Source organism: Miscanthus floridulus, chromosome 10, assembly GCF_019320115.1.
Source record: "Miscanthus floridulus cultivar M001 chromosome 10, ASM1932011v1, whole genome shotgun sequence".
Taxonomy (NCBI): Eukaryota; Viridiplantae; Streptophyta; class Magnoliopsida; order Poales; family Poaceae; genus Miscanthus; species Miscanthus floridulus.
In genome coordinates, this window is record NC_089589.1 from 124,990,073 (window position 1) to 125,062,161 (window position 72,089).

General features: G+C 44.5%; 2 protein-coding genes and 1 pseudogene across 4 annotated transcripts; 1 reads left to right on the plus strand and 2 right to left on the minus strand.

Moving 5' to 3' along the window:
• Positions 1-22,478: 22,478 nt before the first annotated feature.
• On the plus strand, positions 22,479-23,182 carry LOC136489525 (copper transporter 6-like; annotated as a pseudogene).
• Positions 23,183-23,834: 652 nt separating this feature from the next.
• On the minus strand, positions 23,835-34,941 carry LOC136487140 (uncharacterized). Its single transcript, XM_066484270.1, has 27 exons — positions 34,695-34,941; positions 34,475-34,598; positions 34,270-34,385; positions 33,133-33,249; positions 32,882-33,022; positions 32,051-32,742; positions 31,591-31,712; positions 31,314-31,405; positions 30,944-31,199; positions 30,811-30,862; positions 28,593-28,741; positions 28,437-28,507; positions 28,179-28,352; positions 27,832-27,900; positions 27,631-27,735; positions 27,465-27,554; positions 26,952-27,027; positions 26,770-26,872; positions 26,606-26,675; positions 26,341-26,520; positions 25,603-25,725; positions 25,443-25,526; positions 25,184-25,368; positions 24,867-25,005; positions 24,736-24,795; positions 24,490-24,594; positions 23,835-24,383 (listed from the first exon to the last, which is right to left on the minus strand). Exons 1-27 carry the CDS (start codon positions 34,791-34,793, stop codon positions 24,270-24,272), a joined length of 3,708 nt encoding a protein of 1,235 aa, XP_066340367.1. The 5' UTR covers positions 34,794-34,941; the 3' UTR covers positions 23,835-24,269.
• A 7,803-nt stretch (positions 34,942-42,744) lies between these two features.
• LOC136485611 (uncharacterized) lies at positions 42,745-43,906 on the minus strand. 3 transcript variants are annotated; one of them, XM_066482457.1, is made up of 3 exons: positions 43,798-43,906; positions 43,225-43,706; positions 42,745-42,989 (listed from the first exon to the last, which is right to left on the minus strand). In XM_066482457.1, the coding sequence occupies exon 2, from the start codon at positions 43,698-43,700 to the stop codon at positions 43,230-43,232; it is 471 nt and encodes a 156-aa protein (XP_066338554.1). In that variant the 5' UTR covers positions 43,701-43,706; positions 43,798-43,906; the 3' UTR covers positions 42,745-42,989; positions 43,225-43,229. The 3 variants fall into 3 exon arrangements, with proteins under 3 accessions (XP_066338554.1, XP_066338555.1, XP_066338553.1); XM_066482458.1 differs by having other exon boundaries at positions 42,745-43,121; positions 43,225-43,897; XM_066482456.1 differs by having other exon boundaries at positions 43,225-43,894.
• Between the last annotated feature and the right edge of the window lie 28,183 nt (positions 43,907-72,089).

The following is a 72,089-nucleotide window of genomic DNA, read 5'->3' on the forward strand; positions in this document are numbered from 1 at the left end:
TCGCAGCGCGGCCGCCATATTTTTTCTCTTCCACACCAACCAGAGCTCTGCTCTAGATCAACCACCACCTGCGTCAAACCACTCCGGCCTCTCCCTGCGTAAACAGTCGTACAAAGGGTATCCACCGAACCATGACCGGCACCCACTTGCTGGCCGTGAACCTCGCGCCTCATCTCTCTTCTTCTTCCTCTCTCCTCTTCCTCTCCTGTATAAAAGCTTCTTCGCCCCGCCACATTCTGCTCCAGAACCTTCCCCATTTGGACCACAGGCTTCTCTCTCTCTTCCCCTTCGAGCCTTCTAGCTAGCTTCATAAGTAGATAGGTGTGCAGGTAAACGTATCCACACACGCAAGGTGTGGTGCGTGCAGAACAGGCAGGGTCAAGAATATAACAACAATCCATGGAGCGGTCACCGGCGCCGGCTCCGGTGGAGGTGCCCAAGTTCTTCGTGTGCCCGATCTCGCTGGAGGTCATGCGGGACCCCGTCACGCTGTCGTCGGGGATCACCTACGACAGCAACAGCATCGAGCGCTGGGTGTTCACCGACGGGCACGGCGACTGCCCCGTCACCAAGCTGCCGCTGGGCGCCGACGACCTTGAGCCCACGCCCAACCACACGCTCCGGCGGCTCATCCAGTCCTGGTGTTAGCAGAAACCCGGCCATTTATGCTCCTCACGGATGAGAGGCAGTAGTGCATGTGATCCGTCAGGCATGGCCTAATAGTAATAGTAATAACGTCCGTCCTCCCTCGTTCATCTTGTGCTTCATGCTCTGTGCCCTACACGCCTCGCCTTCAATTCAATCTGCATTTAGCCTGTTTGTTTGGCTGTGGCTTGTCGTAAACGATCGTAAATTTTCAGTCAGAACAGTATTTTTCTCTCACACAAACCAGCTAGCAATACTTCTTCACAAACTGTTGATGCAAAAGTGATCTGCAAACACAAAGGGCTAATACCCGAATCGATATCCAAAGCGTGCCAGTCGATTTGACCTGCTAATCGACAAGGATGAAGATACGAACACTTTGGTCCTGACAACAGCGATACGCCCGGAAGTCACGGCCAAGAGGTGCTCACGCGGAACTCGAGAATCGCCGAAGGTCGCACTGAAGCGATGCAGCTCGCCGAATCAATGAGAACTCGTAAGAAGGAAAAATATGCAAATTGACGAAGTCGCCGAAAAGTAAGTAGATGCAAATAGGAGTAAAAGTTGGTTTTGATATTGATTGATATTCTTTATTACATTGCCCCTTATTCCATATTTATACCCTGATCTAAAGAGACACAACCAAACACAACTAGGACACCAATCCTATATCTAAGGAAACACGTGACTCTTACACGAATCATAACCTAACAAATACAGAAAAGGAAATCAACTCCTATCTATTTCCCTGTCCGCCTCAATTACGATGGAAATCTCACTGTCCTCCTTCCCATCGGCATACTCCCTGCTTCATCGGCAGTAGTCGTCAAGTCTTCCGTCATCGGCATACTCCCTGTTTCATCGGCAGTAGTCTTCAAGTCTTCCTTCATCGGCATACTCCCTGTTTCATCGGCAGTAATCTTCAAGCCTCCTTTCATCGGCATCGACAATAACTCCTCCAACCTCATCGGCAACGCCCGAGTCCAAATCAACCTTTCCATCGATCATCACCAGCTATCGGCAACCATTTTTACAAACTGGCTTTCATTGGCTATCAAAGTATTCAATATCTTTCCCCTTGCCGATTAGTCCACTCCGATTATTTTGACACGTGCAAAAAACGGTGTCAACACATGCCCCCCAATTTCGGAGTATAAAACCATTAATGCTCCGAAATTTACTCCAGATAACGCTTGCCTTTGCCCAATTACCGTAACTCATTCTCCAAGCCAAAACTTGATTTGTTATCAAATCCAATCAAATCTAATCTTGATTCACGCACTTCAGTAAATATCGCACAATCGCCAACCACTCTTGCCTTGATTGAGATACCAAAACAATAACCTATCGGCAAGATCTTAACATGATAATGCTGCCATTTTCAGAATTAAAATATCATGTATCGATATCCCTTCCAAGTCATGATTACTTGTTATCAACTCATCTGTACAATCCCCTGATTATCGCGCGAATAGTTACCATATCCCTTTGCACCGCCTTGACCTATATGCGCGCGTCATAGAGATAAGTCCAAAATACCCTTATTCTGGGCAGCTTATAAATAGATTTCTCTGGAACCCTCATTTTCTATCTTCAGCCTCCAATCCTCGGCATTCTCTCTCTCCGGCGGCGACTCCGACGAACAACCGCGCGACCTCAACCAACAAGAACCCTTCTCCGGCGCTAACTTCAAGTTCCCGGCTCGTATCTCCACCTTCCTCAAGACAATGGCCATCAACTTCGACGTTCCCGCGGTTCGCTCCACTTCCATTACCTTTTACTTTGATCTTTTTGCAAATTTATTCAGTTGGTGATTTTTCCTTTCTTCTGTCTTCTAGATTCCATAACCCTAGGAACTGCGCAACAAATTAATTATCCCAACCGATCAGCCGCACGTCCAATGCCTGGGACCAATGGGCAACCCAGATCCAACCGATCTGATCAACGCAGAGGTTAACAGAATTCCCTTTAGAGCCCAAAATTTCTCCCTGAATTTGTGGAAAGACACATTCCGATCTTGGCCCAAAACCACCAAAGGGTGGAAAGATTGGTATTTGAGGGTTAATAGATCGATGCAAGTATACTGGGCAGAACGAAGGTTAGACCAATGTATCAGGCTCTCTATTGCCGATATGCAGAAAAATGAATCAATGATAATTGCAGCTGCTTATTTCTGGTCAGATACGACCAATACTTTTATGTTTGGACATGGCCCAGCTACTCCTACCCTTGCCGATGTCCACATGCTTACTGGCTTGGACATCTCAACTGCCGACGAAGGCTCCATCTATGGTAGAAAGCCTGAATATAGAGTGAATACCCGTAACATCGGCGGTTGGACAGGATATATTCAAGAATACCAGAAAACCGGGACACCTAGCCAGAGGGAACATGCCACATTCCTGAATATGTGGTTAGAAAAATTTATCTTCTGTGGTCGATCAGTAGGACCAACCAACGCCTTCCTCCCTGCAGCTGAACTTTTGGCTAATGGCGTAAGGTTCCCTCTTGGCCGATACCTTCTGAGCTCCACCTATCATCTTCTTCACCAAGTGTCTCAGAAACTTTTGCTTGGCGAACCCATCGGCAACCTGGGAGGCCCGTGGTGGTTTATCAACATGTGGCTGAATGCCCATATGCACAAACGTTTGCAATGGGACTTTTTTGCTCAACAATTCCCATGAGAAATTGCTGAAGATTATGTGCTCGGGGATGATGAATCGGCAACACGCTCACCCCTCAATTTTGGTGAAGCCATAATTGTCCTTCCTGGAACAGAAGCCAACGAAGACCAAATCGGCAGATTCTTTCAAAGCTTCTATAATGGTCTTTCTCGTGATCATAGGGCCTGGGTGCCTTATATCGACGAAGAAAACAGATTCCCCCTTCTTTTCAACTTTGCCGATGATACTCTGAATCAAGATAATGAGCTCATGATGGCTATCATCACTCCCAGGGCAATTCCAGTAAACACATTCGGCAGCGGGAAAAACACCAACATTACATATGAATTTTACAACCCATCGGCAGTATCCCGCCAATTGGCTTTTGGGCAACTGCCAATCAAACTCTGCTTTGCCGATGTGATCAAACCCAGGGAAACAATCACCTGCGGAACAGACTGGAACAAGGTAGTACAACTTTCTCCTGATGCCGATACTACAGATGTTGATATATCCACCTGGACACCAATATCTTTCATCACCGAGTCATACAAGCAATGGTGGCGAGAGTGGAAAGAGCAACTGTTCGCAACTTCTGCTCACACATATCGGCACATGATCGACCCCGAATATGCCATCCCTGACGACGCGGTAAGTTTCCTTTAACTCCCTTCTGCCTTTCCCTTCATTTATCAGTAACTGACTCCCTTGTAACAGGTTAACAACCCAGCACCATCGGTGAGCAAAAGTGGGAAACCCTTCAACCTCCGGCCTGTTTCCCCAACATCGCCGATCGGCTACAACGCTCCCACCTTAGCCGCTTTGACCCACCAGAAGATTCGTACCAAGACCATCACTTCTAAGTCCAAATTGGCTACATCCAGGGCTACTCCATCGGCCGCTGCTACAACCTTGGTCAAAGCCTTTAAGGTAACAACCTTGTTTATTTTCACTTATGCCGATCACAAACTATATTAACCTTAATCATCAGGGGGTAAGAGCTGCTACTGGATCGTCATCGGCAATTCCGCCGATATCAAGCACCACTCCTTCAGAGGTAGCTTCTTGACTTTACATTTTATCTGTTAAATACCATATCTTACACTTGTTTTGCAGCAACAATTGGGTACATCGGCAAACGTACCAGATGCCCAAGCTTTACAACCAACAAGTGTCGATGCCCCCCAGCCAATCGTTGCCGATGTCCAAGCAAAGCGCAAAGCTTCAACAGATACTGAAGCACAGCCAAAACGACAAAGGTCTATGCCGATCCCTACATCTGCCCCAATGTCATCGGTCATCATACCTCAAGAGCCCACCACCGATGAAGTCACAGAGGATATCCCATCGGCAAGCTCAGCCGATCCACACGACATACTCCAGGTTGCTTCCTCCAGTCAAGCACAGGAAATTGCCTTGAAACAGGTAAACCGATCAACCTATCTGATTTTACAATACTCATACTTACCCCTGACCGATCTCCTTGTCTTTCTCTCAGGAACAAGATTCCCCGAACAGCCTATTTTCCTTTGCCATTGACATTTCTGACGACGATGGAGAGGAAACAAGCTCTTCCCTTGCACTGGGAACAATATCGGCAGAGACTAAATCCAAGTTGGAAACCCTCCTGAACTTGCTACAGCAAGGTACCGCCCAACTGGTAGATGACTCGGACCCCGCAAAGGCAATTTTCAAAACAATTCGTGGCCAGGTCCCTGCCGATGTCGAAGAAATACTCTTCCCAGCAGCTCACTTAGAAAGCCGTCAACTGCAATATCAACGGGCTGCTCAGCGCATTGCCGATAGAGCAGCTCAAGCTCAACTTAAAGAAGAGATGCTACAACTGAAACAAATCGCTGATGAGAAGCACAAGGGCATCGTCAACTTGCAGACTTCGGGTGCTGCACTTAAGCAGAAAATCTTGGATCTATCGGCAAGGAAGGCAGCTCTATTGGCTGAATTGAAAGAAATCGATGCAGCCTTAACTCATGCTCAACAAGAAGAAAGCCAGCTACCCAATGCCGTCAAAGCCCTTCAGCAAGAAAGAGATATCCAAGCTCGCAAAGCTTTAGCCATGAAGAAGAAACTCAAGCCTGTGGAGGGTGCTGCCGATGACGATATCAAAGAAATGGAAGAAGCCGACCAGATTCGCCTGCGTGCGATATTAGCTATCCAATCCTTGCTGAACGTGTAATCTTATTTATTGTATCGGCACTTTATGAGACATTGATACCCTTGCATAATTCTAGCCGATAGTACTGTTATCGGCACTTATACTTTTATGCATCTGTCCAGATACTAGGGTAATATTTCTTTAAATATTTTCCATTTAACGCTCTGGGAAACACAACCCCTTCGAGGGTTTCTAAAATATATGCATTACCAGGAATAGACTGATTTATCCGATATGGACCTTCCCAATTAGGAGACCACTTTCCAAACTTTGAACTTTTAGTCCCAATCGGTAAAATCAATTTCCAGACCAGATCTCCATCGGCAAACTCTTTTACTTTTACCTTCTTGTCATACCATCTAGCTACTCTTTTCTTATTTTCTTCAATACTAACTAAAGCCCTTAACCGATGACCCGCCACATCTTCCAACTCATCCTTCATAAGAGTATTATACTCATCGGCTGTCAGCTGATTTTGAGAACGTATTCGTCTAGAGCCAACCTTAATTTCCCAAGGCAACACTGCATCGTGTCCATATACTAACTGATAAGGCGTTACTTTGGTTGCACCATGGCATGACATCCGATATGACCACAAGGCTTCATTTAATACTGTATGCCACCTCCTAGGATTTTCTTCAATTTTGCGCTTAATGAGTTTGATGATCCCTTTGTTAGAAGCCTCAGCTTGACCATTAGCTTGAGCATAATATGGAGAAGAATTTAAAATTTTAATTCCCATACCTACAGCAAACTCATCAAATTCTTCTGATGTAAACATAGTACCCTGATCGGTAGTGATAGTCTGAGGAATACCAAATCGGTAAACAATATGCTCTTTCACAAAATCAATCATATTGACCGATGTCACCTTTTTTAAAGGAATTGCCTCAACCCACTTTGTGAAATAATCGGTAGCAACCAGAATAAATTTATGTCCTTTACTCGATGGCGGATAAATCTGACCAATGAGATCAATAGCCCATCCCCGGAACGGCCATGGTTTGATTATAGGATTCATAGCCGATGCAGGCGCTCTTTGAATATTACCAAACTTTTGACACCCCTGGCATCCCTTAAAATATTTAAAACAATCTTCAAGAATAGTCGGCCAATAGTACCCATTCCTTCTGATCATCCATTTCATCTTGAAAGCCGATTGATGTGCCCCACATACTCCTTCATGAATTTCACCCATCAAGCTTTTCGATTCATCATTGCTAACACATCTGAGTAAAACTCCATCTATAGTTCGATAATATAATTCATCATCGAGGAGCACATATTTGGTAGCTTGGAACCTTATACGTCTCTCAACCTTTCTACATGGATCCTTTAAATAATCGACAATCTCTTTCCTCCAGTCATCGGTATCAACTGCCGATGTTAGCACTTCCTGAATAGGCTGATACCCTGAAGCATGCTGAGCTAGTCGATTAGCTTCCTCATTATGCAATCGAGAGATATGTTCAAGACGAAAATCTCTAAATCCTTTCAACAATTGCAAACATCTTTCATAATACGAAATCAAAGCTTCACTTCGGCATTCATAAATTCCAGCCAATTGATTTATAACTAGCATAGAATCACCAAAGATTTCAACAACATCGGCACGTATCTCCTTCAGCAATTCTAACCCCTTTATCAAGGCTTGGTATTCAGCTTGATTATTTGTCGCTGTAGCAACAATCGGCAATGAAAACTCATACTTCTTTCCTTGAGGTGAAATTAACACAATGCCGATACCCGCTCCTTCACCACATGTGGACCCATCGAAGAAAAGTGTCCAGGGAGCAATCCCCAGAGAATCCACCGTGTTACAATGCTGAGTGACAAAATCAGCCATCACTTGCCCTTTAACTGCCTTAGTTGACTTGTAGCGTAGTTCAAATTCTGATAATGCTAAAATCCACTTGCCGATTCTACCACTTAATATCGGCATCGACAGCATATACTTGACCACATCGTCCTTGCATATGACCGTACATTCGGCAGATAACAAATAATGCCTTAATCTGATACAAGAAAAGTATAAGCACAGACACAATTTCTCGATAGCCGAATATCTCGTTTCAGCATCCACTAATCTTCTGCTCAAATAATAAATAACACGTTCTTTCCCTTCAAATTCTTGAATAAGAGCTGAACCGATAACTGCATCATCAGCTGACAAATATAACCTAAAAGGCTTCCCATGTTGAGGTGGAACTAGCACTGGAGGATTTGATAAATATTTCTTAATTTCATCAAGGGCTAATTGCTGTTCAACTCCCCATACAAATTCCGATCAAAGATTGTAATTCAGTCTTATTGGCAGGAGCAATCACCTTGTTAATTGCATCAATAGACTTCCTACTGATTTCAATGCCCCGCTGATGCACCATAAAACCCAAGAATTGTCCTGCCGATACACCGAATGCACATTTATTAGGATTCATCTTCAATCCATGCTTCCTTGTGCACTCCAGTATCTTTCGCAGATCGGCTAAATGTGCTGTGATATCTCCAGACTTAATCACTACATCATCAATGTAGATCTCCACTAATGTGCCGATGTACTCATGAAAAATAAAGTTCATAGCCCTTTGATAAGTAGCACCGGCATTTTTCAAACCAAACATCATGACTATCCATTCGAACAACCCCACATGTCCTGGACATCTGAAAGCAGTCTTGGGAATATCTTCCTCAGCCATGAATATTTGATTGTAACCTGCATTACCATCCATGAAGCTGATAATTTGATGTCCAGCCGCAGCATCAATCAACAAATCAGCAATCGGCATTGGATAGCCATCCATCGGTGTGGCTTTGTTGAGATTCCTGAAATCAATACAAACACGAAGTTTTCCATTTTTCTTATAAACAGGAACCACATTAGAGATCCACTCTGCGTATCGACATTGCCGAATAAACTTTGCTTCAATTAATTTAGTTATTTCGGCCTTAATGTCAGGAAGTACATTAGGGTTGCATCGGCGCGCTGGCTGCTGATGTGGCCGAAATCTAGATTTGATAGGTAACCGATGTTCAACTATCGATCGGTCTAATCCAGGCATCTCAGTATAATCCCAAGCAAAACAATCTTTATATTCTTTTAACAAATCTGTTATTCGCTGCTTACACTTAGAATCTAACTTAGCACTAATAAAAGTAGGCCTCGACCTATCACCATCACCGATATCTACTTCTACTAAATCATCTGCCGATGTGAACCCTTGACCTAATTTTCCATCATCGGCAAATCTATCCATTAAAACTCCTCTTCAGAACCGACTGCTTGGATCGGTAGAATTTCATAATCAGCAACTCTAAGGAACTCTTTTTCCCAAGCTTCTCCTGATATGCATTTAGTTCGCTCATAAGTATCTGATTCTGCCGATGCGATGATAAGAAGAATCACCAGGGACGACCTCAATCTTATCCCCAATCCACTGTACGAGGCATTGATGCATTGTAGAAGGAACACAACAATTAGCATGAATCCAATCCCTCCCTAGAAGCAGATTATATGCACCCTTGCCGTTGATAACAAAGAACGTCGTTGGCAAGGTTTTGCTGCCGATGGTCAATTCAACGCACACTGCCCCTTTAGCCGGTGACACATTGCCTTCAAAATCTTTCAACATCATATCGGTTTTGGTCAAGTCTTGATCTCCCTTACCAAGTTTCCGATACATCACGTAAGGCATAATATTAATCGCAGCCCCTCCATCAATAAGTACCTTAGACACAGGCTGCCCATCAACTCTGCCCTTCACAAATAAAGCTTTAAGATGCTGTCTCTCGTCATCGGTAGGTTTCTCAAAAACAGCCATCATTGGATCTAGTGTTAACTGGGCTACTTGATCAGAGAGAACAACTTCTTCCTCATTATCAGGTAGTGCCAGAAACTCCATCGGCAACATGAATACCATATTAACATCTGCCGATGGACCCTTATTTTTGTGTTTTACCTGCCACTGCTGATGACCAGGCCTTTCATTGGAGGAATTTTCCTCCTGGTATAAATCCTCCTGACGCTCACGTTGCATCCTCCTTCTCTGCGTCTTTGTCAGACCCTCTGGGCACCATCGAGGAAACTTGGTCTTCCAAACCGGCTGATAACAAGTCCTAGTTGGTTCTACGCGACGTATATTAGGGTCCCTGTAGAATATTTCCTCATCGGGAACTCTTGCGTTTGCCATCTCCTCAAGCTCCTCTTGATTCCTTGGAAAATATCCAGCGCGTTTACCAAGCCTCTCATGTACACTAAGTCTGCCCCCCAGCCGATCATGCACTAATGCTCTGCCTCTGATCGGCTCGTTGATAGACAAACCCTGATTACCACGTTGAAACCTCCTTTCTGAACGATTGACTCCGTAATAACCATTACACTCAGGGCAATTTTCAACAGTTGGCAATTTAATACCTTCTTCCCAGCAATGGATGAAGAACGGACATCTCCAATGATCTTTATGTCGATTCCACTCTTCCTGACGTCTCATTTCTTGCTGTTGCCGATATCGGTCATTACGTTGACGCCAACCCTCCTGCTGCCTTCGATGAGTAATCACAATGCCAGGTCGAGGAGGATTTTTGGAACTACTGCTTTCTCCTAGCAAACCCTTACTCTTTGCATCATCGGTAGTTATCCAATGTTGGGGGTCTACTGACGCGTTTTTCTCAGCAGCCTCTGACGTCAATACCTTGGTCTTTCCTTTGGCATCCAACATATTTGCTGGAAAAGGGTGTTGATCAATTTTCATCGGCTTCTGGGTCTTGGAAGTACCAAACTTAATTCTCCCAGATTCAATAGCCGATTGTAACTGTTGCCTGAATACCTTGCACTCATTTGTACTGTGTGAAGTTGCATTGTGCCATTTGCAGTACAAAATCTTCTTCAACTCTTCTGCCGATGGGATCACGTGATTAGGTGACAGCTTAATTTGGCCCTCTTGAAGCAGAAGATCAAATATTTTATCGGCCTTGGTGATATCAAAGGTAAACTTTTCTGGCTCTTTTTGACCAAAGGGACATGATATCGGCTTTTTATTCTTAACCCACTCAGCTAAGCCGATAACTGGTTCTTCATCAGAGTCAGAATCTCCTACTTCTTCAACAAATGATACCTTTTTACTCCAGTTCTTTTTAGGTTCAAAAACCCTAGCGTCTTGATCAGAGATCCTTTGCACAAGATGACTGAGGCTTTCAAACTCCTGAGAAGCATATCTGTCCTTAAGATGTGGCAATAACCCTTGGAAAGCCAGATCGGCAAGCTGCCGATCATCCAGCACCAGGCTGTAGCATTTATTTTTTACATCTCGTAGCCTTTGTACAAAGCTCTCTACCGATTCATCATTACGCTGTCTTAATTTTACTAAATCGGTTAGCTTCTTTTCATGGATTCCAGCAAAGAAATACTTATGGAACTGTTTTTCTAGATCAACCCAAGTAATAATAGAATTTGGTGGTAATGAAATGAACCATGTAAATGCTGATCCAGACAAAGATGATGAAAATAAATGAACTCTTAATTCATCTCTGTTAGCTGCCTCTCCACATTGAATAATGAAGCGATTGACATGTTCCATTGTTGATGTATCATCTTGCCCAGAGAATTTAGTGAAATCCGGTACCTTGTACCGATTTGGGAGAGGAATTAAATCGTATGCAGGAGGGTATGGAGTTCGATAAGAATAAGTATTGACCTTGGGCTTTATCCCAAACTGATCCTTCACAATTTCTGCTATCTTATCGGCCCAAAAAGCATCAGCCTCCTGCTGACGAACTGGTTGAATTTCTACAGGAGGTGCCTGCTGACATCCCTCCACATATCTTTGTAGCCCACGATCTCCAACAATCGGCATATTTGCCGCTACTTGTGGTCCATTAGCCTGTTGGAAAGGATTCATCGGCTGGGCTGCCGATGCTTGATTCTGGAAACCGGCTTGCATATGACCTTGTTGAATCCCTGCAACCTGCTGATTTCGCTGAACTGTATGTTGAACAGGTAACTGTCCTGACCAATCATTATTAGAACTCATCGGTACAAAACTTACCGATGGCTGGTAATTTGCTGATATTGTTGGATAATTATAACCGGTTTGAGGCATGAACTGAACCCCAGTTTGACTCATAGCAGGGGCTTTCTGCTGCATCGGCAGTACGCTCGCCGATGGACTTGAATTGAATGTTTGAATCATAGGCATCTGGAAACCTACTGGAGTTGGTTGTACAGAAGTAGTTGCGGCATATTGAGGCACTTGAGCCATCGGCGAAACGGCCGATGATATAGGCGCTCTTCCTGCTGCATCAAACACTTGAGGTAATCTAGGATTGAAAGCAGATGACTCTGGAGGCATGCCATATCCCCACCAATTAGTAGGAATCTGGTTACTCTGAGACACAGGGCCTGACATAGCTGATGCCGATAGATCTGTATTAAGCTGAACTCGCCCTCCTGGTAACACCTGATCTGATTGTATCGGTGTAGATTGAATATTAGGTGAGCCTGCCAATACTGGAGGGGAAGTAACTTCTGTACCCACAACGGCCGAAGGAGCCGATGGAGTTTTGACAGATGCCGGCTCTGGTTGATGATAGGCAGGCCCAACGTAATGTGGTGCCGCTTGTCCTTCTTTGAGAGTTCGAACCACAGCATTATGAACAGTATTGGACAGCACATTGGAATGATTAATCAAAGCATGATTTACTGCAGAATTAACCATCTCTTGAAGTTTACCAGGATTGGAGTCAAAGGTAACCTGCCGAGGCAACGGCAAATCTTGCTTCTGGATGACTTGTCCACTCTTGTTCAAGCTAAACGATCTCAGACAAAGCTGCTTGTATTCTTCTACAGCTTTTTCCATAGCCTGCCTCTGTTCTTCCTTGAGATCTTCTTCTGATACTGCGATAATGTTCCCTGGATCGATCTCGGAATTGAACATATTGATTGATTTGTCCCACCGGGCGTGCCAAAAGATGTGTTGATGCAAAAGTGATCTGCAAACACAAAGGGCTAATACCCGAATCGATATCCAAAGCGTGCCAGTCGATTTGACCTGCTAATCGACAAGGATGAAGATACGAACACTTTGGTCCTGACAACAGCGATACGCCCGGAAGTCACGGCCAAGAGGTGCTCACGCGGAACTCGAGAATCGCCGAAGGTCGCACTGAAGCGATGCAGCTCGCCGAATCAATGAGAACTCGTAAGAAGGAAAAATATGCAAATTGACGAAGTCGCCGAAAAGTAAGTAGATGCAAATAGGAGTAAAAGTTGGTTTTGATATTGATTGATATTCTTTATTACATTGCCCCTTATTCCATATTTATACCCTGATCTAAAGAGACACAACCAAACACAACTAGGACACCAATCCTATATCTAAGGAAACACGTGACTCTTACACGAATCATAACCTAACAAATACAGAAAAGGAAATCAACTCCTATCTATTTCCCTGTCCGCCTCAATTACGATGGAAATCTCACTGTCCTCCTTCCCATCGGCATACTCCCTGCTTCATCGGCAGTAGTCGTCAAGTCTTCCGTCATCGGCATACTCCCTGTTTCATCGGCAGTAGTCTTCAAGTCTTCCTTCATCGGCATACTCCCTGTTTCATCGGCAGTAATCTTCAAGCCTCCTTTCATCGGCATCGACAATAACTCCTCCAACCTCATCGGCAACGCCCGAGTCCAAATCAACCTTTCCATCGATCATCACCAGCTATCGGCAACCATTTTTACAAACTGGCTTTCATTGGCTATCAAAGTATTCAATATCTTTCCCCTTGCCGATTAGTCCACTCCGATTATTTTGACACGTGCAAAAAACGGTGTCAACACAAACCAACAACGATACGAACCAGCCAAACGAACAGGTTGATTATCTACACCTCTACAAAATCCGTGCCCTGCTGCTCTATTAATTAATATAGCTTTGGTGCTGTACTCCCTTCTCTAGTTGTGTTCCCCTATGCCCCCGTCATTTTTAAGCGCTGGGATACAGTTTAAAGTTTCCACTTCTCTCCCAATTCCCTGTAGTTGTAGAGCTCGCACAGGAGGACTGTGCATGGAATCAATGGAAGCTGGCTGCTTCTCATCATCTGCTGCTTCTATACCCATCACTAACAACCTGCTGCTGCTTGTAGATATGTAGTTTCACAACACGATGATCCATCAACCAAAAAAATCTAGAGGAAGTCCTAGCTTATTATATATTTTATTACCCCTGTTTCATATAGTTGGGCATGGCTATCAGGATATGCAAAGGTGCGACAGACACTACACAAACCATACTTGGTCTGTCCGTCAGCAGCTAGTTCCTCTCTAATGAAGGAGAGAATTAAGCTATTTGTTGATGGAATCCGCAACCATGAAGAAGGTTGGACCGCGACCCTGCCCACCGTGCACAGGTGAAGATTGATGGTCATTCCCCACCGTGCTACAGTGCCACTCCCCACCGTGCACAGCTAGTTCCTTGCTAGTTGTCCAGCTTTACGTAAGTAGGAGCTATGCACCATTTGCATTTATATTATTCTTCTTATATTGTCATTTGTCAATATTATGATGATCCTCAAGTTTTAGTAAAAATTAAAAATACACTACTATTATCACTCTACTGCTACACTTACTCTACTCTACTACTTTCTACTTACTACTACTACTTGCTACTCCTAAGTGGCTGCTGCTCTTACTCTACTACTACCACTCCTTCTCTGTTTTTATTTTGCTTATATACTGCTGGTGTGTAGTGGCTACTGCTACTACTACTACTACTCCTATCACTACTACTACTACTCTTACTACTCCTACTACTACTCCTCTTACTACTCGCTACTCCTAAGTGGCTGCTGCTCTTATGCTACTACTACCACTCTACTGCTACACTTATTCTACTCAACTACTTTCTACTTACTACTACTACTTGCTACTTCTAGCTACTAACTGTTGGCTGTTGTTGCTTTTTTTGCCAAATCTCCCAGGACTCGCCCAGGACTTGTTGTCTTATCTTTTGCCAACAGCTGCTGCACTATGTTTGCTATGCAGTTGTTGGTTTTTTGTCAAATCTCCCCTCTCCTCTCCTCTCCTTTGTTTTACCGATGATGAAATTGTCCAAGTCCATACATTATATGGAATATGAGCTGATGATCAAGAACTTATGAGGAACTTGGCATCATTAGCAGTCGCTCCTACATTACCTTCTCCTCTCTTCTCTGTTATGATGCCTTGATGCTCCAAGTTCAAGATCAGATGATGATTGACATGTTTCTGAGGCCTCTACCACTGCTACTACTCTTTTATATATATATATATAATCTATCATTATAGCACCTACTACTACCACTCTACTGCTAAGTGGCTGCTGCTCTTACTCTACTACTACCACTCTACTGCTACACTTACTCTACTCTACTACTTTCTACTCGCTACTACTATTTGCTACTCCTAAGTGGCTGCTGCTCTTACTCTACTACTACCACTCCTTCTCTGTTTTTTTTTTGCTTATATATTGCTGGTGTGTAGTGGCTGTTGCTACTACTACTACTCCTACTCCTACCACTACTCCTACTAGTACTCCTCCTGCTCCTACTACTACTACTCTATTTTTTTTTGCTTATATACTGCTGGTGTGTAGTGGTTGTTGTTGTTGCTGCTACTACTACTACTACTCCTACCACTCCTCCTACTACTCCTCCTACTGCTCCTCCTCTTACTACTCCTACTACTACTCCTCTTACTACTTCTACTACTCCTCCCTGTACTTGCTACTCCTACTGTTGCTCTTCTTTCAGTGATGCTCCTACTACTACTCCTAAGTGGCTGCTGCTCTTACTCTACTACTACCACTCTACTGCTACACTTACTCTACTCAACTACTTTCTACTTACTACTCCTAAGTGGCTACTTCTAGCTACTAACTGTTGGTTGCTGTTGCTTTTTTGCCAAATCTCCTAGGACTCGCCCAGGACTTGTTGTCATGTCTTTTGCCATCAGCTGCTGCACTTTGTTTGCTAAGCAGCTGTTGGTTTTTTTGCCAAATCTTCCCTCTCCTCTCCTCTCTTTTGTTTTGCCGATGATGAAATTGTTCAAGTCCATACATTATATGGAAAATGAGTTGATGATCACGAACTTGTGAGGAACTTGGCATCATTTGCAGCCGCCCCTACATTACCTTCTCCTCTCTTCTCTGTTATGATGCCTTGATGCTCTAAGTTCAAGATTAGATGATGATTGACATGTTTCTAAGGCCTCTACCACTGCTACTACTCTTTTTTTGATATATTGTTGTTTTATAGGACTACTTTGGTTTATAGCCCTTTTTGATTTCTTATACCTTCTCGCGTACCTAAAGCACACTTTCTTGCATCTATTAGAACAAAGCGCAAAATAATGTCGCGGACACCAGACAGTGCAGCCCGATGCCCCGAGCATGATGAGCACCCAACCAATGAGGAGCAAGCACTAGAGGACCAGCTAACTCAGGAGCAGTTCGATAACGAGTTAGAAAAGGATCTAGAAGTGATGCTTACTCAGGAGCAGTGTGACGAGGAGGAAGGGGAGCAGAAGGAAGAGCAGGAGCGGCTGCTGAAGGCGAAGAAGAAGAGGATGATGATGATGATGACTCAGAAGAGGGATATGAAAGTCTCGAGGATCCTTTCCCACGTGAAGCCAGAAGGAGGCCAACGGAGGAAGATTTGGACAAGGATTTTGACCCGAACGAGGAGGTAGGGAAAAAGCCTTAGCTTGTAAATTTTGCTAAAGTTTTGGTTGTGTTACCTCTGCTAACACTTTGACCTGTCGTATATACAGGTCCCTCCTAAAACTCGAAAAAGACGACGTCGACGTCCGCGACATCTCGCTAGACAAGACGGAGTAGAGGAAAGGAGAGCAGGGGAGATCCTTGAGCCAAAGGAATTAAGAGGAAAATTCCGTAATGCGATCGGGGCCCTAGTAAGAGATAAATTGAACCCAGCAATTCCTAACTAGAAAGAGGTACCAGAGAACACAAAGAATGCACTATGGGATAGGCAGCTGAAGGTCAATTTTAGATTTCTAGAGGGTAAGCATGAATTGGTAAAAAAATGCTATCAGGATGATGGGAGAGTCATTCCGACGTTGGAGGTCGGAGCTCAATACGAAGTATATCCAAAAGGGGTTAACTCCCTTCAACGAGTTCGGCAAAATAACTCCTAGTCAATGGGAGGAGCTCGTGGCTCAGAAGACTTCACCAGAGGCATTGGAGCTCAGTGCCCGTAACACCGAGCTGGCGAAGAGGAAACAAACACCACCATCATCTACGCCCTGGTGGCTACTATGCCAAGGAAGAACAGTTTAGGAAGATGGACGAAGAGGCCACAGCTGCTGGGAATATCGATGTGACGAATTTGAAGGTACGCTCAAGGAACTGGATATATGCGAGGAGTACAGAATCATCCGGCAATAATCTTAAGTTTGATAAGCTAGAGACCCAAGAGGTGGTATCAAGGATACTGAAATATGCTGAAGACAAGGAGAAGGGTTCATTCAATCCTTCTAAAGAGAGGGATGAGCTTAGCCTTGGCTTGGGAAACAAGGAGCACATAGGCCGCACCAGGGGGCTAGGGAAAAGGACTGACCTGGAAGCAAGGATTCAAAGAGGACAGGCACATGTATAAGAAACATGGCCGAGACCAGGAGACTAGTCTTGAGCTCTAAGTGAAGGCTCTAGTTGCGAAGGCGCTGGAGGAGCAAGGACTGTCTATGGAGCCACGGATATTAGAGACGCCGCTGGGAGAACTGACATTAGTTGGTAGCCCTCCGAAAGTTCCTAGTAGCCAAGGTACCACTGCAGCCACAACCCTAGTCGATCGCATACAGGGAACCAACTAGTTGCACCTTGGTGTTTCTCAGCGGCCGGACAGAACACTGTGATGGAGGTGGCAACGGGTGTGGCACATCCTCCCTGGTGGCTTACACCACAATAATAAGATACCTCCGGACTACACTAGGGTCGAGGTGCATACAGTGAAGCTCGAGTTCATGCAGTGGAGGATAGACTGTGCAACTCCCCAGGGGCTAGGTGTTACTCGGAGATGTTATGGGGCAGTTCATCCTCTGGCACAAATGGGACATTATATTGACTGCTTCTTCGCCGCCTCCCCCTCTCCTAAATTTGGAGCGAGTTGTTGAGGTCGGGGAGATATTTTCACCATCTCGTGACCCCCACATTCCTGAGATGCCACATTCTTCCCCGCCTCCTAGCGAGCATGTGCCTGATGAGATGCCACAACCTTCTCCAGCTCATACCGAGCAAGTGCATCATGAGATACCACAGTCTTCTCAACAAGCACAGCCGATACATGAACAACGAGTGCCTCCTAAGAAGCTGCAGCACAAGAAGACTGAGGACTGTGTCCTGTATGGGAACTTCGAAAGAAGCATCCAATCACCATAAGGCCAGTTTATGTTCCGATCAAAGACGTCTCGTCGGTGTCCAAGTGGTGTTCCCATGACCTAGTTCAAGCCTGAGAACCAAGTTAAAAAGTCTCATCATGGAGTTCTGAGGAGGCCGTCACTAGCAAACTCCACCAAATTGCAAAGCAGTATACAAATGTTGATGCCATCAAATGGTCAAAGGATTGCCCGAAAACATATGAAAGTGGTAAGCACTTCCTACCAAACTAGGACATCCAGCGCCTACCACTTGGAATGAGAAGGTTCCATGATTGGTACTTGCGTGTTCTCCCAACGAGCATAAATATCATACAAGCATGCTTTCCCACCGGCACATTTGGAAGCCCAGCAAGGGAAAATTGTCTTTGACTTCAATGACATGCAAACATGCTTTCACCTGGGAGAAATGGAGATGAATCTAATTCGCACGTGGTGCCTGTAAGTCCTTGTCCTCCCGATATGATATGAATGTAATCTTTGAATTTTGTTGTAACTAACCCACTGCCGTGATTTGTAGAATGCAAGTGCACATTGTCAAACAAATGCCAAGTGTGAAAGTCGGGTATGTGGACCCTCAAGCTATAGCCCAAACAAATTTCAATTACCCTAAACGGTGGACACTTGATGCCAAAGAGCTAGCTGCTGCAAAGACTCTTCGGGAGAAAGAGCACATCCGTACTGGCGAAAACTAAGGGAAGAGTTCCTTAAGGTTACGGCATACATTGCCCTGGCTTTCAAAAATCTCCAACAACACTCTACTATATGGCTATCATACAACTTCGAGTAAGCTCAACTCTATACTTAAAGCTTTGTTCGATATATTTTATTCGATGCAAAAGAGCTTATCTAGTTCTATGATTAAATCTATGCAGCAACCACTGAATTTGTATAGCCGTCGATGTCGGGAAGAGCATGGCATGTGTCTTTGATTCATTAGATAAGGACACGGTGACATACAAAGACTTCATATCGATTCTCAAGACGTATACATATCGACAATCCTCATTAGCTTATATGTTTGTATACATACTTGTAACGTTCACTTTTGGATACTAACAAGTTGTATTTGCTAAAATAATTCGAACAGGACATTTAGGTTCTATGTCACTAATCATCATGGAAGGCATGATCCAGCAAGGAAGGAAAAGCTGACTATAAAAATACTATGTGCGATAAGTATAACTTACTTCTTCAGTACTCCATTACATGGCTGTCAAAAGCATTACTTAACATTTTTATATGCAAAACACACAGTGCCTCAAGCAGAAGCCTGAGAGTGTACATTGTGGATACGATATATGTTCTATAATGAGTAACACCGGTGCCTACAGGAGACACCCCTTAAGGGTAAGTTTGAACCTCTTCACCCGTAGTATAAAAACTTCGTAAATGGTATGAAATACTAAACCGAAACTTGTTCTCTTGTAACGGAGAGAAGAGAAATGAATGAAAAGAGACCCATACAAGGATGACCAACTCTTAGAGCTCATCGACGACCTTTGCAACTTCATATTGGACCAGATTGTACACGTCACAGGCGCCTACCATGACCGAGAGTCTGAGTTAGGTACAAATCATCAGTACCAACACCTTCGTGAGACTGAAAGGCTAGCTCTAGGATGTTGGTAACAATGTGTATGGAATTTATATATTTAATGATGGATTGTATATATTCTTGTGAATTGGACTTGTAATTGTAGTTTATCGAATACTCTTGTGCTTGTAGTCGCGGTCGCGGGGCGTTCGGCAACGCGAACGCTGGTCGCGGGGTGTTCGACAACGCGAACGCGGTTCGGAACGCTGGTCGCGGGGCGTTCGGCAACGCGAACGCGGTTCGGAATGTTGGTCGCGGGGCGTTCGGCAACACGAACGCGGTTCGGAACGTTGGTCGTGGGACGTTCGGCAACGCGATTTTGAATTGTAAATTTGAATTTTTTTGACGGAAAAACGTACTGTAGGGGCGGTTCTAGATTGAACCGCCCCTACAAATACCTGTTTGCAGGGGCGGATCGATTTGTAGGGGTGGCTGGTAATACGAGTCGCCCCTACAAATCGATTTGTAGGGACGGCCTGGGAACCGCCCCTACAAATGCATGATTTGTAGAGACCCTTACGTAGGGGGCGGCTAGGCAAACCGCTCCTACAAAGGGTTACCAGTCGCCCCTAGAAATGCTTTTTGTAGTAGTGGTGCTCGGTGAGCTCGCTAACGGGTATGATCGAGTGAAATCCGGGTCCATCGTTCGTGACGGGGTCAGCATAGCCCTCTTGTGACATTCCACTGCTCCTTTACCTGCAACCCGACAGATGCCGGGGTCGTTCCGGAGACCGATCCGGGTGACCTACTAGCCTCCCCTCGATGCAGATTCTGTGGGCTTGGCAAGAGGTTTAGGATCGAACGACAAGGTTGAGATGACACTGTCTGCTTTGGGGCAGACTGGACGAGGACCGCACGGGGCTCATCTGTGTTTTCTCCCTCGAGCCCTTCGTGGGCAGGCCTTCGAACCCCGGTTAGTCGTTGCTAATGTTAAATAAGGCAACTGCCGCTTCGTGACACAACACGGAGCGTTGTGATGCATTTCACCGCATGTGCGATGCTTTAGTTCCCGAACCCCTGGGCGATTCAGGGCCCGAATCATTCAGGGGGCATGGACGTATGGAATGAATGCGTGTATGAATGTATGAATGATTATATAAAGAAATAGTTGAGATCGATAGTGTTACCTTGATGACTTGAGTGTCCACCCTACCTCGTCCTCTTCCAAAGCACACGGCGAGGTGCTGAGTGATTCGGCCAATCCCCCAAGCAGCGAAGTTCGTCCGGTCCACCAGCGGCCTCCGGCTCCCGGATCCCGCGTCGCGTCGGAGCAGGCCGGCGTCGCCAGCCACCCGCCAGAGCAAGCCGCAGAGCCACGCCGGAGAGGCTTTCTTGTTTTTGGGAAGGACCCAGTTCTAGCGGTTTTGGTTCTAACGCGGGATGACTCCGCCCCTAAATTACAGTTTGGCAAGTAATTAAGCACAGCATGCAGCTAACCTTCCCGCATTCTACAGGCAAATAATTAATTTGACAGCCATCGGAGCTCATCAGCTCAACCACACGACCATCTATATGGTCTCTTCTCTTAACCCAAAAAAAAGGCTACAGCTCATCAGCTTGCATTTTTTTTTTACGTAAAATACAGGAAGGGAAGCCCCCACTTTATAGTTTTATTACTTTCTTAGTTCTAAATTATAAGACGTTTTGATTTTTCTACATACATGTGCTGTAACTATGTATATACACATAATATATATCTAAGTGTATAGCAAAGTCTATATATACAAAAGGGAGGCTTTAATCAAGCCAAAGCACAAAAGAAAAGAACAGTGGAGGCAAGCTCAAGGAAGTTCAAGCTGCTACTAATGCTGATGTTGATTTGTTGTAGGAGAAAAACATTGTTCCATGACTGAAAATAAGTACTGATAAGTTCAAGCGAACATGGTCCGGTGAAGACAAACGTCTTGAGTTCCTTCTTGGTATAGATTCAAGTCTAAAATGAGTGCTGATAAGTTCAAGTCTAAAAGCCCGTAACCTGGCCTCTTTGCAAAAGAAGACTCCAGGGAAGGACCGCCCCTATCAAAGATGAAGTTGTTTCTTTGCTTCTAAAGCCATGTTCGTTTGGGCTTGTTTGGCTGATAAGCCATGACTGAAAGTACTGTTGGATGATTTGGTAGTGTGAGAAAAATATTATTCGTTGGTTGAAAAAGTACGGCTTATAGACCAAACAAGCTCACACGAACAGGGCGTAAATCTGCCAAGCAGCAATGATGAAAATCTTCACGAATGAGTGGTGGAACTGTTGTTTTGCCTGTTTCATCATTTGGAGAAAAAAAATCTCCTGTAAAGTCCCAGTGAATCCCTAAGTGTAGCCAGCAGGCTTGACTGAAGGGATAGCTAAAGAATAGCAGTTTCTTCAATGTTGTTGCTGCATAGAATACAATTATACCCCGTTTGGATGTAGATATTGGAGCTAGGAATTGGGAATTGAAATCATGTTTCCCGAATTCTGGTGTTTGGATGTCTATGGCATTGAGATTTATAATTGCAACTCCAATGCCTTGGTATTGGACCAGAACTAGGAGTGACCTCTCCCAATACAGAGAGGTAAGGCTCTGTATTGGGTGGACGCTTCCCTCTCGTGGCTCCGATGACCTCTCCCAATTACAACCCCAATGCCCGATGCTTCCGATGACCTCCAATGACCTCTCCCAATTGCAACCCCAATGCCCGACGCTTCCCTCTCGCGGCTCCGACATTTCCCTCTCGCGCCCCCACCGGTCAACCTCGTCGGCCCGATGTTCCCTCGTCGGGCGCCCTCGCTGCCCCGACCCCTCCCCCGCCGGCTCACCGGCCCGACGCCAACCCTCGTCGAGCGCCCTCATCGCCCTGACCCCTCCCCCACCGGTCAAGCTCGCCGCCCTCTCCTTCTTCCCCATGTCAGGTGAGGTGTGGGATCCTCTCCTTCTTCCCAAGCTCGACAATGGATCTAGGAGGCCGAGCGGTTCTTCCTCGAGTCCGGCCACGTCGCATATGAGGGACTCTGTCGAGGACGAGCGCTTCTTCCTCGAGGCCACCACTGAGGTGCCCGGATCCCCAACGTCGGCGGTCTGTAGCTGGAGATCTAGGATCCCCCTCTTCGCTGTTGAGTAGCCAAGAACTTGGTCCTCGTTATTCCGGTCCAAAAGATCCAGCAGCAACAATGAAGGGCATGGGCCCGACGATGGAGATGGCGCCGGCCGGCGCGGGCAAGGCGGCCTCGGCTCCCCACATGCCGATGATGCACATGTCATTCTTTTGGGGCGACCGCGCGGTGGTGCTGTTCCCGGGGTGGCCCGGCGCCGGGGGCGTACCTCATCTGCCTCCTCTTCGTGCTCACGCTCGCCGCGCTCACCGAGGTGCTCGTCGTGGCCTCGCGCAGCGCCGCGCGCCACGGCGCTGGGGGGTTGGGCACGGCGTCCTCAGCAGCGCTGCTCACGGCGGCGCATGCCGCCAGGATGGGCATGGCGTACCTCACCATGCTGGCCGTCATGTCCTTCAACGCGGCGTGCTCCTCGCCGCCGTGGCCGGCCACGCGCTCGAGTTCCTCCTCGCGCGGAGTAGGGTGCACCCTGGGGTGGGGGCAGAGGTGCCGCCGCCACCAGTGGCCACGGGCTCGGTGGGGAAGAAGGCGAGTCGATTCAATTCGACGAGACATGTACATCCAAACATTTATTTGGTATTTGCCATGTCCTTGATTCCAAATAGTAATTTCATCTACGTCCAAACATCTTATTTGGTATTGTAGCTCATTTTCAATACTAGGCTGATTTGGTATTGGTACCCAATTCAATGTCAGTCATCCAATATCTAAGTCCAAATGGACCCTTATAGTTTTTGCCTTCTAGCTTGTGCTTCTTCCTCTTTAGGATGTTCCTTGTGTTTAGCCTATCCATAAGGAGGAGCTATGAAAAGACTTGAGCTTATTGCAACATTTAGAGCTATGAAAAGACTTTGTCGCATTATTCAAAGACGGAGAAAAACAATATTACCAATGAAATAGTCGCAACTCTTGCATTATGAGTGCTACGAAACAGAGGTGCATCATTCAAGAGAACCAAGTTCACGGAAAATTCAGCTCTGCCTGTATTTTTTTGTTCTAATAATAAAGTGAATCGGTAAATAGACAAAATGACTGGTAAGTTCATTATACTGGACGTTTGCTCCCTTGCATTTCGCAATTGGAAGACAACAGGAGACGCATAAAAAATCCATGTGCTGTCATGCCATTCATCTCACAATACACAATCCACTCGGCATACACACAAATTTCAGTGGCAGGACAGGCACCCTTCCATAATTCTTATGTTGGCACCGATCCAATTCATCGCCAGTCAACCATCAAAAAAATTCTGTACCATACTGTCAACAACAGGATGAAGATGTTCTTATTTCATATCCCTTCATTTCGCATGTACAGGGGTACACAAAGACCTATAGCCAGAGTCCAAGGACCATGGCCGCAACAAAGTTAACTTAGGGGAGGAAGAAAGGGAGGTTGGAGGAGGGCAATGGCGCCATTTTAATTTAAATCTTAACTCTGGAACCTCAAACAGCTGGTAAACGAACTCGACTCGGTACACAGTTTTAATTACACCAGGCGGAGGGGACGACAGCCGGCCAGCCACGGCTACTGAGGGGGGAGGAGGAAAAACCCGACTGGATTTGGGGCCGGCCAAGTCACGCAGACCCACATGCCATGGGGTGTACTATGGCGGCTGTACAATAAGGCGCAACAGTGATCCTTCTGATTTTATGGCAAGGTTGTGATCCTTCAGATTTTATGCTCTCACCATCACATGAAGTAGCTCAGCGCTTTCTTCTTCCTTGACCCGCCTTCACCATACAGGTCATTCCATTGAAGAAGCTCGTTCATGTTTGCTGAATCAGATGAAACGCTCGCACAAACCTGCAGTGAGTAAAAAGAGGTTAGGATGCTGCTCTAGAAACAAGAATGTAGGTTGTAGAGAAAGTCAGAAGGAGATATGAAATGGAGGCAAATTTGGTGTTCTCACCTGCTCATGGGCAGATTTGAAGTCATCTATGCTAAGAGGACGGATGTCCTCGCTTCCATACAATGCAGGCTCTGGCCTACCTTCTGTTTTAGCCAAATTCTTCTCCTGCATACAATGGAATTGAACCCAATATTAATGATTCAACAGTAAAATGCATAATTCACACATCACTGCTCCCTGCTGCAAAGGATAATCGTACTGCCAAGTGCAAACAGAGCAACCAAAAGCAGAGACAACATTGTGTACCTTCTTTTCCTTCTCCAGAACTTCTCGAATGGGATAATGTGCTGCGGTCACACACAGATTCTGAAAGCACAAACTCAGTGAAAACCATGCAAAGGGTTTCTAGCAATTGCATGCATAAAAAGCAAACATACCTTAAGGTCGCTTCCTGAATAACCATCAGTCATATTGGCAAGTGAGTCCAGATCAACATCCGATCCGAGCTCTTCTTTTGCCAAAATTACTTTTAGAATTTTCTCTCTATTTGATGCATCAGGTAAGTTTACCATTAACCTGAAACAATTGAGTAAAATGGTGATAAATATGGAACCAACAGCAATTTGATAATCCCACCCAAGCAAACAAAACTATTGCTACCCAACAGCAACAATTAGATAATCATAGCCCACTGAACAAAACTACAGTTACCCAACTGGGTAATCCTGCCCCCATTGAATGGAACAATAATCACCTGCGGGGGAACCTCCTAATCACAGCCTCGTCCAGATCAAACGGTCTATTTGTAGCACCAAGAACAAGCACACGCTCCTTATCTTTAGTGCGCAACCCATCCCAATTTACCATAAATTCATTCTTCATCTTGCGCATCGCTTCATGCTCCCCTGGATTTTCTCTCCTTCCTAGCATACTATCGACCTGCAGAAAGTCAAAACAGTTGGTATACACTGTACCGATAGTGGTTACTAATGTAAACTTGTGCGCTTGCATACCTCATCAATAAATATAACACTGGGGGCTATTTTACTTGCTAGTGAGAAAACAGCCTTTACATACTTCTCTCCTTCACCAAACCACTGAAAGTAAATGAACCACTGGTTAGCCTTGAGACACTAGTGAACCTCACCAGTTGCCCATTAGGTGAAATAATACCTTCGATGTAATGCTCGACATTGATATATTGATGAAATGAGCACCTGCTTCAGTTGCTACTGCTTTGGCAAGCATAGTTTTCCCAGTGCCAGGAGGTCCGAAAAGCAATATCCCCTTGCAAGGCTGCAAAGAATGAATTGAGGAGGCAGTTATAAGATCATGACCATAGTAAATCAAGATAATCTACAAATGAAGTTTTAAAACTCCAACATATCTAATCAGATTAACTAATACTAAGTAATAACACATTATTAAATACAGTATATAAATAAAGAGGTAAGGAATCACTGGAAGCCAAGAGTTCATGTGAAGAGTCAGCTAGTGACATTTCCATCAGGCTACACACCAACTAATCCATAAGCCTCAATCTTAGTCCCCCCAAGTATTTTCCCGCTCTTTAGAAAGGTGAAAAACCTTATAGACACAATACTGCCAAATTAACTAGAGGACTAGTGACTCAGATAACTCTGGAAGACCAAAGAAAACTGATGCTCCTTGGAGATTTTATCTTGGCATTCATGCAAATTATTTCACAAATATTCAAGTAATACTATGAAATGGCAAAAAGGCATGACTGTATCTTAGCTCAGTTCAAAGAAAAATGATTAAAAATGGTTCTTAGATCGTGGATTCAACGCTTGAAAAAATATCAACCTTATGGGCAACCCTACAGTTGGAAAGAACACTCTGACACCCCATGTAAGCGATTTCAAGCATAATTAGGCATTATGATGCTACCTTTGTTAACTGCCCTTTGCAGAACAATTCAGGTCTTTGTAAAGGGAGCATCACCAGCTCCTTTAACGTGTCCTTTACATTCTCCAAGGCTCCAATATCATCAAAGGTAACTCCAATGTCATTAGGTGGTATAACATCCGCCAAAAGCCTTTTCTCAAACTCATTCTCTGTGACAACATCCTGAGAAAAAGGATTTATAAGTATGGTGTTCAGCAACTAAGTCAAGGAATCACCAGAAAGCATGGCAATAAGTGGGAGAGTGTACCTTCAGTGATTTTTTGGAGCTCTTGTTATCACTTTGCATGCTTTGCAGCATGTTGAGCCCATGCTTAAGGCTGTCAAGTAAATAAATGATTCAAAAATCCACTCAGAATTGACTTGAAAGGAAACATAGGACAAATAGTTTTCAATAAGAAAAAACTTTTTTACCTTTCACTTGTGAGTACAAGTTTAGCATCCTTGGAGTTGGACGTTTCAATTTTATTGTGCTTAAGGTGATAACTCACTGCGTACCCAACAATCTTGTCCACATCTAAGAAAGGTTGGAGGAGAAAAGTTTAAACTGAAATTCTTTAGATGAAATGTGAACAAACCAAAACAAAAGTACTCACTTTCACTACTCAGTGATTGGTCTTTGATGAATAATTCTTCAAGATCATTGCATTCAATTCCATTGCGGCTCAGAAACTGCATTACAGAGAAAGTGAAGAATCATATAATGGTCTGCTTCGTTAATCATAAGTAACCACGGAAAGTAGAAGCTTAAAGTAACCATGAAAGGCCCAAGGCCAGACATTTTGGTTAAATGGCTATATCAAAAAGTTACTTCTATGAGGATATTTGATGCTTTCAACCATATTAACAGCAAAAGGCATATATAGACATAAAATAATTGCATAATCATACAAATGGTGAAAATATGCATTCATACAGAAACAGGCAACAAAATATCAAACAGAAGAAATACTATCAAACACATGTAAATGGTCATTTGAGAATAATACACCCAGGCCATATTAGACAGGCATCACAGGCCCTTCAGTTTAAAGAAAGATACAGTTGACAGTGGGAAATATTAAGTTCCAAGGGACAAGTATAATGTTGACTTCTATTCTGCAGCTTACCGTGCGAATGCTACCAATATTTGATTTGGCTTTAAGTGTTTCAACATCACGATCCAAATGCTGCTTCCAATCTGTAAGTAGAGCTTCATCCTGCAAATTTAATTATTCAGATCAGAAAATATATACTTAATAACAACTAAATGAGTGTAGCAAGAGATATAATCACCTGTGGAAGCTGGATCGAAATTTTGTTTGGGAAAAGTTTATTTAGATGTTTCATTGCCTTTGGACTTTCCTTGCTTCTTTCATGCAACCTGCTACCAAAGCTATCCTGCATTTTTAAGAAAAATCATATTAAATTAAAACAATGCAAATCAGGGAGATAAAATCAATATCATGGTTCATCAGACTAACATAGAAAATTTACCGGGAAAAGGTCAAAAAGTGTCTGGCTGCTACTGGCAAACTTTGTGAAAAGAAAACCTCCAGGATGCGCCTGCAAGAAAGATCACTTCACCATCTTAGCAAACTTTTGCTAGAATTGAAGAGAGGTAACTGATAAAAATTAAAGACGGGTTAACAGGATATGCCAACAAGGAACCCCTGGTGTGGGGAAGTGAAAAATCACAGCAATGCAAGGTAGAAAAAATAACTCAGCCTTGTTCAATTACAAAATGAATGCAGGAACCAATATGCCAAAATAGCATCAGAACTTGAAACCCCCACAATCCAAATTTGTCTAGTTTATCAGGAATAATGCATGTAGCCATGTACCTTATCTTTGCGGCTGTCCATCTGGGTGTGGGATCCTATAACAAGAACACCAGATGGAAGCGATTCAAGTTTGCTCCTCAAAGATGAAAGTGACTCTGTAACTCCAGTGAATGATTTCTCTACATCCTTAAGTAACACTATCAGAGGTCCAGCTTTGTTCTCTTCTGAAATGACCTGACAGGAAATGAAAATCATACTATTATACAGAGTGCTAACTTCATATTCAACAGGATTCCATGTCCTAAAAAGCAGCAGTACCTCTATTAACTCGGTCATAGCTAGCCTCTCAACTTCTTCACCAGCAGAAAAGTCTGGGCGCAGTAATTCAGCTGTGGAAATAATGCGTCCTCAGCAACAAATAAAGAGTTCAAATAACTGCCAAAGAAGTTGAGGAATTCGAAAGTTTGAGCTAACCAGAGCAGAAGAAGCCATGATCTTCCTCGCACAAACCGCCAAGATCATTACCATCAGGGATCTGCTTGTCAAATCGGACTCCAATTTTTGAGGATCCATTATCTTCAAAAGCAAGCATCACTCTGCCTCGATAACCATAACTTGGTCCCCTGGAGATCAATCAAATAATTTATAAGAATAAATGTATGGATTGAATGAATATGGTTGCTAGAAAAAAAAATGTCATCTAGAGAAAGAATATATCATTTTCCAGGATTATAAGTTACCAAGGAATGTTATGTGGTGGGCTTTGGACAAACATAAAGTCCCAACGAAGTACGTCGGGCTCACTAAGGACATGTACAACAATGTTGTGACTAGTGTTCGAACAAGTGATGGAGACACGGATGACTTCCCGATTAGGATAGGACTACATCAAGGGTCAGCTTTGGGCCCTTATCTGTTTGCCTTAGTGATGGATGAGGATCACAAGGGACATACAAGGGGGACATCCCTTCGTGTATGCTTTTCGCAGACGATGTAGTGCTAGTTGATGAAAGTCGAACATGAGTGAATCAGAAACTAGAGTTATGGCGGGAGACTTTGGAGTCTAAAGGTTTTAGACTCAGTAGAACTAAAACTGAGTATATGAGATGTGACTTCGGCACTACTACTCAGGAGGAGGAAGATATTAGTTTGGAAGGTCAAGTAATGCCTAGGAAGGATACCTTTCGATATTTAGGATCAATGCTACAGAGAGATGGGGATATTGATGAAGATGTTAACCATAGAATCAAAGTAGGGTGGATGAAGTGGCGCCAAGCATCTGGTATCCTATGTGACAAGAGGGTACCACAGAAGCTAAAAGGCAAGTTTTATAGAACGGCGATTAGACCTGCTATGTTGTATGGTGCAGAATGTTGGCCTACGAAAAGATGACATGTTCAACTAGATAAGTGTCGCGGAAATGCGTATGTTGCGTTAGATTTGCGGTCATACAAGAAGGGATCGAGTTCGAAACGATGATATACGTGATAGATTAGGGGTAGCGCCAATTGAAGAAAAGCTTGTCCAACACCGGTTGAGATGGTTTGGACATGTCCAACGGAGACCTCCAAAGGCACCAGGTGCGTAGTGGAATCCTAAGCCAGGATAGTAACAGTGAAGAGAGGCAGAAGAAGACCGAAGTTGACTTAGGGTAGAGGCAATAAAAGGAGACTTGAAAGGATGGAATATACCCAAAGACTTAGCCTTAGATAGGAGTGCTTGGAAAACAGCTATTCACGTGCCTGAACCTTAATTGCTTCTGCTGGGATTCAACTCTAGCCTACCCCAACTTGTTTGGGACTTAAAGGCTTTGTTGTTGTTGTTGTTGTTGTATAAGTACAAAAGCAAGCTCATAACTGGGTTCCCTATGAGAAGTCTCATATTCCAGTTATTCCTCTTCCTGTTTAAGAGGCCTACTTTGTACAGACACGAATTCCATGGGAAAAATGTTTCATCCAACCATAGTAAACTATAGTTTGTAAAGACTATCTTATGTTTCTTTCAAAAATGATGAAGTGTCAGGTGCACAAGCATAATTGGTGGACATGTTATTCTAAACGGTGAACAGTTGGTCACTTGTCATTTAAACTAGAAAAACGGCTGTTAAACGGGCAAAACAACCAATTAAGCGGAAATGGTGTACCACCATATATCATTTAAACGGTTAGTAAACGGGCTAAACAATCGTTTGGGCAAACAGTATTTCACAAACTTAATCTTAGTCTGTCAATATATGGGCGGCCCAAGCAACTGGTGGTCCCGCTTGGAATGGCCTTTTGCCGAGTTCAGCTTGATAAAAGGAAAAGTTATAGTGGGATGGGGGAAAACCCACCTCCAACTTGTAACACCAAGATTGAATCTAGAGGACAAGATAAGATTTTGTGCAAATGTTAATTGATATCAGTTTGTAGCGCAATAGTTCATACCACAAAGACTATAAAAGACATAAAATATCTCTCATCAGAACTCATACCAATAGAATGACAAAAGTCATTAAATATCCACTTTATACAAAATTTAAGGCACAAATTATCTGTCCCTGAAACTCAAATACCACTAATGATAAACTTCCTTGCAGTACTAAAGCATGCATTGCCTACTGGAACAAAATTCCGATGATAATAATGTAGAAGCCTAAGGAACAAGCATTGGATACATCTGAAGACAGGAATAATATTTGCAATCGATGTACCTTTGTGACAACGAGGGTGGCTGAGCTGGACCCACATAACGCACCCTATCACCTACAGAAGATGTGGAGGCAAAATCAGGTTTGAGAAAAATATAACTCAATACATTAAGTAATAAAGAATAGCTAACAAAACCTTCTCTGAAAGTATAGCTCTTGGATGTAGCTGTTGACGATTCCTGTTTCGGTAGAGATGCAGAATGCAGAGTGGATGTTCCCACAATATCAGCATTCACACTGGAAGTTGGTGCAGCTGGCCTCCTGAAGTGAACAGTGTCTGCCAATGAAGAACGATGCTTCTGATATATTGCAAACTTCTCGGCAATTGCCTTATCCCCCGATTTATCAGCCTTCCCAACATCTTTCTGGGATTCTGGATCCTTGGAAGGTGCCTACATGGATTTCTTGTTCAGAATAGGAAAATGGTAATGGAACATGCAATGATTCAAGGTTTCTTAGCTTCTGAATATTCTTTAGCAGTAAATAAATATACATGATGAGCTTACCCCAGGCAGCAAAAGTGAATCCACGACAAGGAGTCTAGCACCAAAATGTTTGGCAAGTGCCTTTACCAATGTTTCCTGATAAATCTCGGAACCTAAATGCATCGCCACAGAAAAATCAGAGGAATACTGGGATAATTATCAAACAAGTATGGTCACTAGCATTGTTCGAGAAAAGTATGGCAACTGCCATAACTCAAGGCCTAGTGACTCCAGTTTAAATCCATGGGAAAAGGTAAACAACAAAGGAAGTACAAGTCTCCAAACAGAGACAAAGTACCTGCTGGACCAGATAACAAAATTCGCTGATTTATTGATGAAATCTCAGCAAACTGCTTGATGAACTCCTTCTTTTCCAAGTGTATGAATGCACATGATAAGAGCACATTCTTTGTATTCTCACTGCATGAGATGAGAACCGATAAATACAAAGATATGGACATGTGACGACTAAAAAGAAATATCAAGCTGCATCCCAAGGTTGGTCTGCAGACAGCCCTTACATGGCTTTAAGAAAAACTCAACCAACCAATTTCTATAATCTAAGAACTAAGCATACACCATTGTTGGCAACCTCAAAACTAACCAAAGAAGAATAGACAAATTGCCTTAGATTTTTATAATGTAGCATATAAATAACAGATGCATATGCAAAACTTCAAATAGACAGCATGACAAGAATCTTGCATAAACAGAATAATGTCAAAGCAGCAAAGGAACACAAATCCAAAGCATATCACCTGAGATAATAAGGAAAATTCTCAAAGGTAACATCAATATCACTTGGATTAATAATTCCTTGTTTCATCCCATCCTTAAAGGCTTGACATCTACTTGGAGGCACACTGGTTGAAGCGTTAAGATCCCTGATGAGATCCCTCTGATCTTCAAGAGCTTTAAAAAGATCACCAGTCAAATCGAACTCGGATATAGTTGATCCTCTAATCATCGTCAGAACTGGCCTTATCTTATAGGTTGCAATCTTACCGATTTCCGCACCAAGATGAGTATCAGGCCCAAAGCCATTTTGTTGACAGGTATCGTTCGCAGCATCATCAGGAGATATGGGGGCTGCAGCGACATCCATTGGAGAGTCTTCAATGTTAGAATTTACCTCATTAGCATTTTCCCCATTCTCAAATTCCTTATCAGGGCTCACAGCACGCCCTTTTGATTTATCAGAAGCAGATGATGCCATTGGCCGCACTACTCTTTGGCTGTTCTCTCTGGCTGCCACCGGAGGTACTGCTGCTACATCCTTCGGCTTATTAGATGTAGATGCCAACATCTCTGTACCAGCAACAGCTGAAGTGTCTCCTGTTCTCTTATCTGTACGGATGCGCTTTACGCTAGCAACGGGAGGTTCTAGAAGGCTAACAGCAGATGATGGCAACGTTTTAGGGACTTTGTCATTCAAAGGATGCTGAAAAATCTATGAGTCGGTAAAGGAAAAAACAGGTAACATATATGACATTTCTCCATTCTCAAAGTGCATACTACAGTCATGAAGAAAGAGATGTAACTGAAGAAAAAATATACGACTGAATGAACCGGAAATGATAAAAGGATACATAAGCATGCTTTCCGCATGAACTGAATATGACTTCATCCCCTCCTGTAAGGGGAACTTTTGTGCCTGGACTTATGGGCCTTCCATTTAATTGGACCATACCCTTCTTCCCTAGAACTTCTAACTCACATGGACCTCCTTGCTGAAAATTAAACATCAAAGCCAATGAAATACTTGCAGACTAACACTTGACACTTGAGAATGTTCATGCACTCCGCGGAATGAATATGAACCATAAAAACAAGAACATACCTCAAGGCGCCGCAGCTTGCAAAGCACTTTGCTAACAGGTTGGTCTTTCAGCCACAAATTACAGCTTTTGCTTTGACCAACAGAAAACTGAGCCACACTGATGGGATGGTGAGGAGTCTGTAGTATAAATATGTTTTCTATCAGTATTTACAAATAGAATGTTTCATGCAATGTTCTACATCATTATGAACTGAAATCATAAACGTCTACAGAAAAACATATATGCTAACAAAAACAACCAACAAAGATTGACCTACAAGCTACTTTAAATGTGAGGCCTTGACCAACTACTAAATAGTTAAAGTAGCACCAATAGATCCAGTGGTGATTGCAAAGGAATTCAAAAGATGCATCCCATCAAGTAGATACTGATTTCTAAAAGTTCAGGATATCAACATTACAGAAAGACATGTCAACAAAGACAAACAACAATGACTTCAAACAGATCGGATTTAGCCTACTAGGTAACCTTAAATATACATGTCTACAATACATGTGACTATTTATTAACTGATGACAAAACCTTGAACATATGAACGTGTAGTGAAAACAGGTAGCCGCTATGTTGGACAAGTTCCCTACAAGCTACAGAACAGAAAAAAGAAATATCAATGTATCCCAAACCAGATGTCCATTGAACAGCTAAAAGTAGGCCCTAAATGGAGCTAAGCATCAAACCAGGCAATCTGGTACCGTGAATTGCAAATTCCTGCAATCAAAAGCCTAGGCATAACAAATACTACCAGGAACTAGTATTGCTTGGCCCCTGTTTCTAATGAGAATATGCAGACTGAAAGAGCACAAGTAAACAGTATATACGATAGTTAATATGCCCAACCTAGTAAGCCGACTGATACCCCCTTTTCCCTCCTCCCGAAAGCACCTTTTAGAACGCTGCCTAGCTGTACTCAGAACCAAGCTCTAAACAGCGAGACTAGTAATATTCCGTGCTAAATAATCTAGCCAAACAGCAAGATGCTATCCGAAGACCAAAATTTCACCCCCTAACGGCTTAAAAATTGAATCTTTACAAAGCCCAGCATAAAAATTGCCATCTTTAACTTCGATTCCTACAGCATATACACCAAGATTATCCAATAATCGGATGCTGGCGGGTTGCCGTCAGGGTCACCGCACCTGTGAGCACTGCGAGAGCAGCTTCGCCCATGGTGCTGCGGGTTGCTGTTGCTCCGGCTCCTTCCTCCTCTTCGAACTCTCGGCCGCGGCGGAAGAAGGCTTATCCGCTCCTTGATCTGCACCAACGCGTCAAAACCCCATAAACTCGATTCCAAACCCGCCCCCACCAAACCCTAGGATCCCAAAACGCCCGAAAGCCGCCCACCTTTCTGTGCCACCGCCGCCGCGTCCTCGGCCGAGCCGGTGCTCCTCGCGGGTGCCGCTCCCGCCACGGAATCCTCCTCGGCCCTCCCGGGCGCGGACGCCGTCGGTGACCCCGGGGACTCCGCCTGGTCAGGGCCACGGTTCAGATCGGTTAGCCGACAGGTCAAATCGGGAGGCGGCGACGCGAGATTCTTCGATCCGCGTGGGGGCGACGCTCTCACCTTGGGCCGCTTCGGGGGAGGTACGGACGAAGAGGACGGCGACGGGGACGGGCGCTTCCCGGCGGCCACGGCGGCGGAGCTCCGGCGAGTCTCCACCATGGCGTGTGCCGGAGGCGAGGGTTTCCTCTCGTCTCGTCACCCCTTCCGCTTCTTTTCCACCCCCTCGAGCGAGAGTTCTTTCGGCTTTTGGGTTTTTTTTTTCCGTCCTCCGGAAATGGTTTTGTTAAGCTTTTTTGGTGTCAACGAGAGGAGGGGAGAGGAGGGCGAGCCTCTTATAAGATTTTTCAGATTTCTTTTTCTTGATGATGCCGTGGTGATATATGAGACTGTGCCGTTGTTACTATAATAATTTGTTATTATGAAATAAATAACTAGGATGCATATTTTGTTACTCATTCCATTCAAAATTATAAGATATTTTGGCTTCTCAGTATGGGTAGATTTTGCTATGTACTTAGATATACAATATATCTAGATACATACTAAAAATGATGTATCTAAATGATTTAGAACAGAGGGAGTACATAAATTTGCGTATAAATTTGAATAGCCTAGTGATTAAGTCTCGTAGTTAAGATGTGATCGTATCTTTGGGATTTTAGAAACGTCTTCCATTAGATTTTAACTTTTTAATTAAATCTAGCTGTCACGAGTCTATCTCTATGCTTTCAAAATCACCTATCTTTTTATTTCAATTTTTAATTGAATACAGTTGTAAAAGAGTATCTACAATGAACCAACAGTTAAAGTGTTGTATTGCACATATTGATAACCAATAGACCTGTAGCCACACGTGCCTACCAAATGCATGATCTCCATGTGGCACTTACTTATCAAACCACAAATGTTTAACACGGCGCTACACCAGTAGAGTGAAATCCATGCACCACCTACCAATAAAATGATGATCTCGACACGGCACTTGTCAATAGACAGCTAGATCTTACTAATCGAAGAAACTCTATATGTCACTCGCCAGCAGGATAAATCATTGCATGACACTTAACAATACAAGAATATCTACGCCTCCAATCACCTAGGACAGTGAATGACAGATCGATCTCCAAGCAACACTTACTGTAAGACAACCTGTATAGCATGTAGAGACAAAATGATCCTCCCGTGAGATCCGCAGACAGAACAAAACTACATAAGCCACTTGCCAATGGATTGATCTATACATGGCACTTGCCAATAGAACGACCTCCAAGTGGCACCTGCCAACAAACACTTTATGTAGTATGTGCTAATGAAAGATCTTTACCTACAGCCAACCAATAGAATCAACTCCATAAGACACATAGCAATGGACGATCTCTACTTGATCTTGAGGTAATGAAAGTGCATCTAGACATCCTAGTAGGTTTTGGTGGTTGAATGGCAGAGCAATTAAAGGACTAATGAGTTTGGTGTGCCTCGGATATGTTTCATTGCAATTGATAGTATCAAACCCTTGTCATTTCTCAAATTGAAGAAAGGGGGAGCAAACAGAAAAGGCAAAAGAGACAAGGTTACACCGGCTATTAATTAGACCCAATGATGGCTTGTTTGCATGAATGAAAAAAGGTTGATGTTCATTGGTATTGCTGATCAATATTGAAGGACGAGTCGTTAGTCCATAATTGAAGAAATGGCAATGCAAGAAAATACAAGTGACAAATGGGGCAATATGAAATTCATATGGTTTGGTATCAAAGATATCTTGCTCGCATAGACAAAGGGATTTTGAAAATGCATTGATATTGATCAAGCTAGAAGCAATATGAAAGAGATGATCAAGAGCAATGGGAAACACAAAGAGAGATTGTGAAGGTTGCTTGCTTGGTTATTACCAGTCAATAAAAAAAAGATGAACAAGGACTTAGTAATTCAAAAAAAATCAACAAGGAAGCTTGTTTGATAGAAGCAAATATTTAACCAAAAACCATATTATATATAAATATAATACGAGTGATTTCTTATTGTTGATACGAGACAAGATTGACTTGATGATGAAAAAAATAAGGCGAAGATAGCAAGGAAATGGTTTGCATGATTTAAGCTAAGGTGAAGACAACCAATGATTTGGCAATCAAGGTACCATGGCTAAGGTTAATTCCTGTTTTGATTTGTTCATTCTACTCAATTTTCATGGTTATGTGTGTGTTGTGGAATTGCTAATTGTAATATAAAGAACCACATCTCTAAGGTTGGTTTCAGCTAGAATTCACTAGGCGTAATTTACACTCGTGTTTGTTGTGTACTTATTGAATATCCATAAAAGTGTAGGTAATCTGCTTAAATATATGCCAAAGTGTAGATAGTTTGATTATCCATAAAAGTGAGGAAAATCTGCTTGAATATCCATAGAAGTGTGGGTAATCCATGCAATGCTTAGATAATCTGCAAAAAATATTACTAGTCTGTTACAATTTTGTGCTTGAATTTTCAAAGAACACCTATTCACCCACTCAATGTGACATCTTGGGCCCTTCAATATGTTTTTTCGAGATTAGTTGCTCGCTTCCATTCCTTAAAACCATTAAGCAACCTCTTTGAAGTAAGCTTGAGTCTGCAGTTTTTTTATAGACTCTACTTGTCATAAAAAGATGTTTTCTTAGTACAACAAATTCAATATTTTTATAAATACAATAGTAAATAAAACCGTTCAATACACAAAATGTTGATTATTCTATTATCAAAGATGGTCATTCCATTGAAGTAATTTTATAATAAAAATGGGCATGTCTCCTTACAAGTTATCTTGGTCCTGCTTACGCACAAGATACTTTTTGCACCCTTGTGTATAGACCCGTCAACCTCCAGATATAACAATTTTATTTATATGATAATTTTGTTTTTATTCTATCGGGATAAATGACATGCATGTTTCCTCTATAACATTCTTATTAAGCTGGAACCTTTTTCTCTAGGGCTTTTTTCTACTGACGTCAATTTTTGTTGTTACCCTAAAAAGTTTATTACCCATAAAAAGGTAGAGTGACTTAAACATAAGTAAGATCTAAGTCACTTTAAAAGCAGAAAAATGGTTTATCCTATCACCGAGAGAAAAAAAAAGAGAAATTTATAGTTTTTTGGTAGGTTCAATTTAACATGGAATCTATTTTAGCAGACAAGTCATGACTAAGAAGTACATTTTAGGATATAATTGTTGCAGAGTATTCCTATGTTCCAATCATTTGCACTCACTCCTACAGTGTAACTCACACATGGACATGGGTATGGGTGTATGCATAGATCCCCTGATGAAGAGATGATATTACGTACAAGCACTTTCTTTTGCAGCTGCACATGTGCATAACTTCATATATAATTAAAAAACGGCAAGTTTCTACAAGTATACAAATGTCTTGATAGGTGTGAAATAAAAAAACTATCTTGTGGGTGCCTAACAAATATATGAAGATGCCTTTTCATCCTCGCGGCAGTACCTGAATAAGGCAAGGTCAACGATCCTCTCGATTGCACTTGCTTCATCTTTGTTTGTGGTGTGAGCTGTCACACAGCTTTAGACACTGACTTTTTTTTTGCACACCAACCCTCCATACGGCACATAGTAGCATAACTACCCTCTAGTGGGTACAAACATATATCCAATATTGATATATGGTTACAAGTAGACATACCTTTTTCAAGTCTGTTTTCCAATATGGATGGTGTCATCTATCTACGACAAGATATGAATGGCGTCGATATTATATGTGTACTCCCTCCTGTTGTAATATAAAGGATGATCCAACAGATAAAACAAGGAGTCCTCTAAGATGGAAGATATAAGAAAGAAGAAGTTTCTCAACTCCACCTGCATGGATGTTGGCTACCGTTCGTTGGACATCTATTCTCAGGCCTGTTGTCGAGTATTTGCATGTGCGGTCATCCATACAAAGCGTCAAATAGGTTTGGTTTTTGAGATCTGGAGCTTTTTACAACGTGGGTATAATTTAGATGAAAATTAGTTTCTATATATATGTAGTGTATTCCAGAGTGCTTGTAATATATTGATGTACCCAATTATTATCTGATATAATTATTCTTTCGTCGAAAAAATAATTAGGATAGAAGGAGTAGTTCAGTTGTTACTTTCCTTAATTAATGTTGTTTGTTATTCTATCAAAAAAATTAATGTTGTTTGTTTTGGGCGATACTAAGTTTAAAAACAATCTCAGTATTTCTTGCCAAGAAAAACAGAGGAGAGAGGAGGTTAATGATTAAAACCTTATATTTGGTAAAAATATTGAACTCTAAATCCTTTATATTATAGGACAGGGACTATGATCTAATAAGTATCAAATAGATTTAATTTGGTATTAGACATTGAATATCAATACTCAAATACAGATAGGTCTAATATCTCAACGGGAACCGAATGAGTACACATGGATTTGATCTCTAAGGGCATATTTGGTTCCCCGCACATCAATCTGATCCCTGCATTGGGCCGTGCGTATAGATTTCTAAAGAGAAGGATATTAGAACAACTCCAGTAGGGCACCTACTTAAATCTTCAAAACCAAATTTAAGGGCCGGAGCAAAAAAAAAAAAGAGCTCATAGCAAGCCCCCTAATAGAGCCCTCAAATTAGAGGCCACCCTCAAATCTCTCACTGGCCCTCGTTCTTTGAGGGTTTGGAGGGAGCCCCTGCTTTATTATTGGGGTTTGAAAGCTCGCGCCTGTACGGGTCCGTCCCTCGCGTCGTCCGGGAGCAACGCTTCCTCACCATCAACCTTCCTCTTGCCCCCACAGCACTATCTCGTGGCGTCAGCCACCATCTCGACACCCACAGCGACAACCACCATCACAACGCCCCTCCTCCACCCAAATTCGGCGGGCACTCCCTCCCAGCGTGCGGCTACCTCCAACGACGATCTTCCTTCCGTTGGTGTCGCACTTCGCACCCTCCTCCGGCGAGTGCATCCTCGCACGTCCGCCGCTTGCCACGAGTTATGGCCGCCTCCACCTCTTCCCCGTGCCTCTTCGCACGAGTCACGAGCGCCTCCGTCTCTTGCCGCAAGTCATGAGGCAAGCCCCGACAAGCGGATCTCGCCCTCCTGCCTCTTCTCCACATGTATAGCTAGTTGATAGAGCGTAGAGAATGCAAGCAGACCCCTTGTGTCGGTATCTATCAAAAGGGATTTGTGGCTCTTGCTAGAGCAGATGCAAAGAATTAGATTCTAAAATGAGGGGAACTCTCAAACCAAAAGTAGAGGCCCTGATTTGAGGGCTCGAGCTAAAATTACTCTTAGGTTCCTCACATGTGATGTGCGAGCTTGGCTCTGTTGGTGCAAAATATAGGGACATCCTACATTCGCTCGTATGTAACCAAATTGGCAGCCTTCATTGTTGAGGAAGGCCCAGCGGATGCTCGTTGTACTATAGACGGCATCCCAAATAACATCTTAGTTTTTTTTCTTCCGCTTATGCGACCTCACCAAACATTTTATCCAAAAATACGATTCCACTCGTCTGCTTCCTCTCCCCTGATCCATGATATACTATGTAATTCCATCATCCAATCAAACACACCGTAAACGTATTCAAAATTGATACCATGAAATATCGGTACCATTTTGAACCCTATCTTCAAATACCAAGTGGCAAGTGGTGGACAGCTCGAGTGAGTTCAATCTCTCTGTAAATTCTCAAAAAAAAAAAAAGTTCAATCTCTCTGTTTTTTTTTTGAGTTCTTATATACTTTATGTATAGTACAGTTAAATTTAAATATATATGTGATGTCACCGTCCCCGTGTGAACTTTGTACAGAAATAGGTAGACTAGGTAGGTAACCACAGGAATCCTCTCTTTTTTCCCTTCCTGGAAACAATCCTGCGTTGGATACGGTTTCGTACGTTCGGTCATGTGGAGAGAGAAACAGAGTTCGTTGCAGTGGCAGTGCGGTGGATTGAAAAAGCTTATGATTGCATCATCCGACTCTGCATATATGCATGCATGTGCTAGAGAGAGAGAGAGAGAGAGAGAGCACGTTGACCTTAGGCATGGCATGGCAATGTGCACGGCACCATGCATGTCGCCCATGTAATATAGCTAGTAAAATATATAAAAGATTGGGAAAAATTGAGAAAGAAGGTTGTTCCTCAAATAATCCATATCTGCATAGTCTTAGGATCGGAGGATGAGAGAGCGACAGGGCGTTGTGTGGTGTGCGTGCGTGAGTTATCAGCAAGATCACGAACCTTCAGCTACAGCGACTGGTTCGTTGCTCTTAAGCAAATTAGCAATCATCCATATATATGGCGTTGTTCACTGGTCTCACAAAACCAGACCAGCCGACTGGTTGCTCTCATAAAATACTGTTCATCAACCTACCGCTACAGTGTTTTTCTCTTACGAAACCAGCCAGTTTCAGCTAAGTTTCAGACCAGCGAACGGGGCCATATAGAGGAGTATGTATCTCATTATTAACAGCTTGAAAGATACGAGAGCAAGCCCTCCTTGGCCGGTGGTGCCCTGGTACAATCCTCGTCTGCACAAGGGAAAAGGGACCGGTCTCTTTTTCCTCATCTATACTCTGTAATTAATACCATAATTATCTTAGGTTTTATCGAAGAATTAAAATGGCTTCTGTTGTTTACCTTGGTCTTTTCATTAGGAATTAATTAATACATATTATAAAAAAATGGAATTAATTAATACATAACAATATATCTATTTATATCTACCTAATCTATATTAATATCTGTTTATATCTATATCTCGTCGAGAAAATATATAACAAATCTATACATAATCCATATCTACATTTATATCTATATACAGAGTACTTTCTAATTATAATCTATTTCGATATCTATACCTATATCTTATGCACCTAATATTAAAGACCCAAAATTCTTTATTCCGTTTCTCAATCTCTCCAACATCCGTCCGTCCCCTCACTCTTCTTCTGTTCCTTGGTCAGTCGTCACTGCACTCTCATCCTTCTCGCTTTTGAGTTTAGAACTGCAAAACCTTCATTGGTGCCGCATACCACTCATGTCATGGCCTAGCCATCCTAAGCCCATTTGCATCGCAGCGCGTGTGGGTAGGTGGTTCGCCTTTCACCTTTCTTAGACTCACAATAGATGCACACAACAACCACCTTTCTCTTTTTTTTTTGAACATAGTCCTGTTTGTTTCTTGCTGTCATTACATTTCGTAAGATTTCAATTCTTTTTTTTTTTTTTTTGGAACGGAGGAAATATGCGGCAAGCATACCGCGAGTAACCTAGTCAAGCAGTCCAGTCCCAGGCCCATAGGATTCCTGACGCGGCGTTCCCTGCTAGCCCTAGTTCCTAAAGATGGGCCAGTACTTGATTCGGCTGGCCCAACCAAAAACTGAGATTTTCCTTCTTAACCTTAGCCCTTTAAGCCCACTCCACAAATCCTCGAGTGCAGAATCGCGGCCCACGTGGTAAGCAGAACGTGCATTTGTTCTGCGCATGCCAGTGAGAGTGGATGACACAGCGCCCTGTCCATGGCGGCCACTGGCCATGAAGGCGAGACGAACAAAGCGTCGCCGGCGCACGAGGCGACAGGCGAGCGCTTGTCGTGCTTTGGCAGGTTCGTTCGTTTAGGATCATTTGGCTGGATTTTGCTTTGGCAGGTTCGTTCGTTTAGGATCATTTGGCTGGATTTCACCTTGTTCGCTTGATCGTATCAGCCATAATGCAATGTTTTCTCTGACAATAAAACAACATCAGTTGACTTATAAACCACAGAAACGATGAGAACATAAAAGTGTGCCGACAGAGATCCTTTTGGGCCCGCCCATGCTGACGCAGAACGGAAGCTTGCACGTGCGAACCCGGCTCATGTCATGAACGATGAACTTAGCAGAACATCATACTTAGTGAATGAACAACCTAAAAGTAACGTTAAACACCTTAAAAACAATACCATCGAATAAATAAAAATTGAAATTTTAAAATAGGACGAAAAATAAAAATAAAAAAGTTAAAATAAGTGAACATCTCGTGGAATATAAATAAAAAAAGAAAAAAAAACATTATAAAAAATGAAGAGAAATAAAAGAAAGAAAAATAAAGAAAACTAGAAGGATCATCAACCACCAAGGAGGAGGACAGTCTGCTCTTGATATCTTCAGGAACTCCCTTGGACTTCCAAATCATGGCTTCTTTATACTTCATCTTGTCCCAGTCACTTCCCACATCCCACTTGATGTAACCAGTCAATCTTGTAGGTCTTGTGGCCAGATTCCTGAGCTTCTCCAAGTTCACATTGAAGTCCAGTTTTCTTCTCCTGAGGACAGAGCAGCAGCCCCCAGCCTTGAAGCATCACCCTGAAAACAAAGTTTATTTCTCAGTTTCCAGAGCCCCCACAGAGCTGCAGCTGTGAACATTTTGCAGACTACAAATTTACTGTTGCTAAGCCAAAGTTGGCCAATGGACAGAGAGTCCACCCCAATCTATTCCTATAAAAAATCTCAGAAATAATAGTCGTCCATGGCTGTTTAGCAACTACACATTCAAAAAACAAGTGATTACTCGATTCGTTATTTGAACGCACATGCGTACCTTAATCATTGCTTCTCCTCGTAGACGAAGAAGGCGATGAATCCTCCGGCAACCGTCGCGAAAGCCACGAGCCACACAAGCAGCGCCACCGTGGGTGGCATAACGGCCGCGACTTTGGAAGAGAAAGCGAAGGTGAGTAGCGTCGTCAAGATCCACACGGCGACCTTGAGCCACCCTCTCGTGGACGAGCCGGCAGGTGCTCGCTCGTACATCCTCAGGCAGGCGAACAGTGCGAGTAGATCGGCGTAGGAAAACCCGACGAAGGCAATGGCCATCGCATCTCCTTGCGACCGGACGATAGCCATCCCGGAGTTGAAGGTGAGAATGGTGAGACCCAGCAAGGTGAACCAGGGGACACTCCTGTCGCCATCTTCGGCGCGGCGGACGTCGGGGTTGTTCGCCTCCTGATCCTTCAGAAGGAATTGCTCCCCCGCACTGTCTGGCCTGGGGACGGCAGCTTGAAGAGCGGTGGCCATGTCCGACTCCGACAGGAATTGAATAAAGTTAATTTCCCGCCAACAGGGATAAACTCACTTGCAAAATCTAAGCCCTTTGCATGGTAGTGCCGCTTACTGCGTCGATCGAGCTTCTTTATACTCTTGCAGACGATGCGATTGTGAAACTTCGATGAAGCTCAGTCCAAGGTGCCTTCGTGCGTGGTTTCGTCTGAAAATGAAAATATAAAAGTAAGGCTGTGTTTAGTTCCAAAAAGTTTCCCAAAAAATACTACAGTAGCTATCACATCGAATCTTGCGATACGTGCATGGAGCATTAAATATAGACGAAAAAAAACTAATTGTACAGTTTGGTTGGAAATCGCGAGATGAACGTTTTAAGCCTAATTAGTCCATGATTGAACACTAACTGCCAAATAAAAACAAAAAGTGCTACCGTAGCCAAATTCTCAAATTTCGAGAACTAAACACAGCCTAAAAAAGAAAAAGAGAAAAGAGAAAGTACGAGTGGCACTACCGAAAACACCTAAGTTGCCGAGTGTCCCCACCTTTGCCGTGGGCACGATTTCGGGCACTCGGCCCAAAGACGACACTCGGCAACAATAAAACTCACGGCATAACGGTTTATACCGAGTGCCTACACTCGGCAAAAAATAGACACACGGCAACTTCATGTCCGGTAACACCGGTCGATCTCCGTTATCCTTTTGCCGAGTGGCACACGTTAACACACGACAAACCCACATATATGCCGAGTGCCAAAATACAACACTCGGCAAACACACATCTATACCGAGTATCACCTTTTGACACTCGGCAAATGCTATTATATGCCGAGTGTCAGAATCTTACACTCGGCAAACATTTTTTTTTGATTTTGCCCCCCCAAACTTTTTGTACTGTTGTCTTACAATACCTGTTGCTCTCTGTTCAAGTAATGTACATTTCTGAGTTATTTTACTATATTTCATCAATTTATTTTAGTCAAATGAATTTTCGGTAATTTTTTGGATTTGAACTGCAAGTGCTTCGAATATCCGAAAAAAGTGAATAAAAAATGATATTCTTTTCACTGAGTTTGTTTTGATACCGTATCCCAGGCCAGACCAGAAATCTCGAACATTGTGTTCGCGAAACATGAGCAAAAACGCGTGGCGGAAACATATGAAAATTCTATAAAAAACAAACGAAGTCTGAAAATCATGAAAGTCGTCGAGTTGTCATGATATCATACGTGGAGGCTATGGTAAAAAATTGAGAGTGTTTTGGCAAAGTTGACACGTATGTTGCTTACAAATCGGATCATCTCCGGAGAAGTTTCTGAGATGTGAGAAAGATCCGGTAAGATGAGGAGACAATTTGAATGTCGATTTGGAGTTTCACTTCAAAATTTTTTTGTATATATAATAGAGAACAAAGATCGCTTCTTGTGAATTTTTGGCAATTTTTCGGAGCCATTTCGTAATTTTAATTCTTTCGTCGCAATTATTGAATTTTATATGCGTGATATACAAACACAGGAAATAATAGTCCAATTTTTGTACAAGCTTGAAATATACATTTGTGAGTGCACCTAACAAAGTGTAATGCAAGTTCATTTCATGAAATTAGTGAAACATGAAATAGAGCAAAGTAATTAAGTAGAGGAAAGAAAAGGGTAGCATGAAATATAGAAATAAGTTTGCCGAGTGCTGCATAGGTGACACTTGGCAAACTGATGGAATTTTTAAGGGAGAACAGGGATTTTTAAGTAGTTTACCGAGTGCGCCATCGGCCGACACTCGGCAAACTGATGGAAATTTTTTAAAAAAAACGTTGCCGAGTGTCGTATCGGGCCGACACTCGGCAAACAGGCCGCAAAATAGATAGGCCGCGGGCCGGCTCTAGCCATTTCTCCATTCCTCCCCACTCGCGCCGCCGTCGACCTCCCTCCCCTTGCGCCGCCGTCGAGCTCCCCCCATGCGCCCTCCTCCCTCCCCACTCCATCGTGCTCCCCACGCCCGCCGCCATCGAGCTCCCCCCCACGCGCCCCCCTCCCTCCCCCCCTCCCTCCCCACCCCACCCGCCCGCCCGGCCGTCGACCTCCCCCCCGCTCGGCCGGTCTGCCACAGCCACCGGCTGGCCCATGCCCCTGTCCCCGCTGTGAAACCGAGCGTGGGCGCGAGCACGCCCACGAAACCGCCCTAGGGTTGTGGAGAGAATCGGCGGAGACTTCGCCGTCGCCGCAGGAGCCCACCGTAGGATCCCACCGCTTCCCCCATTCTCCGGTAAGCCCCATTGTATTCTCATTGCTTCTCATATTGTCCTGCTTAGACACCATCAGAGTGATTTCAAAAATAGCTGTTCATTTGAGGATGGAGATAGTTTATAAATTAGAGTTGATGGCTGATGAATGCTTGAATTGGTGTTAGCAGGTTGTCATGATTTGTGATTATTAGTCTGATTATGTTCCTACTGTCCTTGATATCCTTTTTTGAGTCAGATTTGCCTTTTGAAGTCTGATTGCTTAAAGTTTAATCTACAGTTGATTTGTAAATATCGTTTTGAAACCCAGAAGGGAGGAATGGACTAGATATTCCTCTTTTGAGCATGTCTTTCATTGTGTATGCATGATCATGGGTGCGAGTCTTATGGTTGGCCAACTTTTGAAGGATGATTCTTGGTAAATAAAGATAAAAATAAATACTCCCTCGCTCCCAGTCGAAATACAAAGTATCAAATGTTCAAAAAAATAAGGTATTTTGATCGTTCAACATTAACTATGCCTGTTTGCTTTTTTAAACCACATCCATGTATGACTTTTAGGTCCATCTTGAACAAAATGACTTCTATAATTAATAGCTGAAATCAATAATAAGTATGAATGTGTTTTAATTAAAAACTATGTGTTATTAGGAAATTAAACAACTTGACAACCAAACTAACTAGTGAGGAGTGAGTTAGTTTTTTAGCGAATATTATTTGATCCTACAATTGCTCAGGTATCTCGTATTTCAGGATGAAAAGGAGTACTAGGTACTACGGTCTATTTGGATCTTGCTAACTTTAGCATCCTATAACATACATTAATACTCGATTCGTTTTAAATTATAAGTTATTTTAAATTTTATGAAGAGTCAAGCATCTCAAGTTTGATCTCTGAGAGTTGCTAAAATTAGTAGTAGAGCAGGTGCTAATTTTAAGTTTTTTTAGAAGCAGATGAGACCTTAAGTGGATCCAAGGAGGCCATCTATGCGATAGCCCAACACGTAACAGATTCGCAGGTGTGAGCCACAGCTGTTAACTAGTGCCTGACACCCCATATTTTGAAAATTTGTAGGCTGTTTTTTTCATTAGCAATCTTCCTAGTTGTAGCATGCCTATGAATATAGTCATATGTCTGTCTTTACAAAGCTCACTTGGTGGACTAGCAGCTGTTCTCTTGGCCATTTAGTGTGTGTGTGTTGTTTATCTTAAAATAAAATCCTGTGGATTTTCCATTTGAGCTAGTTATTGGTGACACACTACTGGTGCCATCCAATGAGGATAGATGCGCAAGGTCAATCCTGTTATAGATGTGGAGAAAAAGATGCTAACTAGATCATATCCTAGTGAAGTGAAGGAGAATAAAGCCATTTGAGGCTATAGTGCAGTTGCAGTTGCAATGGCAAGCATGAGATGACACCACTCAGGCTAAAGAGAGATCTGCTTTACTGCTAGCTGTTACAGCCTCACTTTCTCTTCTTGTGTGGTAAGGGTAGAAGCCAAAGCATGCTGTCACTTGCAAGCTGTGCGTGATGCCCAGCACCAGCAGTAGCATTAGTGGATTGAATAAGGGCAAAGGAAGAGAAGGGCTAGAGTCAGGAATATACGGGAGAGACATTCCTGTAACTAACCACTTTGTTGTTACCAGGACCAAGATCTTTTCACTGAAAACTGAATTTTTCCTTTTCACTGAAGACTGAATCTTAATTACCAAGATGGTGATATCTACTATTGTTTTGTTGTCGTGAGACAGCTTTGCCTTTGTGACCAGTAATCTTGATCATCTAGTTCCAAGTGTATATGCAACTATGCATGTATTATGCCTGCTAACTTTGATTGTTTTGCAAAAATTATGGGGGTGTACATGTGTGCACCCATGTCCTTACTGGGTCTGCTCCTGTACGTGCTCCATGCTACTGCGGTTTGGATTCTCCATCAAATGGACACAGCTCTGCCTTTCTAGAGTTCAATTCTCCTGATGCAAATTCGACATAGATAGGTCTCTAACTAGATGTGTCCTGTTGGCTAGTCACAGAGTCATATATATATCCAGTAAAGGCAACAAGCCAAGTTGGGTTACTATTTGATCAGACAGTTCACAGTTGTTATATATCTCTTTTAGGGAGGACTGTTTCTGCGCCTGAGCCTAATCTTCCTTCGATCATCGAAATAAACCTAGTAGTATTTGAAATTGATGTACGTACTGTTTCTGTGTTCGCGATGACCACTGTTCAGCCGGCAGCCGCAGCAGCCGCTAGTTTATTCGTAGCAACTGACTTCATAAAAAAAATGCACGCAGACGCAGGGAATCAAGCTAGCAATATTTTCTATCTAACCAACAACAAAATTAATAAATAAACAAGAAGAAACAGCACTAGTGCTGCTTCTTTGATACTCCCTCCATTCTAGAAACGAGATAACTCTAGAATAGTGCTAGATCAAACAATTTTTAGTTTGACTGATAGAAGGTATATATATTACAAGATTGCCATGTCGGTTGCTGACTGGGTTCAATTGGAAGCTGACAAGTGATGTGGTGGTCCATGATTGGATGAACATGCTGACTGGATAGGAGTTTTGGCTTACAGTGACTTAGGTCAAAGGCAAAGTCTAGCTTGCTGTCGGTGGTTAAATTCATACATGTTGATACTATTTCTTATAAATTCGGTTAAATATAAGATATTTTAAATTTGAACAGACTTATTCTTTTAGGGAGGACTGAAGCTTCTGGCTGTTTGTTGGTGTTCCGTGGACCTTGTAGCGGTTGAGGCTTCTCCTGTTTGCGGGACAGCGAGGTGAGGCATAAAACACCCCTCTTTTCTGTATCATGCATATTTGTAGAGCACGTAACCCGGTTAGGCGTCTCCCGTTCGAAAGAGATACGGTTAGAAATATGTAGCTCTTTGCATGTCGATAACCGTATCTGTTTCGAATTGTCCACGTTTTTTGGACAGCCCTAGGATGCGTAGATGGGGTTAGTCTCCGTGGTCTACTCCGTTCCGAGGCAGAGTTTCGGTAGCATCTCCCTGTTGTTCTCCGGATACACAATCTCCCTACCGGGACGTGTATTTGGAGAACAACGGGAAGGTGCTGCTGAAATTCTGTCTCAGATCGGAGTAGACCATGGAGACTAACCCCATAACCCCAGCTACGCATCCTCGGGTGGGATTAGGACCTATCCTGACCTATTAGATGGTAGGAACATCGTGTACATGCAATTGATTCTTAATGTCTCGCTGGTATATATATATATATATATATATATATATATATATATATATATATATATATATATATATATATATATATATATATATATATATGTATGTATGTATATGTCAGAGGATGGATGACCGTGAGTGGATGTACACGGGCCGCCCAAGTCAGCGTGCTTTGACTGATAAATGGATTGAGAAGACGGAGGCTTTCATAGATAGAGCATTTGCCCTAGTTCCAGGAGCGTCAGCCATTTGGTGTCCGTGCAGTAGATGTGCAAACAGGCATCGGCAACCAAAGGATGTCATGTCTACTCATCTTTGCAAGAATGGATTGACGACAGATTATACTCGGTGGATCTACCACGGTGAAGCCGATCGGATGAGAGAGGAGGTCGTGAGAGCATGCGTCGAAGATTTCGATGCTAATGCCGGGGTAGGTGACTGGCTAAATGACTTTCACGAAGCACACGTAGGTGAAGAAGGTGGGGAGGAGGAGCCAGAGGCAACCGCAAAGGCGTATTATGACATGTTGTCTTCGGCACAGAAACCCCTTCACGGCCACACAAAGGTTTCTCAACTGGATGCCATTGGACGGGTAATGGCCTTAAAGGCTCAGTTTAGCATGAGTCGAGATTGTTACGATGCTACGTTGGCAGTTATTGGCAGCTTGCTTCCAGAAGCTCACATTATGCCAAAGAGCATGTACGAGTCGCAGAAACTCCTTCGTGCACTCAAGATGCCATATGAGCAGATACATGCTTGTCCGAAGGGGTGCGTCCTATTTAGGAAAGGACACGAGAAGCAAAGTACTATCCAAAGTGTCAATCCTCTAGATACCTGGAGGTAGAGTCTGGTGATGGTCAGAAGAGGCAGCTTGAGACCCCCGTGAAGATCCTACGGTACCTTCCATTCTTACCGAGGATCCAACGGCTATACATGACCGAGGAAACCGCGAAACAGATGACGTGGCACAAAAATGGCACTCGATACAGTCCTGAGAAGATGGTACATCCATCTGATGGTGAAGCATGGACCCACTTTGATGGGATTCATCGTGAGAAAGCTCTTGAGGCTCGTAATGTACGTGTTGCTCTAGCAACAGATGGGTTCAATCCTTATGGACTGATGGCTGCCCCATACACTTATTGGCCAATCTTTGTTATCCCCCTCAATCTCCCCCCCGGTGTTGTGTTTCGACGATAGAATATATTCTTGTCATTGATAATTCCTGGGCACCCGGGGAGTAAGATGGGTGTGTTCATGGAGCCTCTGATTGATGAGCTGGTCCGTGCTTGGGAGGAAGGGGTGTTGACATATGACCGAGCTACGAAGAGGAACTTCAGAATGCATGTCTCAATATGCAAGACAACTGGTACCACTACTCCCTACACGACTTCTTGGCGTATGGGATATTCTGCGCCTGGTGTGTTCACGGGAGGTTCCCATGCCCATTATGCAAGACAGCTGTGGAGTTCATTTGGTTGAAGAAGGGTGGCAAGTATTCTTCGTTCGACAAGCATCGACAGTTCCTCCCTGTTGAGCATGCATTCAGACGAGACATCAAGAACTTTACGAAAGGTGTGGTAGTGATAGACCCCGCACCGTAGATCATGACGGGTGCCTAGGTTCGTGCTCAGATAGATGCTCTCGTCGTCAACCCACAAGGCGATGGTTTTGTGGGATATGGTCGTCAACATATGTGGACTCATAAGTCAGGCTTGGAGAGGCTCCCCTATTATGATGACCTCCTTCTTCCACATAACATTGATGTGATGCACACTGAAAAGAATGTGGCCGAGGCACTTTGGGGAACACTCATGGACACTGAAAAGTCAAAGGACAACGTTAAGGCTAGAGTGGACCTAGCAACGTTATGTGATAGACCAGAGCAAGAAATGAAGCCTCCTAGAGGCGGCAAGACATGGAGCAAGCCTAAGGCCGATTTCGTCTTGACCAGGCCCCAAAGGAGGCAAGTTCTTGAATGGATGCAAACGTTGATGTTCCCTGATGGGTATGCAGCGAATCTGAGGAGGGGAGTGAACATATCTACTCTGCGAGTCAAAGGGATGAAGAGCCATGACTTCCACATATGGATTGAGCGGCTTCTTTCGGTGATGGTTCGTGGCTATGTCCCTGAGCATGTCTGGCTAGTGTTGGCAGAGTTGAGCTATTTCTTCCGCCAGCTTTGTGCCAAGGAGTTGTCTCAAAAAGTGGTTGAGGACTTGGAAAGAATGGCGCCAGTGCTTCTCTGTAAGTTGGAGAAGATATTTCCACCCAGCTTCTTTGTTCCGATGCAGCATTTGATCTTACACCTCCCGTATGAGGCACGAATGGGGGGGCCCGTGCAGGGCCGTTGGTGCTATCCAATCAAGAGATGTCTAAAGGTTGTTCGAAGTAAATGTAAGAATAAAGGCAAAATTGAGGCTTCCGTTGCAGAGGCATACATTCTGGAGGAGGTGTCAAACTTCACAACAAGTTACTATAGTGACAACCTTCCCAGCGTGCATAATCCACCCCCTCGCTACAATGCGGGCGAAAATGAATTGAACCTCAGCCTTTTTCGAGGGCAGCTTGGAAGTGCAAGTGATTGAAAACCCAAGACATTGAGACATGAAGAGTGGCGCACTATCATGCACTATGTGTTGACCAACCTTCCCGAAGTAGAGCCGTACATGCAGTAAGTTCACAACAAACTTGTTAAATATGCTGTCACTATTCGGTATCCAACTCTCTTGTTTCTCATTGTTATAGGGAATTTCTTGATCACTACTGGCATCTATCAAGGGAACCTACCCTGCAAGAATGTGATACCCTTCTTAAATAGGGTGCGGGAAATGGAATGCCCGATTTCATTTCTTGGTTCGCACAGAAGGTATTGTCCAACTTTGCTCGTACTTAGTTTGACATTACAAGTTGCTCGTACTTAGTTTAACGATATATCCTGCTTGAGCTTGCAGGGCCAAACCGATGAGTCTATGGATCCCGAGTTAGTACAGGTGTCCAATGGCTTTCTATATAGGGTCGGGTCATTTGCCGCTTATGACGTGAATGGATATCACTTTCACACGACAGCACATGAGGAAAGTCGGCCCAATTGAAGAACCATAAATACCGGAGTTCTTACGCCCGGCACTGATGGGGCCGATTATTATGGGAGAATCGAAGAAATCTACGAAGTCAAATTTCATGGTTCCAAACCCCTTAAGCCTGTCATATTCAAATGTCATTGGTTTGATCCTACAGTAACGAGACGGACCCCTAATCTTGGGCTGGTCGAAATTCGTCAGGATTCCGTCTATCTAGGGGAAGATGTCTATGTTGTTGCTCAACAGACGACGCAAGTTTATTATCTGCCATACGCGTGCCCAAACGACGACCGTCTTAAGGGTTGGTATATTGTGCAGAAGACATCGCCACATGGTAGACTACCTCTCCCAAATGATCAAGATTACAACTTAGACGGGGAGTTCTATCAAGAGGAGGGGCTAGAAGAGAGTTTTGAGATAGACTTAACCGGTGCGATCGAAATGGAAGTAGATAATGAAAGGGTTGATGAAGAGGACGACAGAGATGAGGTGGAAAATGTGCAAGACTTAGAATTACTTGAGCGAGTGCGTATAGGCAATGCCGATGATGACAACATTGGTCCTTCGGATAGTGTTGATTATTTCGACATGTGTGATAGTGATGATGAGAGTTATGATCCGGCTGATCCCGATCATGATGCCTATTTCTAATACAAGTAATACTATCATTTTCTAATTATGTTTCGTTTATTTTGCATTTCTTTTTTAGGTTGTCCTGTTTATATGTGCTTATTGGTTTACTCTTTTTAATTGCAGGTGATTGACAAAAGATGGTGGGCGGTATGAGGTCCGTTGGGTCGTTTTATCGGAGCTCGATGTCCGCTGAGGAGGCTCCTGCAGCTGAGGAGCCACCGCGGAGGCGCAGGGGTCGGCCGAGAGGACAGGGTCAGCCGAGAGGCCAAGGTCAGCAGGCGCATGCAGCGACTCGACCGCCATCGCCTATACCTCCCTCGCCTCAGGAGGAGGCGGAGGAGGAGCAGCACGAGCACGAGGAGCACGAGGAGCAGGCCGAGCAGGAGGTGGGCGAGCACGAGGAGGAGGAGGGCGAGCTCGAGGAGCCCTCGGCGGGGGGTTCCTCTTCCTCTGCTTCGAAGATCTGGTTGCGAGGCCCTTCACGCCTCCCGGACTAGCCTATACCTTTCACGAAATGGCCGGTGATTCGCCCCAATGGGCCAAGGTAAGTATCTTAAGATGTTATCGCTACTTCATTTGATATGTTTAACATGGCAAAATACAAACTAATATTTTTTCGTTAATCACTTGGACAGGGGATGGAAGGTTGTGGCTGCAGGTGATCACAAACGCCTTCCAGGTGGAATCCTAGGTCTTCTGTGTAGGGAACACTTCCCTGGCCTGGTGGACTGGGCAGGAGGGGTGGAGCCGGCCTACATGTTTGAGCACTATGCCTCTGCCCCCGATGCACGAGATCGGGAAGGCAGGAAATTCGACAACAAGGCGCAGCGGGTTGTGAAAGAGCTGTGGGTAAGCCTTCCCCGCACTATCTTGCTCAATACATCGCATTCCTATCGCATCCTTGAAATAATGACTACATACATAATGTTTATATGCAGGATTACTACAGATGTGACGAGGGATACGAGGAGAGGGCCGAGAGGCATGCTCACAAAGCCTGCTACAAGCTCGTGAAGGACAAGCACTACGAGGCGCGTATCCTGGCTGTACAGCAATACAAAGCTGTCTTCGAGGAAGTGAAGATCGACAAAGACCTCGCAAGAACCTTGACGCTGACCAAAGAGCAATACATGCTGGTAAATACTGTTTCTTCCTAAGATTAAGTACACTTACTATGTTCTTATATGACAAATGCTTGTTGACGTGTAGGTGACTCCAATTTGGGTGGCCGGTAAAGGCGAGTGCTGGAGGAGGATGGTGGACAAGTGGTGCTCCCCGGAGTGGTCGGAGACACACGCCGCTTGCCAGGAGCGGCGTTTGATGATGACAGGTGCACCACACCATCAGGGGAACCTTACCCTTGCCGAGTACGCAGAGAGATGGGTACGTGACTTCATTTATGTATTCCAACGCTTGCTTCTGCATAGTTTCTAATGATCTTACTGTTTGTTTCACAGTCGGTGTCGCATGGTGGCGCACCTTGCTCCCAGGTGAAGGCATGGGCTATGGCCCACAAGGGCAAGGCGACGTCCGCCGTCGACTTCAACCCAGAGGACCCCCCCTCGGCGTACAGCAATCCCTCCATCCATAGCCGTCTCACCGAGTACACAATGGCGGCCAAGGCGGTCCATGGGCCGAAGTACGATCCGAGCACCCAGGATTTCGAAGGTGACCTTGTCATGAGGGTGGGAGGAGGCAAGAAGCATGGCAGGTACTGGCTTGGCGACAGCATCATCGACATGGCCACTACCCCCACTCTCTCCTAGATCCGAGCAAGCGACACGGGCCACAGATGTTAGTGACGCCACCGGGAGAACTGGCATTAGTTGGTAGCCCTCCGAAAGTTCCTAGCAGCCAAGGTTCCACTACAGCCTCAACCCTCGTCGATCGCATACGGGAACCAACTAGTTGCACCTTGGTGTTTCTAAGCGGCCGATAGAACACTATGATGGAGGTGGCAACGGGTGTGGCACATCCTCCCGGTGGCTTACACCACAATAATAAGATACCGCTGGACTACACTAGGGTCGAGGTGCATACCATGAAGCCCGAGTTCATGTAGTGGAGGATAGACTACGCAACTCCCGAGGGGCTGGTGTTACTCGGAGACGTTATTGGGTAGTTCATCCTCTGGCATAAACGGGACATTATATTGACTGCTTCTTCGCCGCCTCCCCCTCTCCCAAATTTGGAGCGAGTTGTTGAGGTTGGGGAGATATTTTCACCGTCTCGTGACCACCATGTACCTGAGATGCCACATTCTTCCCTGCCTCCTAGCGAGCATGTGCATGATGAGATGCCACAACCTTCTCCAGCTCGTACCAAGCAAGTGCATGATGAGATACCACAGTCTTCTCAACAAGCATAGTCGATACATGAACAACGAGTGCCTCCTGAAGAAGGTGATGCACAAGAAGATGAGGACGTGCCTAAATGGGAACTTCGAAAGAAGATTCCAATCAACATAAGGCCAGTTTATGTTACGGTAAAAGACGTCTCATCGGTGTCCAAGTGGTATTCACATGACCAGTTCAAGCCTGAGAACCAAGTTTAACAAGTCCTAGAACGGGGTTCTGAGGAGGCCGTAACTAGCAAACTCCACCAAATTGCAAAGCAGTATCCAAATGTTGATGACATCAAATGGTCAAAGGATTGCCCAAAAACATATGAAAGAGGCAAGCCCTTTATACCAAATCGGGACATCCGGCGCCTACCACTTGGAATGAGAAGGTTCCATAATTGGTACTTGCGTGTTCTCCCAACGAGCATAGATCTCGTACAAGCATGCTTCTCCACCGGCACATTTGGAAGCCCAGCTGGGAAAATTGTCTTTGACTTCAATGACATGCACACATGCTTTCACCTGGGAGAGATGGAGATGAATCTAATTCATACGTGGTGTGTAAGTCCTTGTCCTCCTAATATGAATGTAATCTTTGAATTTTGTTGTAACTAACCAACGCCGTGATTTGTAGAATGCAAGTGCACATTGTCAAACAAATGCCAAGTCTGAAAGCCGGGTATGTAGACCCTCAAGCTATAGCCCAACCAAATTTTAATTACCCTAAACAGTGGACACTGGATGCCAAAGAGCTAGCTGTTGCAAAGACTCTTTGGGAGAAAGAGCTCATCCATACGGCGAAACTAAAGGAAGAGTCCCTTAAGGTTGCAGCATACATTGCTTTGACTTTCAAAAATCTACAACAACACTCTACTATATGGCTACCATACAACTTCGAGTAAGTTCAACTATATGCTTAAAGCTTTGTTCGATATATTTTATTCGATGCAAAAGAGCTTATCTAGTTCTATGATTAAATCCATGCAGCAACCACTGGATTTGTATAGCCGTCGATGCCGGGAGGAGCATGGCATGGGTCTTTGATTCAATAGATAAGGACCCGGCGACATACAAAGACTTCATATCGATTCTCAAGACGTATGCATATCGACAATCCTCATTAGCTTATATGTTTGTATACATACTTGTAACGTTCACTTATGGATACTAACAAGTTGTATTTGCTAAAATAATTCAAACAGGGCATTTAGGTTCTATGTCACTCATCATCACAGAAGGCATGATCCAGCGAGGAAGGAAAAGCTGGCTATAAAAACACTATGTGTGGTAAGTGTAACTTACTTCTTCAGTACTCCGTTACATGGCTGTCAAAAGCATTACCTAACATTTTCATATGCAAAACACACAGTGCCCCAAGCAGAGGCCTAGGAGTGTACATTGTGGATACTATATATGTTCTATGATGAGTAACACCAGTGCCTACAGGAGACACCCATTAAGGGTAAGTTTGAACCTCTTCATCAGTAGTATAAAAACTTCGTACATGGTATAAAATATTAAATCAAAACTTGTTCTCTTGTAGTGGAGAGAAGAGAAAGGAATGAAAAAAGACCCATACAAGGATGACCAACTCTTAGAGCTCGTCGGTGACCTTTGCAACTTCATATTGGACCAGATTGTACATGTCAAAGGCACCTACCATGACCGAGAGTCTGACTTAGGTACAAATCCTCAGTATCAACACCTTCGTGAGACTGAAAGGCTAGCTCTAGGACGTTGATAACAATGTTTATGGAATTTATATATTAAATGATGGATTGTATATATCCTTACGAATTGGACTTGTAATTGTAGTTTATATAATACTATTGTGCTGGTAGTCGCGTTCGGAACGTTGGTCGCGGGGCGTTCGGCAACGCGAACGCTGTTCGGAACGCTGGTCGCGGAGCGTTCGGCAACGCGAACGCTGGATGGAATACACGGAAACAAACAGTTCTGGTCGAATTTGAATTGTAAATTTGAATTTTTTTGGCGGGAAAACGTACTGTAGGGGCGGTTCTAGATTGAACCGCCCCTACAAACAGGTATTATAGAGGCGGCTGGCACTACAGCCGCCCCTACAAATAGATTTGTAGGGGCGGTTGGTGATTGAGCCGCCCCTAGAAATAGATTTGTAGGGGCGGTTTGTAATGCCAGCCGCCCCTACAAATCGATTTGTAGGGGCGGCTCAATCACCAACCGCCCCTACAAATGCATGATTTGTAGAGACGGTTCGGTAGGGGCGGCTGGTCAAACCGCCCCTACAAAGGGTTACCAGCCGCCCCTAAAAATGCTTTGTGTAGTAGTGGTAGTCACTGGCATCACTTGCGGCAGCACACCGCTAATCCGTATATGACAGCTGACTGCAAGTCTGCAACCACACAACACGCCTAGACCAAGACCACCGCTGTTGATTTAGGATGGCGGTCTGATCTTCCTCGAGATTTGTGTCCCACACCACTGACCTATGCACCGAGCCGGTGCCGAGCTCCAGCCATGACCACCCACGCAGACACGGTGCTCTCACTCGTTCCTTCTTCGCTGGCAAAACGGGGAGTCGTCTAGGAATCGGATGTCACCGCTGGACCCTAGGGTGCTGCTGCTCTCCATCGGTGGGCGCGGTCCCGGCGCGCGCACACCTAGCCGCGCGCGTGGTGGGCGGACCGGGACTGGCCTGGCCTAGAGGAGGCAGTGGCGCACCTAGCCGCGCGCGCGGTGGGATGTGACGGCGCGGGTGCCCTGGGCGGCGTGCGCGGTGGTAGGTGACGGCACGTGTTTCCTGGCCACGCCCGCAGTGGGCGGACCATTCCTAGCCTGCCCGAGCGGAGGTAGCGGCGCACGCGCCCTAGCCATTGAGCGCAGAGGTGGCGGCCCAGGCGGCCTGATTTTTGGTGATTGCTGTGGAGATCTGCACAAGAAACCGCAAATTTATTGATTTGATTTTATATATAAGCTGTTGTCCTTCTAGAGTTAGTCTGATCTGATTTGGGTTTGGATTCAGCCTCGGTTTGGAAAATCGTCGGTATAGATTTGGGGGACAGTTTCTGATTCCTGTCCGGGCCGAACACGTCGTGGTTGGCGCCCTAGACGCGCAATACGGGGACACAGAGGAGGCCGATGTTGTGCGGGAGGGGTCTTTAGGATTAATCAGGCTGGACGAAAATCTAGAGCGACCAGAAATTTTGTCTCTTTAGTATAAAGGAACATGTATAGATATAGATGAAGAAGAAGGAAGTGGCTGTCCCGTCTGCGAGACGGTTTTCGTCCGACGCCCCCCGTCCCGCGTCTCACCACGCCGTTCCCATGGTCAAGTTGCCCCCCACGTCCCCACGCCCTTCCTCGATCATCACTCGACGAAAAAAGGGCAAAAGAAAATCCTCCGACTCGCTCAGTCGCTCCTACCTACTGTGTGCCTCCCTACTTCTATTCTATTGTACGTTCTCCACTATGCCTCCGTGATCGACCATGGTGATCCTCGGCTTCGACGGGAGGGCGGACGGGGCGCGGCCAAGGGGGCGACCACCACCACTGCCTTGATGTGCGGGCTGCCGAGGGGCTAGCGTGGGCACCAGTTCGCTGCCATGGCGGGCCTTGATGTTCGTTTATCTTATAATCCGTTTTTTTCAGCTTGTTTTTTTAGTCAAAACAGTGTTTTCCTCTCACAATAAATCAATTGGAACAATATTTCAGCTTTTTTTCAGCGAAGCGAACGGGACCGCTGTGGGGAGCGGTGGGCGGTGGCAGACGCAGACCCATGCCTTCCTCGTCCAGTTACCTTGACGGGTCTAACCTCTGAAGGTGGAGGCCATGCCAATTACGTACCTATACCTCGACCCGACGAGCACGTCACCATGGCTAGCGTGGACTCCCAGCTCTTTCAAGTTGTGGATCCGATCCACACGGGTACTTGTGAGACCCCACTAATGGGCCTTGGGCCGGCCTGATGGTGGGCTGGGCCGAATGACGAGACTGTAGCGACATGGCGATGCGAGACATCGTAGCTCGGGTTTCTGGTACTGTAGCACGTGACACTGTAGCTACACGAGTTTAGTCCCACATGGGAACCTGGAGGGGGCCAAACCAACTTAAAACTCTGAGTCCTAGCCTCCTGGGAAGCTATAGAACTCCGGTTTGAACTTTTTGCGTGAAGCGAGGACGAAAACGCAAGAGAGTTAATTAGCAGGTGTGGTTCATTCAACGTGTAGAGTGGATCTTAGCCGTTTTCCCGGGCTGGGACGTTACAAATGGTATCGGAGCCAACTCTCGCGGTTTCATGGACATATGGCTCAGGAGCTTGGACATGTTACGCATGGCTCTGCAAGAGCATGGCACTTGGGCCTGAGAATATGGACGTGGGTCAAGAGAGTCGATCCTGGATATTTGTCCCGTTTGGGTAGGTTGGTTTGGCCCTCGACGAGGACGTCGAACCCTAAGGGTGGGTGTATGTGTGACCCCACTAATGGGCCTTGGGCCGGTCTGATGGTGGGTTGGGCCGAATGACGAGACGGGCCAAACCAACTTAAAACTCTGAGTCCTGGGAAGCTATAGAACTCCGGTTTGAACTTTTTGCGTGAAGCGAGGACGAAAGCGCAAGAGAGTTAATTAGCAGGCGTGGTTCATTCAACGTGTAGAGTGGATCTTAGCCGTTTTTCCGGGCTGGGGCGTTACAGTACTCCACCCCTCTCTTTTCTGCTCCAGAAATAAAATGAAGCAGACCATCGAATTGTGTTGCCGCAACTCCCAGCTCTTTCAAGTTCTGGATTGTACAGTCAGTTATCTTGACAATTTTGTCCAGTCAGTTCCATATTTTGCTTTATTTTTACAATATGAATTAGTGCAACGGTACTGCAGACTGCTTATGGCTCGGGAATGAATGGGCCAGCAGAAAATTATATGAAATGATGTGTTAATTTGAAACTTACATGCCTCAGGAAGCTTTGTATGATATAAAAATACATGTTTTACAACTTGAACTGACGTCTCACCTATTACCTCTGACTAGGATGGCTGGATATTCTTTTTTTTGTTCCGAAAAGTGGACAAGGTAATTTTAATTCATTTCGGGGGTCTATCTTTCTGTTCCGTAGAACCATGTCTTGTTACATTATATCTAACGATATTTTGCTGTCAGAACCAGAGTTCAAGAACATTTTGGATTGTGGGGATCAAATGGATTTCAATTCCAAAGGGTTATGACACTGGTGTAAGCAGAGGGTCAGTCGGTTGTCCACTTATAGATGCTTTTAGGCTTAGGTCACGTGGCTTTGTTGGGTTTTGCAGGATAACACCAGTGCAAAATGAGGCATCAATGAGGCATATGTTGATGTGATCAACCACGGCACTGTAGGCATCATTTACCTCAGGTTGTGAGGAGTTGTGTGATTTGTTAGAACGGAATTTAGTCAGAGAATGGGTAGTAAGCTAAAAAAAAGATTATGCACACACTGCCAGTATGGTGAGCAAAACTTCTTGAATGATCATATTTTTTCCTATTTAAACTTTGTATAAATAACGATAATTTTGTTAGCACGCATGGTGGGAATCCCTGAATAATTTTAATTCTTTCAGTTGTAGAAGAATATCTTAAGCACAGGTGATACATGGTAGAATAACGATAATTATGGTCTAAACTTTGTTGCTTCGATTTCAAAGACATCTGAATTTGCCCCCCCTCGGTGTGATTCAGCGTGCTCCATAGAGGTGGCCTAGGAACTAGAGTAGGTGCCTCAGAGAGGTGAAGCATTGGTGATTGGAATTTCTTGTGTGTTGCAGTGGCACCAGACCTTTCGCCGATCTCCGTGATTTGCTTTACTCTCTATGCTACAGAACACCTGGTCAACTGCAGTCCAACGCATGTCAGCTCTATTTGCATCTAAAATTGGATCTGAAAGGATTGCAATTCACCGAGGTATATATCCACTGCAATCTTAACAACTAGGTGCCGATGATAACTTTTAGTCATTGGCTTCCAAGGAGGTGCTTGGCTAAAGTGAACTACAAACTGTGAATGCAAGACGTTTGACCATACAAGGCGTTCTCGGTTACTCATGCCTATGGCCCTGTACTCAAATAGAAAGCATGATACACACAAGATATTAATTTCATATGTGTTAACTAGAAAATACATAGGATCCTCTAGTTTTTAAAACCCATAGCAACGCACAGGCATGAATCTAGTAAAACTATAAAAGTGTGCCGACAGAGATCTGGGCCTCGCCTAGGCTGACGCAGAACTAAAGCTTTGCACGTGCGATGCCTTGTCATGCTGCCTTGCGTGAATGTTGGCAATCTTGTCATGAACGATGAACTTAGTAGGGCCTTGTTTAGATCACCTCCAAATTCCAAGTTTTTTCACTCTTTTTCCATCACATCAATTTTTAGACGCATGCATGGAGCATTAAATGTAGGTAAAAAAAATAACTAATTGCACAGTTTGGTTGTAAATCACGAGATGAATCTTTTGAGTCTAGTTATTTCATGATCGGACAAAGTTTGTCAAATACAAACGAAACGTGCTACAGTGTCCCAATTGCAAAAATTTGCAATCTAAACAAGGCCTAGAACATCATACTACGTGAATGAACAACCTAAAAGTATCGTTAAACATATTAAAAACAACATCATAGAATAAATAAAAATAAAAAATAGAACAAAAAATAAATCGAAATCAAAATAAAAAAGAAGAAAAAAGTAAAAAGACGTGAACATGTCATAGAATAAACAGAATAAAAAAGGAACAAAAAATCCCATTACAAAAAACGAAGAAAAATAAGGAAAACAAGATCACGTAACAATGGGGAAAAAGAAAAGAGAGACACTACACGAGCAACAAAAAATACACCATAAAAGGGATGCTAGGTGAACAACAGAAAAAAAATATCATGATAGGCGCTGCTAAGTGAACATCCCAAAATACGCCATGAAACATCATACCAGGGTGCTACAGAACATTGAGAAAATACACCATGTATGAAGAAGGTTCTGTTTTCTTGAGAAAATGTCTTCAACTCAAAAGTATATTCGAGCAACGTCATGTTGAAGTTTTTATTGTAAGAAACAAAATAGGGCAATCACAATTAATTTAGATACTCCGTTTGTAAATATGACTTTTTTAGTTTTAATAAATGCAGAGTTTTTGGTGAAACATGGTATCCCATCGGTCATACATAGGGGGTGTTTGATCCTTGGGCTAAAGTTTTTGTCACGTGGGATGCTCGGATGGGCCGTGGCTAACTCGTGAGACGAATCTATTAAACCTGATTAGTCCATCATTAGCATATGTACTGTAGCACCACATTGTTAAATCATGGACTAATTAGGCTTAACAAATTCGTCTCACAAATTAGCCTTCATCTGTGCAATTAATTTTGTAATTAGCCTATATTTAATACTCTTAATCCATATCAAACATACTCCCTTGTCTCTAAATGTTTGTCACCACAATTTGCATGCAGATAACTTTGACTTAATTTATAGAAAACGCGTGCAATATTTCTATCTCCAAATAAATTTATTAAAAAACTAGATTCAAATATCTATCCAATGATTCTCATTATGTATCATAAATATTAATATTTTTAATATATATTTAGTCAAAGTTGTTTCTCGGAAAACGAAAACGACAAACATTTCGGACGGAGGGAGTACAATATTGTGACACGGACTAAAGTTTAGCCTCTGGATCTAAATGGGGCCATAGTATTTAGGCCTCGAGCAAGAGAAAAAAAATGAAGAGATACCAAGGAAATATGCATGTGGGAAGGAGGGGGACCCGAGTGAGGTCTCGGACGAGGGTTTGATAAAGTTGTTTTTTTTTATTCTCAAAAAATCTTTTTGTAATAAAAATGCAAGTTCCCAAGTGCGGCCTACATAGCGTCACGGCCCAATAAGCAATAGCAGCCTGGGTAGTGGCCCACGAACTCCAATGCCACCTCTCACCGTCTCACGTCTCCACTCGTTGACTCGTGCACCCCTTCTCTCCCAACTCCCAAGCAGCTGCCAGCTCCTCCACCTCCATCCCCAGGCCAGGCCGTCGCCAACGTCGAGCAGCCGCCCCGTCGGCCCTGCGCCTTAGCCTGCGCCCTAGCTCGCCCCCGGCACCCGAACGGCAACCCCTCCCTCTCTGTCTCCTTCAGTGCCGTGCCCTCAGGGCTCAGGCTATGACCAAGTGCCAACTCAGCCCCGCCAGATCCCGTCAGCTTCATCTCTTCTCTGCAAGCACGGTGACCACGTAATAAAGGTAAAAAAGTTGCAAAAGGTTAGAGTTTCATCTCCACACAACTGTCTCTTACGGAATAAAGTGTTAGCTATCATCACATCAAAAGCTATGGCAAAGTTTAAGACTTCCTCTCCCTCCTGGTTCCTCCTACCATATCCGAAACCCCCATGAACCTGCACTTGTTGCACTCCACACTAGCTTAACTAAAAAACTAAAACTCAAAAAATCAGGAGAGAACGACCCTAGACCAGACAAACAAAAAACAAATCATTGTGTTTCTTCTTTGCTAGCATGGGACCGGAGACAGAATGGTAGTCAACGTTGTATAATAGAGACCATGCTGATCACAAAATGAAGAGTGGTAAATAGAATAGAAGCTGAATTTGAAAACAACGGGGTAGGGTTTACTAATTTTATATAGATGTAACTGATAAGTTCTGGACTGCAGAGGTGCTACTTAGCTGAAGAAAATTATTTGTCAAACGCTTTTAGTCACAGAGGAGCCTATTTATAAAATTCTTTGTTCCTTCGCGCAATTCTTTTTAGCATGTTTTTCTAGTATGAAAACAGATTCACACTATTTATTAGTCTTGGCACTAAATTTCTTTAATAAACCCTATAAAGATGGATATGCGTTTAGAGATACCATAGAGATAATCTTCATATGATAAGAACATGCTCGGCAGTTACATCTCTGCAGAGGGGGCTGTTGTATTATTTATACAATATACACACTCAATTATTGAGTATTTACATTTTAAGCACTGACAAAAAAGAATGCTTGTGACAGACATGTTTTTTTTTTCTGAAGGAGAGAACGCCTCATTATAAGTTTCTGCCTCATTTCCTAGTTTGGTTTCAGAGCAAAACATACTCAGTTCAATTCTGTTTCAAGTTTGAGTCGTATCTTATTACTCTTTGGTCTTATTTTGTGATCATTGTACTTCCGGTTTTGAAGACCTTTGCACAGTTATTTTCATTAATTACTAATATATAAAAGCTGTGAAGGGCGGGCCTGGTGCAAGCGGTAGAGTCTTATCGTCTGTGACCGGAAGGTCCCAGGTTCGAGTCGCAGTCTCCTCGCATTGCACAGGCGAGGGTAAGGCTTGCCACTGACACCCTTCCCCAGACCTCGCACAGAGCGGGAGCTCTCTGTACTGGGTACACCCTTTACTAATATATAAAAGCCCCTCCCTACCGTTGTCCTAAAAAAGAAAGTAACATGCATTTCATTATAGCGTCTTCGTTATGTTTGTAGAGAGCAGCGATAAAATCATTTCACACCAACCTATACTGTTTGAGAGACCACTCAAAGTTATCTTTGCTGTTTTCCTAGCCACTTAGTTGTTTGCCGCTTATTATTGTTTTTTCATTGTCCTTTTTCATTTTTATTATGCAATATCTATTTAAGTTAAATCTTTTTATACAAAAATGCTTCATATTCATGATCTTCATTGGTTAAACGCCTCTATAAAATAGATGAGTTAATCATATTTGTACTTGTTTTCCTCCTCAGGGCATATTGCCAAGTGGGGTTTGTGTTGCAGTAAAAACCCTAAGTAAACATTCCAGTCAGGGCACACCTGAGTTTGAAAATGAGGTTTATATTATCTCAAGACTCCAGCATGCAAATATAGTTAAACTTCTGGGATGCTGCATTGAAGGGGACAATCGAATTTTAGTCTATGAATATATGGCGAGAGGAAATTTACACTATATAATTCATGGTACAACTTGCACCAGTGATTTCCTTGAGTTGCAGTTCTTTCACATTTGTTTTCTTAATTTGCCCTTTTAAAGTGCTTTCATTGTTGCAGAGCTGAGAGCTGGTGTCTCGCTTGACTGGCCTATACGATTTAGAATAGTTGAAGGTATTGTCCAGGGTGCTTGTTATCTACATCAACACTCCCGACTACGAGTAATTCATGGGGATCTAAAACCAATGAATATTCTCTTGGATTGTGATATGACCCCTAGGATTGGTGATTTCGGAGTGTCTGTAGTCTTAAGTTCAGATGAAGATGAGCAAGAGACTAGACTAATCGGGACTTAGTAAGTGTACTTCTAATGCTCTTGTTGACCATGAAGCTAGCAAGGACAATGTAAGAGCACATCTAATGCACATAATGTTTTTGGTCTTGTAGTGGTTACATAGACCCCGAATTTATGCGCACAAGCATTATCTCAATCAAGAGCGATGTTTATGTCTTCGGTGTCACTTTTCTCGAGATAATCACTGCACAGCGTGCTATGATAGCAACCCTCACCACAAGACCGCCGTTGACTGTTTATGTAAGTATACACTTGATATATGTAAGATTGTAACCTTAGTGAGCAGTAGTGCTTTATAGGTCAATCCAACTTTCTTAGAGAGTCAAAGTATCACTAAATATAATAAAAATAACATTTATGACACTAAATAAGTATCACTAAATTCTTCATTAATTATATTTTTATAGTAGGAGTATCTCTTACTAGTGCCACAGTGAAAACACCTTCCCTCCGTTGGAATACGCCTCAGTTTACTTTTCATTTCCATTTTATATCCTTCCCATTTTGATAGTTACATTTATTTAGACTGCTAGATTTTTGTTTTCATTTGAGATGACAACTTTTGCTTGTCCCACCTGGCTTGTCCCACCGCGTCCGCCACAGGCGACGACGGAGCTGGCAACACCACGCGAGGGGCGCGGTGACCGCGTCCGCCTCGCCGCCCGTTCACCGACGACATCTGCACTCACAGCGTGCTTCCTCGACATAGGAACCTCCGCACGCCGCGTGGCCTCCTACTCCTCGCCAGCGGACGACGCCGCAGGGTCGCGACGCTCCGCCGAGGTCATGGCGACCTCCCGACTCTCCTCCTCATCGGAGAAGATCATGTCATCCAAATCCGTAGGATCATCCGATGCGAGTTCCGACTCGACATTGATCCTACATTCCCCAGCCCTCACGCGCCGGGCGACCTCCATCTTCTTCTCTTCCTTCCGCCGAGCCTCCCTGGTTTTCTTCTTCTTTCGGGCGTCTACCGCCTCCTTCTGGCTGGCCTACCGGGCTCGACCAGCCGGTCCCTTGGGAAGGTGCGGCTGGGACTTGTACCTCCCAAGCCCCTGCGGAACGAATGAACCGAAATAAAAAAAGAAGGGAGGCAGCAAAAAAAGCATGAACAAAATAAGGGAGCATACCAGCGTGGGCACGCTCGAGGCATTAAACGGTATGGGGTTTCCCACCATCATCTCTTTGGGCCTCAGCTGTAGCACTCGACCGACGTGACTCTAGATCTCGTCGTCCAGCAGCTCCTCCGGTGACGCGCGGTCTAGGTCCGACTGGCCGTCATACATCCACATCGGGTGCGTCCTCTCCGCCAATGGCATGACCCGGCGGTGGTAAAGGGTGTGGAACACCCGCACCCCGTCGAGGCCGCCCATTATGAGCTTTCAGAGCTCCTCCTCGATGGCCTCCACCTTGTGCTTCTCGGTGTGGGCGTAGCCCCACGACCAACTCTTCTGCTTCACCGGCCTCCCACCGGTAAACGCTAGAAACGGCGCCCCTGCTGGATTCTTGATGTAGAACCACTCCCCATGCCATCCCTAGTTGAAGTCACATGGGGAATATGCGGGATACGAGCCTCCCGCACGTGGCTTCCTCTGCAGGGCAAAGCCTCTGACCGATGCGATCTCGACCAAACTCTAGTCCGCCATAGCTCTCCCGGAGAAGAAGAGCCGGAAGAGATCCATGTGTGGCTCCATCCCGAGGAAAGCCTCATAGACGGTCACAAAACCGGCAATTTGCAGCACCCCCGTCGGATTGAGGTGCTGCAGTTCCAGACCCCACTCGTTGAGGAGCCCGCGCATGAACCAGTGCGTGGGGTATCCTAACCCACGCTCGTGGAAGGTAAGGAAAGAAACCACCTCATCGGGACGAGGTTGCGGGAACTCCTCCTCCTTCCCAGGGACCCTCCAGTGCGCCACCTCCTGCGGCGGCAGGAACCCCTTTGCGATGAACGCCTCCAGCACCAACGCCCTCACGGTGGACGACCTCCAGTCCGACATGTCGGTGAGTTCCTCTCTTCTCCCTCGCCCTCTCCCCTTCTTTCCTAGAAACCTCCGAGGCTCTTAGGAACGCTCACGGTAAAGAGGAAGAGAAAAGGCGGCGGCAGACAAAGAATAGGCAAAAGAGCAGAACGAAAACCCTCTCCCCTCTCCTACTTAAGGAAAATGGAGGAGCAGTTACGGAGGGACGTGTCGATCGGGGAAGCCGGAACGATGGGGCGAGATTTTCTCTTTCTTTCATTTAATGCAGATAAGATGTACCCTGACCGATGAGACGTGCTCTGCCCGACGGAACGGCTCCTGATCAGAAGGGACATGGCCTGGCCATGGCCCACCACTACCGCACGATCAACCACTACTGCACGACGAGCACAGGAACCGAAACGCCACCGCACGCGAGCAGCTCTCCACTTCCCTAGGCCAGGCCTAAAAGAACCCGAATGATAGGTAAGGATAGACACCGGATGACATGTAAGGAAGCCAAGGGGTGCCCCATGTAGGCCACGCCGACTCCATCGCGGACGACGAGCACGGGTCCCGGTCGAACATTTCCGACTGAAGCTCTCCGAACCCCATCACTCAGGTCGTCAAGGTCTCAGTCGGATTTTTCCGACTAGGGCTCTCCGAGCCCCGCCACTCCAATCGTCAAGGTAAATACTATCGAACCCCCTCTATTTCATTACAAATCATTCATACATCCATACGCGCATTCATCTCATATGCCTAAACCCCCCGGACGGTTAGGGCATGAACCACCCGGGGTCTCGGGAACTAAGCATCGCACGTGTAGCGAAATGCACCAGAACGCTCCGTGTTGCGCCACGAAGCGGCGGTTGCCTCATTCGACATGAGCAAACAACAGAGCCAGGGGAGAAAACTATAGATGAGCACCGTGTGGCCTTTGCCCGGTCTAGCAAACCGGGTCATCTCAACCTTCTCGTTCGATCCTGAACCTCTCGCCAAGCCCATAGAATCTCCATCGAGGGGAGGCCATTAGGCCACCTGGGTCGGTCTCTGGAACGACCTAGGCATCTGCCGGGTTGCAGGTAAAGGAGTAGTGGAATGCCACAAGAGGGCTATGCCGACCCCATCATGAACGACAGACCCAGATTCCGCTTGATCACACCCGTTAGCGAGCTCACCGAGCTAGTCTTCGAGCCCGAGCGATCGGGACAAGCGACGAAACTCAGCCCCTCCGGTTGTGAGGAACTGGATGGGGTAGCACAAAACAACTCACATCGGCCCCCACGAAGGCCCGACAAGGCTCGGGGGCTCAAATGCCAAAAACCTTGGGACCGCGACTCTGAACTCGCGTCAACAGGATCTATGACATCCGGCTACGGCTTAGGACCGTGACTTCGAACTCACGTAAACAGCTTCACTTTCGACTACACTTCAAAAAAAATCCAGGGACCGCGACTCTGAACTCACGTAATAGCTTCACTTTCGACAAAACCCTAGGACCACAACCTCAAACTCGCGTCGACAGGATCTACGACATCTGGCTACGGCCTAGGACCGTGACTCCGAACTCGTGTAACAGCTTTACTTCCAACAAAAACCTTGGGACCATGACCTTGAACTCATGTCGACAAGATCTACGACATCTGGCTATGGCCTGGGACCGTGACTCCGAACTCGCATAATAGCTTCACTATTGACTACACTCCAAGAAACCCTGGCCAGGGACCACAACTCCAAACTCGCGAAAAAACTAACTGAACTAACTACCTCGGCTGCCCAGGCCGCACCAACATCAGGACCCATGGGCTCCGTCTCGTCCATCTCCAGAACTAACCATCACAAAAATCCCCTTGACGATTCTACCCGAATCATCCAGGGGCTCGGGGGCTCCTATCAGGTTCATAAACCCGGGGTCCCTCGGGAACCGGCTTCCACGCCCGGGCTCGGCCCAGGAAAACAGCATGTAGTTCATGGGTCGGCCCAAGAGTCTAAAACACAATGGGCTGAAAGGGCAGTCTGGTCGCCGACCGAAAGGTCTACCCAAAAGAACAAGCGCCCGCTCATCAACTTCTTCGGCCCACCTCTCCGACCGGAGCACTCGCTTCGGGCACCAGCCGTCTCCGAGCGGTCTCTCCAATCAGAAGGCCTGGTCCAAAACGCTGCTTCCTACTCCGACCCCGCGACCAGGGCTCGTGGGAACCCTGCTCACCGCTCTTCTCCGACCGGCGTACTCAGATCCGACTGGAGCCATCCGACCGGGGGCACCCCGTTCGGTAGGAACCAGAAGTCGTGCGGAGAAAGGCAAGGCAAGGCTCACAAGTCAAAACCACTATACCAGGGACCATACCCAGCACGAAACAGCAATCTGCAGCCACCATCTCCCCCTACAGTTTTGTAGGGGCCGCTAAAACTCCCATATGGTAAGCCCCCTGCATGTCTCTGGACATCGATCGCGGTATGGGCACCAGGATTTGCCGTACCAGGTGAACATAGCGTGACTCCTCACATGCCACTAGGCATCAAATAATATTTGTAGGTATCGGCGTCCATCCTTCCTGAAGAAGATAGCACGACCTCCCGTGCGCGTCCGACATTCTACAGCGACATCGACAGTGTTGGGGGGCGCCAACCATGATCCAATCTTCATCAGCGTGGGCAACAAGGCTTAGAAACATCTGTACTCTCTCCCTCTCGCTTGTAAAGCCATCCCCTTTATCTATAAAAGGGGACGCGCTCCCTCCAACCAGAGAGGTCGACTTCTTCAAGTTCAGACTCACTAGATCGATAGTTCACAAACCCTCAAGCACACGCTCGAATACCTAGCTCGTAGCAGAGTTCCTGTGACTCTCGGCCCTTCCAATCGGATTTGACCGGACCTCTTGTACACCCCTCCTTTCTCCTTCTCGTTTGGGCTCAGGAATAAAGTCATCGACCGACCCCGACTGGACGTAGGGCACGTTGCCCGAACCAGTATAAATCCTGTGTCATTGAGTGCTAGGCCACCTCCGATCACAACGTACAACAAAACTACAAATATTTACTAGTTGGTCACTTTTTGTACTGACAATTTACATCTCAAAATTCCTAAAATTATTTAATTGATTGAAGCTAGTGTGGACTTGGTTTTCTGCCTCTTGGGTCAACCGACGCCACGCGGTGGACGTATCCACGCAAACCACTTGATCATATAATTTGTTTAATTGATTGAATTTAGGAATGGTAGCTTAATCTCTTCTCTGCAAGCCCTTGTTGGTACATGGTCTGAATCATTTATTGTCAAACAATGCTGTAGGGCGGAGTTTACCTTGATCCTAAGTTTCTTGTGACAATGATTGTCCCAACCAAAAGTAATGTGTATGGCTTTGGTGTCACTTGTCTCGAGATAATGTACTCGAGTCATATGAGAGGCAACCGTTGACACGACATGTATATCCATGATGGGAATTTTAGCCCTCAATATTTACTGCACTACATATTTTTTTGGCTTGGGATCCAAACAACAACATCTACATTCCTATGACATAAACGACCTATTCTGAGACCTTCAAGAGCTGGGCCAAGGTGATCATCATTTGCCTTCCCTTTACCATGTTTCCTTGACTCTATACTTAGCGAGACAGACAGAGGCCTTGCAGAAACATCTTCGTGGACTTAGATTGGTTGCTGGGTCAGTTATCCTTGAGGTGGTGTATATTCTGTGTCTTGGAGGGGTTGATGACAATCTGTATGTCAGCTAAGTCCTGACAACACGTCACTTCTATCACTGGCATGTTATCACTTCTTCTCCTCATAGTTTGGGATGTTGCTATCACTATCCCAAGGAGAGGAAACGTCCTTGTTTTCTATTACCTTTGTTGCACTAGTTAATCGGTAATGTTTCTCTAATTTGTTTCTTCCGTTTGCAGTGGTTGAGGTTCTGTATGAGATGGATCTGTTTTCGGGATGCCTGTGCCATAGCATAAATGTGGGGAATCAGATGGAAGAGGCCCTACGGAATCAGATAGATGTGGAGGTTATGGGGAGTCAGGCGTGAGTTGCTTTTGTTGGTGCTGTACCACGAGATTGTCCTTCATTTTATATTCCAGAGTTTGTAATGTCATGATATCATTTGGATTGATCGTTTGTAATGTCACGTCATCACACCTAATAATTCTTTGTCACTCACTGCCTATCACCTAATAGTTTTGATTTAAACTAAAGTAATTTATTTTGCTGACTCATGAACTAAAGTCAAGTCTACATCGCCAAATACTAAAATGGTGAGGGAGTTATTGGACAGTTTCAGCGTGCAATGGCACATTAGCATGCCACTTCCCCTCATCGTTCGATGGCTTGAGAGCAAGTAAGTTGTAAGTAGACTGAATGCTAAGGTGGAGGAAAAGAAGAGGAGAGAGAGGAGAAGCGGGCTATAAGCCTACATTTGGCTTAGACACAAGAACTAAAAAACTATGAGAGAGACAAGTGGACCATGTATTAACAGTGAAGAGCTAACTACTATGTAAGGTTGACTGCTACTCAAATGATCATGCAAACACACACACACACACACACTACAATTTAATTGAAGCTTATTGGATCTGGCCCAAATAGGAGAGAGGGAATGCTAGAGTTTGGCTGTGAGTGAGGGGAACCCACTAATCTTTGTCCCCTGAGCTGT

Bases quoted from the DNA above. Each gene is read 5' to 3' on its own strand.
- LOC136487140 (XM_066484270.1), bottom strand. From the start codon at position 34,793: ATGGTGGAGACTCGCCGGAGCTCCGCCGCCGTGGCCGCCGGGAAGCGC. The intron at 26,521-26,605 runs GTACACTCTCCC...CCTTTTTCTCAG, and splicing joins GCTCCAAAAAATCACTGAAG to GATGTTGTCACAGAGAATGA. The intron at 24,384-24,489 runs GTGAGAACACCA...TACTCACTGCAG, and splicing joins TCAAATCTGCCCATGAGCAG to GTTTGTGCGAGCGTTTCATC.
- LOC136485611 (XM_066482457.1), bottom strand. From the start codon at position 43,700: ATGGCCACCGCTCTTCAAGCTGCCGTCCCCAGGCCAGACAGTGCGGGG.